Source organism: Pan paniscus, chromosome 8 (genome assembly GCF_029289425.2).
Source record: "Pan paniscus chromosome 8, NHGRI_mPanPan1-v2.0_pri, whole genome shotgun sequence".
In the NCBI taxonomy this organism is placed as follows: Eukaryota; Metazoa; Chordata; class Mammalia; order Primates; family Hominidae; genus Pan; species Pan paniscus.
The window spans coordinates 129,089,840-129,150,787 of record NC_073257.2 but is presented as its reverse complement, the minus strand read 5'-3'; the positions used below and the strand labels follow the sequence as shown (position 1 = coordinate 129,150,787).

Genomic DNA, 60,948 nt, shown 5'->3' with positions numbered 1-60,948 from the left:
CTATGTATTAGTAATTAGACTTTAAAATATATTTTCTACATTAGTATTAGCTGAGTGAATGGTTTAGACAAACTGAGCAACATTTTAGCATTATTAGCAATCATAATAGGCTATACTTCTTCATATCAAGCCTTATATTCAATATCAGAAGTACTTGAAATAAGTGGCTATTTTGTGATGCTGGGAGGAGAAAACACAACCTAAAAATTTTGAGGGGTACTATCAAGTTCTAAATGTATAGCTGAATTTTTTTAAAGCAATTTGGAAATATTTGGCTCTTAAAAATAAGATAAATAATAAAATGTTAAGTCCCCTAAAAGTGAATAAATTTTAAATACCTACTTCTAAAAATACTGTCTTCTAAATTGACATAATTGCTTTTCTTACCAAAAGAAGGAGAGGTTCCCCTAATTCGTTTTGGGCCATAGATCCGCTTTTAGGATCTGATTAAAGATGTGGACTTTCACCACAGGAAGATACCCATGGGCACACCATTCAAAATGTATCAGATTTCAAGGGTTTTACGAACTCCCCCGGGATTAAGTCAAATGGGTGGATATTACAGCTGTTTTCATCAGATATGGTTATTTGTTGACAACCATCAGGACAACAATGTTTATAGATGGAAGGATAACTTCCTGGTTTTTTTCCACATTGAATGTGGCTAGTTACATATCTCAATTTAAAATAAATTGTGGAAAGCCAAAAAAGTATGGTCAAGCTAACCTGGGGTGGCTTTTACCTGATGCCTACAAGCACAGAAAAATAGTTTTTAATTAAATATCCACAGTCAAAATGATACCTTATGTATTTTATTCCAACAACATTTGGTTTATAAAGGAATACAAACAGGCACAAAACATGGTTCAGAAGATTTATTAAGTAAACTTGCTAAAATATGGACAGATGCACTTAGCAGTCAAACAGTTGAATATTCATTGCTACCTCATTAAAGTTTTTGTATCTGTATTACCAGGTCCAAACATAAAAACCACCTCTGTTCAAAAAATAAATGTTCAGAGAGCTGTATGTTCTTTGTTCTGGTATGTACATTTTAAAAAAACACCTCTTTCCAGTCTTGCTAACCAAGAATATTAGTCATATAAAAGAACTTAGAATTTTTTTCCCCAAGTACAAGCTATTTTTTGCTCCCAAACAGTTCTGAAGGTTTTATTTACATTTTATCTTATCCCAAGGGACCAACAGCAGGCATACCTTTGCCAGGCCTTCTTGCAGAAAGACAGAGCCGTAAAGGCAAAAATAAAATTGCAATAAAGTATATGGTATTGGGGGCAGGGAGAACCAGAAACCCTCAAAGAGAACCAATTTGTAGCACGTTCTTTTTAAAGGCTCTACCCCTGTAGAAGTAAGAAACTAGCCTGCCTTTTTAGCCATATGAGAGTTTCCTCCAGAGCCATCTTCCAAAGTAGCAGACTTGGCCAAGTTGCCCAATGCCAAATAAGTGAGTTGGAAGTTCGTTTGCTTCAAACACACTGCACTTAGAAACCAGACTTGAAATAATCGAAGCCCCACAGAAAAGCTTCATGAAACGAAGTGTTACTTTCCTAGAGAATAAGAAAGTCACAAGATTGAGGAGTCTGTTCTAAAGTTCTTTGCTCCTTGATGTCGAAGTTAACACAAACACAATCTTAGCTTAACAAAACTAAGTAATTTTTGTATATGATTATAGAACTGCAGGATTCACAAGTAGTATTAGAGACATTCCACACTGCACACTCCAGTCATATCTCTTAACAAAATGACATAAATTGACAATGTTCACTAACAGTATTTGCTGTTACACTGAAAAGGCACATCAATGTTGTCATGCTTAGAAAAATACACAACACTGCACACTGGATGATATAGTTAGCACATACATTTTTAGATGTTCCATTTTTCTTTTCTGCCTGATCACTATTATTTGTACTTCTTAATATATGATTCAAGACATAATTTCATTCCTCATTTTCATTTAAAATTTGTCTTCACATTGATGTGAACAACTTTCAGGAGCCAAAAAAAATAGTTTCAGACAACCTAAAATAAATATATTCCTAGAAAACACTTGGATGACCTGCAAACAGATCAAAGATATAGTCAGATATTAAAGTCAGAGCAGCTGTTTTTAGCCTCTTGTTTCCTTTTCTAAAACTTGAAGTAGATGGCGATTAACCTTATCATGTTTAAACAACCTTGACAGTATAAGGTACACGTACCCTCAATTTTCTTCATCCAGTAAGACAAGTATGCATCTTAAAGGGAAAGCTTTTAGTTCATAACAATATGTTTGGTTGCTTTTCTCTGCTTTCGGAACATTTACTGTTTTTCCTTTATTGGCTTTAGTGTTTGCTGCCAACCAGATAACATGTTAACATATAATTTACAACTCTCTCTAGGTAGGTGATTACATAGAAAACTAATGCCAGCTAAGATTTATGGATTCAAAAGATAACTGACACAAGTTCTTGTCCTCTACACTTGAGAGAACTAGCTGTTTAACGCATAAATATATTGATAGTAACTACAAGTTAAATTAACATTCAGTGTCACTATATAACATGCTGTCTTACTTGATTCTGTTTTTCAGACTTCATTCTAGTTTCTCTTTGTTGGAAGAGTCTCAGAGATAATGTGTGCTTTAATTTTAAACACTCATTACCAATATGATTTTTGCCCAAATGTTTGTTAATGTAAGTTAAAAAATTATATTTGGTTTGGATTCAAATATTTATAGATTTACACAATACCTATTTCATCAAAATATATTGTATGATATTTAATAAAATTAAATACATAAAATAAAGTTTCAACACTATTTATACAAACCCCTAGAAAAGCTTCTTTTTCTTTATAAGGCTGTTGGCAATCGACCATAACCATGGAAAGGAAATAATAACCTTTGGTTTTACTCTTTCACCAGGGATGGATGGTATGACTAAGACAGTTCTGGATGAGTTGTGTCACTGGAAACACTGTTTTATACAATTAAACACTTTGATGATTTTTGAGGGTCTCATCTCAGTCACTTTCAGATTCTTCATCATCACCTATCGGATATGACTGGATATTATTCTGAGTGTACATTTTTGTTTTAATAGGGCAGTTGTGATCCATGAGAATAGCCTATAAAGAGAGCAAAGTGCAAGTATATTAACTTCTTGTTTCATAAAGATAAGATGGTTTAACCTACTGTTTTTAAGGATTATTAGTTTGAAAACTATGTAGTATTACTTGCTATTAACCAGTCATTTGGAGCAATCGCCAGACGCCGGACCTAAAAGACCTGTAGTTCTACACTCTAAAAATTCCAGGCAATTGGAGACAGAAGTGGTCTCTGCAGTATTTTCATTATACCTGTCAGGGGCCATAAGTCCACTCTGGGAACTTATACTCTATGAAGCAAGGGACAGGCAGGTTAGGTTTGTTATACTTAGAATCTTGGAATGGGGGTATGGGGATCCTGGAGGTCACCCAGTCCAACTTCTGTTTACAGACGTCATTGTGGCAACACACCTTGAAAGGATGTGCTCTCTCCTTAATGAGAGAAGCCCTCACATGTGAGAAATGTACCTAAGTCTGGACTACAACCCGTTTCCATTGTTTGCATTCATGAATCTGGTTCTGGTATCTTTTCCTTTCTGTCTTTCTTTCTTTCTTTCTTTCTTTCTTTTTTTTTTTTTTTGAGATGAAGTCTTGCTTCGTCACCCAGGTTGGAGTGCGGTGTTGTGATCTTGGCTCACTGCAACCTCTACCTCCTGGGTTCAAGCAACCCTCCCACCTCAGCCTCCCAAGTAGCTGATATTACAGGTGTGCACCACCACTCGCAGCTACTCTTTTTGTATTTCTAGTAGAGATGGGGTTTCACCATGTTGGCCAGGCTGGTCTCAAACTCCTGACTTCAAGTGATCCCCCCTTCTCAGCCTCCCAAAGTGCTGTGACTATAGACACGAGCCACTGCACCCAGCCAGTTCTGATATCTTCACAGGCTGCCCTTACAATCTTTTGTTGTTGTTTTGAGACAGAATGTCACTCATGCCATAGTGCAGTGGTGCGATCTCAGCTCACTGCTGCTTCCCAGGCTCAAGCCATCTTCCCACCTCAGACTCCCGAGTAGCTGTGACTACATGCATATGCCATCAAGACTGGCTAATTTTTAATTTTTTTTTTGTAGAGATGAGATCTCACTACATTGCCCAGGTTGCTCAAACTCCTGGGCTCAAGTGATCTTCCTGCCTCAACCTCCCAAAGTGGTAGGATTACAGGTGCAAGTGACCATGCTTGGCCCCCAATCTTTTAAGACCATATTGTCATGGCCCCTTAGATTTCTTCTTAGGCAAAACATGCTAGAGCTATTATTTTTTCCACACATGTGATTTCCTGACCACCTGTCCCCAATCCTGGCTGTCCTCTAGCTAAAATATATGATTTTTTAAAAATCCTCTTCTGATGAGCATGAAACTCTCATGCCCTCCTTTATTGTTACTGAAAATTTAAAAACTATGACAAAAACTTGCTGCTCTGCTTTCAAACCAGATTGTCAAATAGTATTTGCTTATATTTAATAACACAGCTGGCATTTATCATGCCAAGACCATGCTAAGCATTTTAGTGGCAATACATCACAATAACCCTCTGTGGGAGGGGAGAAAACAGGCACGGAGCAGTTAAAGAATTTGACCGAGGGGTGTACAGCTAGGATGGGGCAGACAGGAGCCGCCTGCAGCACTCCGTGGTAGTTAGACGAGCACAGAGGACGGCAAGGGGGCGTCATGTGCAACTAAAATGAATTATCAGGTATGTCTTGAGTTTTTCTCCATGTGAACTACTCCCCGATATTTTTTTTGCAGTTTGCAAATCTAAATAGATTAAAATGTATCTGATGTTGGCCTATTGTAACCCATCTTGTTGTCTGTTAGCTATTACTCCCAGCTCTTGTCCCCAGATAAGACTCGACTCAGTGCTTAACCCATTTATCATTTCCCAAGACATTCTCCAGTGATCTGTGTAACATGTGAAGATAAGGACTTCCTTGACCCTCTAAGTTAGGCTGCCAGCTCAACCTGTCAGCTTCTAACTTAACTGTTTTTTATGCTGCTTGCCAAGTGAATTGATACTTGTATTCAATAAAGAGCTCAATTTTTAAAATAATGGCGGCACTAGACTTTGTACACCAGGACCGTTCTCCCCATGTAACACAAAGGTTTAACCCCCCTAACAATAAATGTCTCATCTCCCCCAGATTAATGATTCGCAAGGAAATGTAGGGGTGGAGAGATGGAGCAGGTTAAAAAATGAAATTTGAGGGCCCTGTCCTCATGTGACAACAGTGTCAACTTTGAGAAACACTGCCCTAGTTACATGGCATTATCTAAGACTATAGCACTGTCATCTGGCTGACAACAGCTGACGGGACACCCACTAGGTGTTGCATCTCAGTGCCTTTAAGGTCCTATCCCAGCATCTTAGTTACCTCCCTGCACAGGCAAGGACAGGGACTCCAGGGTCCCAGGTGGAGTGCTCACTGCTGGTTCAGTGCCCAGGGAACGCTATCCTATAGAGGCGGGAGTTGAGGTAAACTTTGAAAGATGGAAAAGATTTGGACAGCAAGGGAGGTGGCAATGAGTAAAACATGAGTTATTTACCAAGCAGGACACTAAGTAAGCCAGCCTGGCCACCACAGAGGTCTGCTGAGGAGGCACAGTGAGATGCCAGTTGGGACACCCAACTGGAATGCAGGGCATGGGGCCTCGATCCTTGCACGGCCCCCAGGCAGGCAGGTCACCTTATAAAGAACGGTCATCACTACCTTATTCCTAATTGCCTTCCATCTCTTGGCTCATCCACATTAGACCTGAATGTAGGAATATGTCATCTTAAGGACCCCAGAACCTAGGACTGGGCACATGATATGAACGCAACAAAAAACTGCACTGCAGGAAAAGCAGTTCAGTCAGACTATTTGGCATCATGCAGCCTTAACTGACCAGCATTTGTCAATTCACCGAAAACATATTTATTAGCAGCCTGTTTCAGGTGAAGTTTTCCTCCTTTAAATGTTCTGTAGCCTTTAAAACCTAGCTCACTGGCTTCCAAACCTCTCTTGAAAGATCTATTGTGCAATAATTGTACTTTTAAAAAAAAGTTATACACAAATAAGCCAGGTGGCGTGTAATGTTTCAAAAGTGCCATGAAGAAAGGCATGAACAGCATCAAGCAGGTCAGTCAGGTGCCCGGGGAACAAGTAGGGCGGCCGCAGTGCAGGCAGGTAAATTAAATCTGCTCTCCACACACTGCTGTGGTGAGGAAGGTGTGTTCGACTCTCAACCAAAGAGAAAATCAACAGGAGAGGATTGGCATTTGAATTCAGAGCAAAGCCCTCTTACTGAGAGGTGAGCCCCAGCCCCTCCAAATGCCCCTTTCATGAGTTAGGATCTCCTAAGTGGTACAAACAAACAAACAAACCAACACGGTGGACCAAATGAAAAGTAAAAGTAATACAAAGCTGGGGTAGTGAACCCATAAAAGCATTAAAATATAAGAGTGCCAGTCTTTGAGATTTTGATAGGTACTGGGCCTTCTGAGTAGGAAAGTTTTATTCTCTTTAACATAACTAGAAAAGCAATGATGGTTTTGCACCCACTATTTAAATACCTGCAAAGGGACAAATTCTATAAACAACTTAGAATATGCAGAATGTGGTCTATCTCAGCAGCCTCCGGCCACCCCATCCTTGCCCCACACATGGCATCCAGAAAACAGAGCTATTGCTGGAAGGGCTTTATGGAACAACTATCGGAGCCATCCAGGAAAAGAAAGCTGCAATCCTCAAACCACCTAATTTCTTGTCTTGGCAACAATTAGAAACTTCAAGAGTAAAATTAAGAAGCGTGCCTTGTCTTTAATTCAACCTGGAAAAAAAAAATCCACAACACAGCTCTTCTCAACTGGGGATTTTGAGAGTGAAGTGCTACCATGTAACTGTCTTATAACACACTTTTCCTCAAATGGTAATGTTGATATCTCCTGTATGTGCAGAGGGACTTGAGTAACAGTTTTTTTCCTCCACCTATACTGATAATGCTGATTATAAAAAACAGAAATCCAGTAAACCAAATGGAAGACAAACTCACATGCTTATAAACTAGTTCATGATTCTGTCACTTGTGATCCATGAAAACAGCATTATATCTTACAATATAAAACAGCTTAAGTCCAAACACCTTATTATCAGGATGCTGTCTAATGGAAGAATGATTTGCTAAGGGTCGTATGCCTTCTGGCCCTCACATCCCCCAGCATTTGGCAACTGCTTATCCTGAACGCCAGCACTTGTCTGCTCTGGGGTTTCTCAACTGCATGGTCATTGATTCTTCCTCCTCCCTCACACACTGCTGTCCTGCCTGCATGCCCCCTTATCATTAGGTGCTGTCGGCCGCCACCACTGGCTTCCTGCCCTGCTTGCACAATGAGTAGGCAGCAGCTGCTGGCCACCACTCTCAAATGTCACCATTAGGCCAGTCAAATGGCATCCAACGTGATGCCTTCAATTATGGGCATCATTGATGGGGAGCGAGATGCACACCTTCTCAAGTTTTTATTGATTTATCTTGCTAGGTGCTTCTTAAGGATTGTAACATCTTGCAGTGAAAGTGGCTTTCTGGAAACCTATAATTCTTACTGTTTGGCCTTTCAGGATCGTCTCTTCCACTTCCTTCAGCATTTTTTTAAAACATGAACTAAAGTATTCATTTAAATGGGGAAAGAGGAGGGGTACTGAGGCCTGCCTTCTGCCAGTCCTTCTGCGGAACACAGTGGTAGTTGGCTGGGCAAGCACATTCTCTGCTCATCCTCTGACCTCATTCATTTCCCCAAGGCCACAGATAAGCCATCAGGCTGCCGTTCACAAACGGACATCACAACAGCCACTGATGTTTGCCGGCTTGGCAAGGGGAGCCCATTCAGGAGTTTTGGGGTCTGTATAGCAAAAGGAAACTCTCACATCACAGAGGAGGAAAAAGGGAGAAAATTCAGGTATTGCTGGACTGACGGGGGAAGCCAGAGAGTCAGATAAGCAGGAAAGAGTGGGGTGATATTGGAAATAGGAACACACTTTTTGAGCCACATGGCCAGTCACTCTGTTGGGATTCTTTCATTTAATCCTCACAACAATCCTATGAGGTAGACGTTATCATTTCTCCATGCAACAGAGGAGGAAACCAAGACTCATAAGCCTCTACATGGTGGGGCCAGTGTGGCTCCCAGGCCCGTGCTAGCCCTAACTATCTCCCAGGAGTCTTCAAACAGTTTCCTGGGCTACAGGAGCATTTGTAGGTGATTTTATACACACACACAGACACACACAAACACATATACACACATATATACTTTTTTTGGTCAAAAACATTGAGAGTAACCTCCATTCAGCCTTAAACTGTTATCATGGCAACAGAATGGCAGTTTGCATTTGTGCTGAGAATTTTCTGACTCCATTTCGGCAAGGTATTATGCTAGGGTCAGCCAAGCAAAGATGCATCTGAAATTTACACACCCAAGCTGGAAAGCAGATGTCTCCTAAGAGAGGTCTGAGAAGGTGATGTGGTTTTCAGAGCTGGGGAAACATCTAAGCAAGCGGAGGGAAGGACAAGGGGATGGCTTCTGTCTATTTCCACAGCACCTTCCATACCTTTTCCATGAGTCAGACGGGCCATGCATTACTCAAAAGTATCTAGTTAAATCCTATTTAAAATAAAGGGCACAAGGCCAGTGCCCAGTGCTTGATATATTTTAAAATATGTGGAATGAATTAATGAATGTAAAAAACACCCAAGACAAACACAGGCTGCACATAACCTTATTTTAAGGTTTGTCTTTAAATCTCCTTTTGGGGAAAAGCATCAAAGGGCAGTTCAGGAAATGCCAAAGCATTAAGATGCATTCAGTTCCACTGTCAGAAAGACCTTCTGATGTACTTCCAAGAGAACATTACAAACAAACCTCACATCTATTCAAACACAAAAATGCATGTCCTCTTGTTCACCTCATTCATCCTTAATCCAAGACACTCTCCTTTCACCTGGACAAGTACCTATCAGCATTTGCTGTTTTAAAAACTGGCAACACCAGATAAGAAAGATGATCAGAAACACTGAGCGTCTCCTTGCTGGGTAAGGTAAATACCTTAGAAAGGTTAAAATGACTCATGCATTTCAAAATTCAAATTTTGAATCAATTAATTTGGACTTTTTCAAAAGAGGGATGCTTTATACTCTATATCTTGCCTGTGGCTATAATTTTGGTCATAAAGTTATGAATTAAATCGTTCTATGTGTTCACATATACCCCAAAGTCCATATACAATGATTTTTCCATAAAAATCATAAAATCATCTCTAAAATCCTACATACAGTAAAGACAAGACAGCAACTATTACTGAATGCTGTAAGGGTTATGAGAAAAGCAACAGCACCACAAATGGCTAACCCTGGGCATAAGTACAGGAGGCAGAAAGACTGTGTCCAAGATTTTCAAGAACCATAGAAAATCAAATTGAATGATTCCAGGTTTATACTTGGTCAACAAAAGAGCAACACCGATGCTAATCTATGTACAAAAATAATTTCATTCTCCCAGTTTATAAACATAAGCTTGAAAGAAATAACTCTCACAGTAATAAAAAAAATAAAAGAAGTAACTGCTCTATGTGGTGCAAACTAAAAAGGAATTCTCACCATTTATGTTTGGAGGCTTTAGAATGAAACCATGAGGAAGCTATCAGGAAGGCCATGCTAAAATTGTCAAGAAATGCTCACTGCATCCTAAATTTTTCTTACCATTTTTTCTTCTTTGGCAGGTGGACTTCGAAGAAAAAAGCAGAGAGGGGCAAAAAGAATATCAATTATCCCAATAATTGTCATGAGCCATGGAAATCCAATTGCCTTTGCAATAGCACCACCAGCAGAAGGACCTTTCAGGAAACAGAGAATTAGATAAAGCTCTTCCAAATGTCTTGTAGACTGAAAGATGCAAAGATTTAAATAATTTTAGTAGACGTTATCCATTGTGTATTGAGGTAAAAGGTTCTTATGAAAAGCCAATGTCCTTACCTATAGCATACCCCATACAAAATGCCACATCCGCAATGGCGTACACACTCCCATAGACGGACACGTGCCGCAGGTCTACGAGGTAGCCCATGATAGGCATCATTGACGAATCCACCATTCCTGAAGACAGTCAGGGAACACAGTGTATAGAAAACGGATGTAAACCCAAAACGGGCCGAATATCAGGGACTGTGTCTTAAACTCACCACCCTGCCAGCTCTCCCCCTTCTGTCATCACCACCTGCAAGTCTTGGGGTGATACTAATCTTTGAGTAGAAAGAATGAAGGAAGCCTTTTCTGAACCCCAGAGGAGGTCAGGTTCCCCTCGTATACAGATGTTCTCTCACAGCATCATCTCAATTGTCATTCATTCTTCAATTCTTTGCTAAATGCCCAACTCTTCTGTTGGTTTTGTTCACCCATATCCCCAGCACTTGTACATATTAAGAAGCAGCAAGCACCATTTCAATGAAAGAAACTTTCCTCATGTGCCTGCCACTGACACATGTGGAGGGGAGGGCACCAACCTCTGAGTCCCTGCCAGTGTGTTCACAGACACTGGCTCACAGCAGCCAATCATGAGCATCCCCATTTTATAGATGAGGAAACCAATATTCAGAAAGGCGAGGCTTGACCGCACTCACTGAGTCAGGGAGTCTGAGCCAGGAACTCTGAACACACACCCTCTTTATGCTACCTGTTCCCCACTATTCAAGAGACGAGATTCTAATGCTGGTCGTGGTTGTTGCTGGGGTGTATGTCTGTATGTATATGTGTGTATTTATGAGTATGTATGTATATGTATATATGTATCTGTGTATGTCTATGTATATGTGTGTATGCATGTGTGTATTTATGTGTATTATGTATATGTATATATGTATCTGTGTATATATGTGTGTACATGTTTGCATGTGTGTCTGTGTATATGTGTGTTTGTGTATGTACTTGTATTTGTGTATGTGTGTGTGTATGTGTGTAGGTGTGTATGTGTGTATATGTATGTGGGTGTGTGTGTATGTGTGCATATGTATGTGGGTGGGTGTATGTGTATGTGTATATGTGTGTATGTATGTATGCATATGTGTGTATGTATATTTGTGTGTATGTGTATGTGTTTATGTGGGGGGTGTATGTGTGTATGTGTGTGTATGTGTGTGTCAGTGTGTCTGTGTATGTGTGTTGTGTGTATGTGTGTATGAATGTATGTGTGTTTGTGTGTATGAGTGTGTATGTGTATGTATGTATGTGTGTGCATGTGTTTTAGCTTCTTTTAGTTCACACACATATAATACATACATACACACACACACAACACACACATACATGGATACACATGCATACACACACACACACATAAACATACATACACACACATAATTTCTGAGCAGGGCCAGATGATCTCTCAGACTCCTTGGAGTTCTGGGGCGTTCTGGTCCCCCCTATTATTCTCCACCTTGGAAACACCCATAGTCTAAGCGTGTGGCCCAGGTGTGACTGGCAGGAGGTGGGTCAGGCATGCAGGTGTACTGAGTGGTGAGGGACAAGTGAACCAGAAAACAGCAAAGCAGGAAAGCACCAAAAGGATTCAAGCCAGGGGGCCATACAGTTAGTAACCTGCAACTCTGCCAGACCTGCAGAATGGCAAGGGGAGCTGCCAGAGGACTAGCACCCTCCCTAAAAAGATGGGCCATCCAGACAGTGGAGGACAAGGGGAGGCAAGGCAGAGGACAGGCAAACGGTCACCTGAGAAGGACCTAGAGTACCATACTGAGTTCTACCCCAGCCTCAGCAGCCTTCTACCATCTGTCCTCAGTGAAAGCCATGCTGTGCCACTGTACCACTCAAAGGTTAAGTTCCTGCTTCTACAGGGGTGGACTGAGCACTTACTTTTATCATGATCAATTGGTATATTATAAATAAGAGACAAAAGTATACCATTCACTCAAAATAGTGACAGATTTTTCCTAACATATTATCATTCTTAACATTACAAAAGCACATCTCCTTGCCCATGGGAATTCCTGCAGCACAGGTGGTCATCAACACATTAGTCTGCTTTGTCTGTACTAAAACCTCTTCAAAATACATATGTGAAGCCTTTGCCCCCAGCCTCATGAGAAGACCTGCTCATAGGGAGGAGTCCACAAAAATGAGCTCTGTGCAAGGGATTCCTTTGTTTGCCCAGCCCCAGCAGTGGAGCATCAGTTTCCTTCTGTAAATATCAGCTTTTAAAAAATACTGGTTTTCAGGAAATAAATGACTAGTGCATAGAAGCAGGTGTCTTTACACGGAGAATCGACAGGCTGTAATTTAGCTAAGCTGCCTGCAGCCTCCTTCCAAGATTCTGGAAATTTAGGTTGAGGAACTACAGTCTACCAGAGGAAGAAGAACCCTTCCTAGTGGAAAAGCGGTTTTAAATGTAGGCACAAGGTTCGTGTGACTTACCAATTGCAAAACCAACTCCAAAGTTCGGAGCTATGAGTCCGTAAATGTTTTTTGCAAATGGAATCTGTAAGAGGAAATAAACGTTATGCTAAAATAACAAGAGATCCAACTCTAAATCATCTCGGAAAGTCTTGAACTTGTGTTTTCTCTGGGCGTGGTATGCCTGTTCCCTTCTGAAGAAAACAGGAGGAAGAAGGGTGGGGTTTGTGAAGAACCGGACCCTCCAAATCTTTCAAAGTCAAGGCTTGAAACGAGTTTTATGACCACCATGAAAAACTTGTCACCGGCATATGTGAAAGATCAGCCTAGTCCACCCTCAAGTTTTGACAAGAACAAGTAGGCCTCATGAGGGATGGATATTGGCCATTGGTAGAAGAGATTTTATTCTAGAAAAACATCTTGCTATTGTTTCAGGTTGGTTGTCCTGAAGTGTTTAAGACACTGTCAAGCTTAAGATGATGCAGGGGAAAAGTTAAACTGTGAAATAAAACATTTTAAATAATTTCTGACATAAAATGAAAATACACTCCTTGGAAAGTCTTGTCCAAACATTTTTAAGATGATAAAAAATTAGAATAAAATGAAAGCTGTAATAAAATATCAACAAACGTAAAATGTTTCTTGGTGATTCTCGCCCAAAGCACAAGTTTTATTCACAGATTGTTCCCACTTGTCGAATGCCATCTTTTACTCACACATAAAATGCTGACTCCAACAATTATCATTCCCAGAAGAGCACAAAGCCACCTACCAAAAGAAAAAGCACCATCAAGAAATGATCATTTGATTTTTTTTCTAGTCCAAATTTTCAATGAAAATCAAAACAATTACTTGTAACAGCGAAGGCAGAAACAACTTAGAATTTTTTGAAAGAACTACATTATTGTAACAGAATGAGTGTTGTTTTCATATCATCTTACCTCCCCATTTTGTGTGCAAGTATCCCAAAAATATTGGTTCCAATGAGATAAGAGATACTAGCTGGCAAGAAGGCAACGCCTGTAAATTTATGAAAAGGAGACCTTATCAGTGCTGATATCAGTCATATGTTAGAAAAAGTAATAACTGTAGACACCACAATGTTGATGAGAGCAGATGAAACGAAGCCCCGGGGCCCACACCCCAGCAGCTAATATCCGGCGCCTGCCGGATCCGGTCTGGACCCACGTGGCTTATCCTCCACACAAAGCTGCTGAGACACTCCAGAAATGAAAGTCCTTTCTCTATCAACTGCTTCATCTTGCCTCCATCTCTGGCTGGTGGTGGGCTTCACACGTGGGCCGATACGAACAGCTCCTGCCTGGGAGCTCAGCACCTGCAACCTTATGTGTGATTTCATCCGACAGAAGTAAGACGCAGTCATTGAAAGAATTAGGGAACCATGAGATAAACAAAAAGAAAAAAGTTAAAATTACCCCAAACCCCATCCATTACTCAGATAATCACCACAGTTATTTTCTCCTGTAAGTTTATTTACATATATAAATATATTTATGTGTGTTTTGATTTACAAAAAAAAGGGATTATACTCTATCCTGCTTGTTTCAGTTAGCTTTATGAACATTTTTCTATGTCAGAAACATAAATGTCTGCCTGGTCATTTTTTGTTGTCAAGTCAGATTTTTTTTTTTTTTTTTTTTTTTTTTTGAGATGGAGTCTCGCTCTGTCACCCAGGCTGGAGTGCAGTGGCACAGTCTTGGCTCACTGCAACCTCTGCCTCCCAGGTTCAAGTGATTCTCTTGCCTCAGCCTCCCAAGTAGCTGAGACGACAGGCATGCGCCACCACGCCTAGTTAATTTTTGTATTTTTAGTAGAGACTGAGTTTCAACATGTTGGCCAGGCTGGGCTCAAACTCCTGACCTCAGGTGATCCGCCTGCCTCAGCCTCCCCAAGTGCTGGGATTACAGGCATGAGCCACCACGTCCGGCCTCCTATCCAAGTTTTATTGCTGTCCCCATAGAGGACACCTGCATCCCCCAGGTTCTGATGTGCCCAGGGTGATTTCCTGCTGGTGGTGGCAGCAGTGGCCTTGAACGTGTCCTCCGCATTGAACAGAAAGGCCTAACCATATCAGACCCAGCTTGGCTACAGGGGAATTGTCCACATCAGTTGTGTCTGGTCCTCATCCATCCAGCTGTGTGTGGTCCTCAGAACCACAGGTCAATCTCTTTATGAGTGACTGCTTTTCAAACTCCTAGTGATTTTAGTATTTTTTCCTTGAAATCAGATATACCAGACTTGATTCCAAGCCTTGCCCACACATAGTAAAAGTTACTTTGTTCTCAATCAGAGGACTGCATAAGTGAGACATGCAGGTAGATATCAGATGACCGAGTGCCTGCTACACTCAAAATGCATGGGGCCTGGAGGTCCTTCTCATCCCGGCAGCTGGCCACACACTCACAGGCAAGTGTGATCTTGTCTCTTTAGGATAAAGCACGAATGTCTACCATCAAACCCAGAAACAGGCTGAGTCTTCCAACACAGCAGGGACTTCCAAATAAATGGCTCCATGAGCTAAATCCAAAACCAGATCATTCTAGACATGGGGGTTCTGGGAAACACTAATAAAGAGCAATCTCATTTCATTTTCCAGAGAATTATTTCTGTCATGCTTAGCAATATGTGGTGGTCAAATAATTGTTCAGTGTAATCTGATTGAGCAAACATTTACTGACAGCCACGTGCCCAGCACAGCAGTGGCCTGCAGCAAAGACAATGACAACGTGATTCTTGTCCTGACGCAAGTGTTTTGAAGGAAAGGAGCAGATGACGTTTAAACTGTGACCTGGCCAAGTAAGGAACATAACAAAAACACAGGTGTCATGCTCTGGGGACCTGGAACTGCGTCTGGCCAAGCTCCTCAGAGCAGATGGTATATAAACCTGGCCTCAAAAGCTGTGTCGTAGGACTTCCTACCAGCTCTAGGGACTGTTAGTCCGGATAGTAAGATATCATGACAACCTTTGTCTCATGATAAGAATCCCCAAGGGCCAGGTAGGTATAAATGAATAAAACAAGCAAATTGCAAGCAAAAATAACAGTGCAGATACCATGATAAAGAACCACTGACATTCAGCCTCAGTGTCAGAGAAAGAAAATGAAAAATGGAGCAAAGAGAGATCTGTGGTGACCCAGAGGGCCCAGACTCCATCTAGAAGGCAGACGCCACTCTCTGTGGCCATTCACTCCCCTGAGGGACTGCAGTTCCAGTATTGGAAGATCCTGTTTGTTTTATGAGGTGGAGTCTCAACAGAGGCAGAATGTCAGTGGCTCTGTTGCCCAGGCTGGAGTGCAATGGCACGATCTTGGCTTAGTACAACCTCCGCCTCTTGGGCTCAAGTGATCCACCTGCCTCAGCCTCCCAAAGTGCTAGGATTACAGGCATGAGCCACGCACCCAGCCTCAGCAAGAATTCTTTCTAGGGCTTCTCCCGACTCTGAGAAAAGTGTTGGCTGGGACTGGCCTGCAACAGTGCCCTGGGCCATGGCAGGAACCCTCCCTTCTGCGGGGCAACACTCTTCACGTATCTCTGCTCACACCAGAAAGTTCACCAAAGGGAGATCTTCTACCACCCCTTGTGATTTTGGTACAATCTGGCTTCAGCCACGGCCTTGGCCAGCCAGTGAGGGAGGGGCTCCGGTCATCACGAAGCCTGTGGGGAGCTGAGCTGGCCGTCCAGCCCCGGAAGCAAAGGTGGAAATGAGACCTTGGGTTTCCTCCAAGCTCAAGATGACCCCTCCCTGAAGGCCAAGGGCTCAGCCTAGAACCAGAATAGGGGCAATGGTCTGCCCTGTCCTATGGCAGGCTTAGGAGGATCCTAAGTCCTCGCACTCCAGAGCCACAGAAGGCTGGCAGTCCCTCTCGTCTTCTGGTACAGGCCCGTGTCCTACCCTCCATCCCACTTTGCATCCCCACAGCTCATTAAATACAAAGGGGCTAGAAGAACCAGAAGACAAGAGTGTGCCTCCATCCTTGTCTGGGGCCTGTTGTCCAGGGCTTCAGTTTCCCTTTGGGGGCTTGTAGGCCTCACCCCAAACTGTAAGTCCCTAAGTCTCAAGGTGTCCGGAGAGGCCATCTGACCTAGAACTCAGATATAGAGAAAACACCATGAAATCATTCTTTCTCCACCCACTGAAGCCCAGGGCTTCCCCTCAAGTGGCAGATGAGGAATTTGGGGGCCAGGCTGGCAAGGGAGCCACGTGGAAGATGGGTGGGCTGCCATCTTTACTACCCCTAAAAAATGTGGCCAAAAACAATGCCTTCAGCAAGAGCAATCCTGTGTCACCCATGCAGCTAATAAGATTGTTTGCCCTGACTTCAAATATCATAGTCTTTCTCCAGAAACAGTGAAGGGAAGCATAAAGGCAGAACAGCCTCCCTTTCACCCTGGACTGGAGCGAGCTCAGAGAAGATTCCTGAACACCAGAGTCTGGGCTGCAGGGGCAGCTCCCCGCCCTCAGCACTGGGTCCTCCGCACTGCTTCACTCACAGTACCCCATCCCCAGGGTCAGGGAGCCATGGGCTGAAAGCTACAGAGAACTAGGGAAGGTGGGGTATTTCCCCTCCTGCTGGTGCTGACACAGGAGGCAGGTAGAGAAACCTGATTCTCTTAAAGACAGACATGTCTATCTCTGGGGCAAATGAAAGGAGGAACCTCGGTGGTGGAAATGTGCAGCAAGCTGGTTGAGTGAACGTCTGGCGCCGGTGATAAGCCCCACACAGCAATCTGATGAGATCCAGGCAGCCTGCACTCTGCTATCTGCCCCTGATGGCCCATGGCTTCTGGCTGACTTTAAAGATTTTATAAAGAAAGCCTCAGGCTTTGTCTGAAGAGGATGAGCACAAAACATCTTAAGTGTCCTGCACATGGCCAGGACACATTCAAAGAGGATGAGAGTTCAGCTAGGTGGCCGGGAGACCCAGTTCACACCTGTAATCCCAATACTTTGAGAGGCTGAGGCAGGAGAACAGCTTGAGCCCAGGAGATTGAGGCTACAGTGAGCCATGATTACACCAGAGCACTCCAGCCTGGGCAACAGGACGAGACCCTGTCTCTAAAAATAAATAAACAAATAAGAGCTTCTCAGCTCAAGAGTGCGTGCAAAGTCAACACAGCAGCTCAACTCAGCAGTGCACACCCCACTTGGACAGCGGGCGCCTCCTGAAAACACCGAGAGATCCACATCACCTCAAGGGCCAGAGGGAAGAAAAGCTGGGAAACAGCCTCTCCAGTGTCAGCAGCGGGTATGAGCAACAAGGCTGGAGGGTGTCTTCTCATCTGCTGTTTGCTGACTCGGTGTCAGATCCAAGTCCACCCCTCCTGCCAAGCGGCACGCCTCTTTAGGAGCTCTGAAGGTCTTTGGGCTTCCACTTTCATCTTGGCTGCTAGGGAGTTCAGAGCTAAATTTTCTGCCTAAGAAACATTCTTGTTTAATTCCAAGAATCCTTCCTCCTTCACTGAATACCTCTTCTGATGTCAGGCTTGGTTTGGGTTTTGTTTTATGATACAATTCACATGGTTTAAAATTCACCCTTTGGGCAGGATGCGGTGGCTCACGCCTGTAATCCCAGCACTTCGGGAGGCTGAGGCAGGGAGATCACGAAGTCAGGAGTTCACGACCAGCCTGGCCAAGATAGTGAAACCCTGTCTCTACTAAAAATACAAAATTAGCCGGGTACAGTGGTAGGCACCTGTAATCCCAGCTACTCAGGAGGCTGAGGCAGGAGAATTGCTTGAACCCGAGTGGCAGAGGTTGCAGTGAGCTGAGATCGTGCCACTGCACTCCAGCCTGGGCAACAGACTGAGACTCCGTCTCAAAAAAAAACAAAATTCACCCTTTGACAGTGCATCGTTCAGTGATGTTTAGTGTATTCACAGAGTTGAGCAACCATCATCACCATCTGATTACAGAACACTGTCACCATCCCACAGAGAAACCTCACACCCCATTTGCAGTTTCTCTCCATCCTCACCCCCTCTCCCCCGGCCATTTGGGACTTTTTAGGTATTGTTCGATGAGAGAGCGTAGCAACTCTGCAGATTCCAAAGACACTGGTACTCAGGCCAGGCCAACTGCAGGGAGGCAGGCAGAACAGGGAAAGTCTAGGCCAGGGGGCAGCTTCTGGCAAGACACCCCCCTTCCCCAGGGCTGGATGCCTGTGAGAGAATAAGGTCACCTGAAGAAGGGTTGGGGACATTGAAAATGTCTGCTTGATTCAGAGCTGAGAGTCTCCATCTGAAGCTATCCACACGTACCTTGAAAGAACTATAAAAAGAATATAAACCTCTAGGAAGGACCGTCAATAAATTCTTAAAGAAAAAGGTGTGTAGGGGAGCACTAGCCTTCCAGATATGCAACCACATTCTAAAGCTACAGTAACTAAACAGGAATGGCAAATGGATCAATGGGATGAAAGAGGGAATCCAGAAAGACAGCCAAGAACTTGTGGTCCTTGAGAAAATGATGAGGATGGGAAGAATCAGATCCACTACTTCAGAAATGGTCCTAGGACAACTGGCTGGCCATACAGGGAACAAAACTACTAGGTTCCTACACATGCCTTGGGACAAAATAAATTCCATATAGGTTCAAGATTTTAATGTAAAAAACAAATAAAAAATGTATTAAGGGAAAACACGGGTGATTAAAAAAATAATCTTGGCATGGGAAAGGCCTTTCTGAGCTTGACTTGATACGACAATGACATTAAAGGGAAGCCTGCTAAACCTGACTAGTGGCATTTTAAATATTTGAGTGGCTAAAAAAAAATCCATTCAAGAAAAATCCATAAAGTCAAAAGACATAGAACAATTTGAGTGCAATATCTATAAAACATGTGGCAATAGATTATTATCTTAATACATAAAGAACACATAAAATCAATAAGGACAAATAACTTTATAGAAAAATGGTCAGAGTATATTCATAAGAAATTCATAGTAAAAGAAATACACATGGCTAATACACATATGAAAACATGCTCAATTTCACTCATAAAGAATTTGTGGCTGGGCGTGGTGGCTCACACCTGTAATCCCAACAATCTGGGAGGCCAAGGCAGGTGGATCACCTGAGGTCAGGAGTTTGAGACTAGCCTGGCACATGGCACCCACCTATAGTCCTAGCTACTGGGGAGGCTGAGGCCACGAGAATCACTTGAACCCAGGAGGCGGAGGTTGCAGTGAACCGAGAGTGCGCCACTGCACTCCAGCCTGGGCAACAAAGTGAGACTCTGTCTCAAAAAAAAAAAAAAAAGAGTTTGTAAAAATAAATTAAAGTGAGGGCCGGGCGCGGTGGCTCACACCTGTAATCCCAGCACTTTGGGAGGCCGAGGCGGGTGGATCACCTGAGGTCGGGAGTTTGAGACCAGCCTGACCAACATGGAGAAACCTCATCTCCACTAAAAGTACAAAACTATCCTGGTGTGGTAGTGCATGCCTATAATCCCAGCTACTCAGGAGGCTGAGGCAGGAGAATTGCTTGAACCCAGGAGGCAGAGATTGTGGTGAGCCAAGATCGCACCATTGCACTCCAGCCTGGGCAACAAGAGCAAAACTCTGTCTCCTGGGCTCAGGTAATACTCCCACCTCAATCTCCCGAGTAGCTGGGACTTCAGGTGTGCGCCACTACTCCTGGCTAATTTTTTTGTTGCTGTTGTTGGGTTTTTTGTTTTGTTTTGTTTTGTTTTTGTAGAGACAGGATCTCGCTGGTCTTGAACTCCTGGTCTCAAACTCCTGGTCTCAAGAAATCCACCTGCCTCGGCCTCCCAAAGTGCTGGGATTACAGGCATAAGCCACCGGCCCAGCCTGCCATATGGTTTCTAATGGCAAAAACTGGAACTGTTAGGGAAGCAGAAGTTACACCATTTTAAGCTCAGCTCCATCTTAAAACTAGCAAAGCACATTCCTTGCCAGTCACGACCCATAGTCATGAGATGTTTAGAGTTAAGGAAACAGCCTAAAGATACGTACAAGGACACTCTCCTACAACAGCAGAAAGTCCAGATGTGCTTTCTGAGGACGCCCTGCTCTAACAGAGTTGTTTCTAATAAACTTGCCTCTTCTGCTGTGTTCTGTGACATGCCTTGAATTCCTTCCTGAGTGATTTCCCAAAACTTTATCTTGGGGTCTGGATTGAGATCCCTTTTCTGGCAACAAAATGAGCCCAAATGCCCAATAATAGGGACTGGCTGAGGATTTCAACAGTTATATGTTGTTTTATTTTAACAATAAAACAATATGCAACCATTAAAAAGAATAAAAGGTTTCCAGTTAAACAGGGCAGACTGAATCTATAGTTTTTCTCCACTCCCACCTCAAAGTCCATTTAAATGCTAGCAAAGGAATAGAAGAAAATTCTAGACACACAGCCTATGCCCCCTTCCACCCCCATACCTTCCTGAGGACAAACAGAGTGGGAGAGGAGAAGGGACAATACGAGGAAGAAGTGAGCAGAGGACACCACAGAGAATGCTGGAATCTTCCACCTGCAAATGGTGAGGCCAGCAAGACGCAAGAACCGTTGTGCCTCACAGCCAGAAAGGAACTGAAGCTTCGGGTACTGTGAAGATGGGGCTGAAAGCAGAGGCTGGCAACATGAAAGCAGGCAGAGAGGCTGTGTTAAGAGCAGTGGGACCCCCAGCACTCCAGCCTTCACCCTGGCAGGAGACAGTTTCTCTACAGAAATTAACCAGAATGGCAACCAGGGGCAACACAAGAGGCTGAAACAGGAACATGGTGCGAGGGTGTTATTGCAATAACAACCTCATCAAAAAACCCCAAAACACTTAGAGTATATACAAAAGGCTCTTCAGATTTAAGATATGATAGCATCCATTTTAAAAACTCAATAGGCAGTTTAAAAGATGAACAGGAATAACTCAATGGAAAAGGGGAAAGACAAGAAATTAGAAGAATAAAAGTAGGGAGTCTAACACTCAGCCAACTGGAGTAAAACAGGAGAGAAAATAGGGGGATTCATTAAAGTAATAATACAAAGAATCTCCCCAGAATTGTAACATGGGGTTCCCCAAGTGAAAGGGCTGATTAAGCAAGTGTTCAGCCCAGAGGAGGAAAACAGACCCCACTGCAAATCATCAACATGGACTTTTATAACCTAGAGAAGAAGTAAAGGTCCCTCGGGCTCCTACAGAGGCTCAGGAATGAGGGCAACACTGGCATCCCCCACAGCAACCCTGGATGCTAGAAGACAACAGAACAGTGGCCCGAAAACTCCCAAGGGAAATGATTTCCAACCAAGAATTATACACGCAGACAAAGTCAACCAAGTGTAGGATAAGGGTAAAATATTTGCAACTATGCAGGGTCTCAGAGACCTTTACCTGCCACGCACACTCTCTCAGGAAACTGTGGGAGGCTATGCTCTACAATAAGGAGGAAGTCAGTCAAGGGCAAGGAATACAGGAAACAGAAGAGAGGCACAGAAGATGCTGGGGTGATGGGGAAGGAAAGTCTAGACCGAAGACCTAGGACAGACATCCACAAACGAGCAAATACACAGAAAGATCAGGTTTGCCAACACTTGACTGCAATTGGAGAATTTTTCATCTTTGCCAGAAACTTTGGTGGATATATTCATAAACACTACATAAAACATTAAGAAAATGAAAGGACAAGGCAATGACTAACTCCAGGAAAATTAAATTTGCAAAAAGAAAGGAAATTAATCACAGTACCCTACATAGCTCAGTCAGCTGTGAACAATAATCACCCAGTCACAATAATGTCAGTGCTGAATGCCAGTCTAACAAGAAGCTGTAATGCAATTATTCAGGGAGGACAGAAGGTGGGAAAATGCGTGAGCTGGTTGTTTGATACTTCTATGTGGCGCTGCAACGGCATTAAATAATCCCCATCTACTGTATTAGGAAGCTGGTGGACAATGTCAGAAATTGGAAAATTTTTTAAAAGGGGGTGTCATTAGCCAGGTGTGGTGGCACGTGCCTGTAATCCCAGGTACTCGGGAGGCTGAGGCAGGAGAATCGCTTGAACCCGGGAGGCGGAGGTTGCAGTGAGTGGAGATCGTGCCACTGCACTCCAGCCTGGGTGACAGAGTGAGACTCTGTCTCAAAAAAAAAAAAAAAAAAAGAGTTGGGGGTGTACACATATTATTTAGAGACATAAGGGTATCAGCAGAAGAAAGATCTAAAAACGTTGAAAGTGATGGAATCTGAAGGGCTTTGGGGATCAAGAGGCGTGGGAAAAAGACAGCTGTTTTTCCTTATAATTCTTTTATCTTTGACTTACAATTATGTATGTGTGTAACTTTGATAAAAAAATAAAATTTAATTAATTTTAAAAAGTAAATCTACGTGTTCTGACACGGAAACATGGCCACAAAATTGCATGAAGGAAAAACAAGAGGTCACACAGTGATGTAAATGGCAAAATTCACTTGGTTGGATTTTTAGGCATTTCATGCAATAGGGTGGTAAACACAGAACCATCTAGAAAAAGACATAGAACTGTTAACAGTGAATATCACAGGGGATGGGCTGGGGGAGGGAGAAAGATGAGCATGAAATTTAAAAATGTTTTACGTCCTCAATCAGCACACTTTGATTTTGTTACAATAAGCATGTATTACTTTTCAAAATTAAAAATACTTTTTAAGAATTAATCCTTTTAACAATTAGTTTGTTATTAGTCTCTTTCACATAAATTTTATGGCTGTCCAGTTAGTCCAGTTCAGAAACAGGGGAAGATGCTGACTGTATTTTTACTCTCATTTCTCCCCAGATCTGATGTGTCTGTGTGAGTTCTGCACCCCTCAGGGATGATGGATAAACCAGAGAACAAACAGACCCCAAGGCTGCCCTAAGCAATGACCCCATTAAGAGTCAAACAGAAGCAATCACTTTATCATCCCCGTAAGGGCAACTCAGCAGGGATGCCTTGGGGACAAAGGCTGCCCTGGGGACAAATGCTCTTGAATCAGAAGAGCCCACCCCAGTCCTTACCCAGCTGCCACTTTCGGGAACACATGGTCTCCATCATCCAGATGGGCAGGGCTGGCTCCAGCATGGCGATGCCCATGTTTGCAAAGCAGATGGAGCCTGTAAGGGAGGAAAGGGCTTTGTAGTGGCTTCTGCCTCCCCTCTCATTTCCAGGCACAGTTAGACTCCATGCGCCTACAGCTCAGATAACCGCAACTTCTACTTTCATTAAGTAAAGGATAAATCACATATCAAGGGGACAGCAAAGGCTGTTTACCATAATCATCATCATCATGGTCGTCGTCGTCCTCATTTTAAACAACTAGAATCCCAGAGACAAGGTTTGGACTGGAGGCAGCCCTAGAGATCCTTTGGTTTAACCTACCCAATTATGGTTTTATCAATGAAGAAAGGAAGCCCAGTTTATTAATGCAGTAGCTTGCTTGGGGCCACCCAGCAATCAGGCCACTTCCAGACCACACACAGTCTCGGGGCAGCCTGAGGCTCTCGCATCTGTGTTTTACTGTGCAATATACGTGGGCATTTCTAATGATACCTAGAAATGCCAGAAAATCCAAGCAGGATCAGGTGCATTCAGTACAGGCATGCCGTTAGGTGGAGGGGGCGGGGTTCAGCGGTACATAAGGGCACCTATGCAAATATTCATGATCTCTTAACCAGAACCCTTTGTAAATATAGAACTATCTGCAAAAAGACCCACGGAACTGTTCTCCATCGTTCTGGGAACTTCCCGTGTTGTGCCTCTTGGAACCTCTAATTTGCTACAACAAATTCAAAGAATATTGTACAATCGTGATGAAGGTGCACATATGGTGAAGAAAGGTCGGTTCATTCGACATGAGACTTAAAGGCAGAGCATATCAATGGCAGGACTTCCCTCAAGTGGACAGCCACTTGGCTCTCAACTCCCTTCCCCAGTCGGGCTGTCTGGAAGTGTCGATGACAGTCCAGGAGTGCTGGGTAGCATCTTTGTGTCTCCTGTGAGCAGGTACTAGGCAGTGAGGTTCCAGGGAAGCCCAAGACAGGACAGGCCCAGGCTGCACAGCCCTGCTCAGACGTGCCCAAGGTTCAGGGAGTCACATTTCTGGAGCCCCCGTCCCTCACCATACCTCCTCGTCCCCACCTCAGATGCCAGGGTTCCAGAAGCATCTGAGCTCTGGGATGCCCCCTGCATCTTGCAGACGTCACTGCATGAATAAGTCACCATGCCACCTCCATATCCCTTTGGCCAGCAAGCATGATAGACAGGGTCTTGGCCAGGGTTATATACCTGCTGCCCTAATCAAATCCAGCAGCAGAAGGGTTAAACAAAACCAGCCTGAGGGTTGACAAAGGCTGAACTTAACTACTGGTGCCCAGTTCTCCCAGGCGCCCTCCAGCCTACCTGTGTTAGGGAGCCGTGCTTAGACAAGTCTAACCCTAACTGGGTCCAGTGCTACAGTGCAGGCTGCCCCAGAGACCAACACATCAGCGCGCAGCCAGACCTTCTCCTGGCCTGACCCCAAGGGTCTGCTTACCTTGGTACTGAGGCCCAGCAACACCTACACAAGGCTGGTCCCTGGTTAGGCAGCCCGGGGCCTGGCAAAGCAGGCAGCCTCCTACCACTGGGACAGTCTTGGGGAACAGTCCCTTGGATAGATGCAGACCATTATCCTTCCCAAGAGTCACAAAACCCCAGTGCTTTCTTTTAGTCCCTCTAGGCCAAAGCATGTCCTTTAGCCAAAGGGTGTTTGAACGGCCTCCCTGCTGCTCGGCAGGGATGCTCTCTGCAAGAAGGGAGCCCCTCTGGTCCCTGTGGGGCTCTGCTGTCAGTTTCTATTCATATATGCCAAGGTGAGTCAGACTGCCCACCGGGGACCCTTGCCTTGAGGCCAAGGACTCCTTCCGGAAAGTTCAAGGCCAAACAATGATGGCCTTCCATACAAACACAGTGGGCAAGCTTAGCTCCAAACAAACCCAGCTGGGCATCCCCAGGACCCAGGCAGCTCTGCAGAGCCCAGCATACGCCATTTTGATTTTCCCCAAATGAGACAAAAAGGGCCTTGGCTGAGTGTCAGAAAGCAATGGCGGAAGAAAACCATTTCCTTTGACTTGTAGCCTCTTTGCCTTTTCTGTTTTTTTATATAGCCCAACATTTCTAGCAGCAAAACGAAAATCAGCCCTGGCCATCCACCCCTGCCTCCAACACGCGGCCATCACCTCGCATTCCCCTGACTCAGAAGACCCACAGAGCCCCACCTGCAGCAATGAGGATGTACGGGTCCTTCAGCAGCGTGGTTAGGGGTGTCCCCTTCTGACTCTGTCAAGAAAAAAACACAGGTCAGAAGCAGCACCATGCCCCCTCCCCCAGGGCCCTCATTCCCAGCCGCTTACCTCTGGCTGCACCCGGGACGGCTGGAGCACAAAGAGCTGAATAGCTAAAAAATAAAAATAAAAAAGACAAGCCCCTCTTCAGAAAGCAGGTGTGGCCCAAGCGCGTGCCAGCACGATGCCAAGGTCATGGCAAGGCGCCCACGTGGACTCACTCACCTCCATCCAAGAGTACCAGGGCGGCCAGCACCAGGAACGGAGCCGTCTTCCCCACAAACTCATAGAGCACACTCCCGAAGGGGGGGCCCACTGCAGGGAGAGAAAGTGGGGACACCACCCCTGGGACACATGCCCTCTCCCTGTACTAGAACCATCTATTTGACTCTTGTGTTTCTCTCTCTACTTTGTTCCAATAAGGCTTTGGGGTGGCTGCCCTATTGTTCTGTTCGGTTAGAGTTCACTTGTCTTGGCAACTTCCTCCAAGTGGCTTTTCCTAAGAAATGGGCAAGAGTCTATAAAGGTCACCCTGAAAGCAAAGGCCCGAGAGAAACAAGATCCAGGCCCAGGGCTGGGCTGCTTCCACTGCACAGGAAAATGTGTAAACAGAGACTTCGCTCCTTGTACACCAGCGCAGGCAAGGCTGCAGGCTCCTGGAAGCAGGCGGGAAATCGGAAGAGGAAGGAAAAGGCTCTGAATCCCTCTCAGGGAAGATGTTTGTCCCCTGGTCTGGGAAGTCAGCCAGGGCAGCTGGGGGAGGCAGACCCAGAAAGCAAGGTTCTCCGTGATCACAACTCACTGAATGTTCCCGAGGAAAGGGTCTGGCAGACCATCCTGTTCAACCTTTGGTTTTCCATCTGGGCCCAGGGAGGTTTGGAGCAGAGGCAGGGGAAGTCCTGATCCCCTCCACCCCCAGCTCAGGGCTCTTCCTACCATTTTTCAAAGTCTCCATGAAAGCAGGAAAGGAAAAAAATAAAAAGGGGACCTCTGTGTTAGTGCAAACTGCGCCAGGGTCACGGGGCGAGGACTGCCACTGTCCAGCACCAGGCAGGCCCCTCTTGCCAGTTTGCCTACACAGGGGCCTTACCCACCTAAGACCCCCATGGCCAGGCCTCCCAAGGCGATTCCCATGACGTTGCCTCTCTCTTCATCATCTGTGTAGACACTGGCAAGCATGCCCATCCCTACACAGGGAAAGAAGTAGTCAACAGGCCAGCTCCGGGAAACAGCAAAAGAATAATGCGTGACTCGCCTTCCCTCTCCAGCCAGCCTTGTGATCTTCCCAAACCTGTCAGATTCACTAAAATGTAAGACCAAGCAGAACCCAAGAGGAAAGTGGGTGCCTTCTCCAAGAATCCCCAGCACCCCAACCACCACCAATACCTGAATTCCCTGAATGAGTCCAGCTCACTCTGCAAGGGGCCCCTCACAAACTCACTCAGGCATTCCACACCTACCAGCCACAGAGGAGCAGGACGAGCCGATGCCCTGCAGCGACCTGGCAATCAGCAGGAAGGCATAGCTGCTGGAGAAGGCAAACACTGCCGAGAGAGGGGGTCCAAGACCACACATCAGTGCTGCTGGGACACAACCGTCCCAAACAGGGACGTTTCAGAAGCCCCCCTTAACCCAGTGGAGCATTTGCATGTTAGCCACCCTGTGCTTTTGTTCCCTAAAAAGCTATCAATTCCTTTCTGCAATTGTTGCCAATACACAAACCTCCCAGGCCATATACTTTTTTTTTGAGATGGAGTCTTGCTCTGTCGCCCAGGCTGCAGTGCAGTGGTGCAATCTCGGCTTACTGCAACCTCCGTCTTCCAGGTTCAAGTGATTCTCCTGCCTCAGCCTCCCCAGTAGCTGGGACTATAGGTGCATGCCACCACACCTGGCTACCTTTTGTATTTTTAGTAGAGACGGGGTTTTGCCATGTTGGCCAGGTTGGTCTCGAACTCCTGACCTCAGATGATCCGCCCACCTCAGCCTCCCAAAGTGCTCGGATTACAGGCATGAGCCAACCACGCCCCCCTCTTCTTAGGTTGTATTCTTAATTCCCAGCTCATGGGCATCAATGCCCACCCTGATGAGACCCACACTCAGAAGGAAAACAGCAGACACTTACTAATTGTTGAGACGAACATGATGCAGAATCCCGCAAATATGGGAATTGGATAGCCAATTCTGCAAAACACAAACATCAGACAAATCTGGTGACTGCAGGCTATTTTTTTAAGGCTTTATATTGATTTTCTCCTGGCTACCCTTTGGGATCAGACAGATAAGTGTTTGGTGGACTTTTCTGAAAATTCATATACTCAGTGCTTCCTATGTGACCTTTTTGTGTTTGACTGTCTTGGAACGTGAATACATTTATGGACTGCCACTGTGAACAGAAATTTGTTTGGAATAAATGTTAACACAATATTGGCAAGTAACCCAGAACACATCCAAAATACACGGCCCCTATTTCTGTCATTTTTAAAAAATGATTCCTTTAATTATAGTCTTTGCTAAAGCTCTCCCAAAGGAGCCACTGCAATCAAATGATTCGGGTAAAAGGCCATCAAGTGATTCCACTGGCAGACTGCAGTATGTCTAAGAGGCATTAGGAAGCAAGATGTTAAGATCTGCCTTCCCGTTGACCCCATGAGGCCAACCTAGAAAGACAAAGTCTCATTTTCTGTGCAAAATTTCAAAATCCAAATTGCTCCGTGAGACCACTGCTCACCTAGGACTCTGGCGCCAGGTCAACAGGGCTGGTGGAAAGACCCTGGCATTCCCCTATGCCATGTCTGGCTGGACACGTGACCCTGCCACTTAATCTAGGGAGGTCTCCTCTCAGTCCCTCGGAGAGACCACCTCCCACCTCCCAGGACTGGAGTACAGAAAGAGATATGGATGTTAAACTGTTAACACCAGTGCCTAGAGCATAGAAGGTGCCTAAGAAATGTCATCTCCTCCCTCATTCTCTTTCTTCTTTGTCCTCTGTTTCTGCTGGATCAAGTAGACAGCTGGGTCCCTGCTCTGTGGGTGGGGCATGAGGGTACAGGCAGCTTCCCAGCCCCTCTGCCTTGAGAGGAAGCCAACAGTGGCTGAGCTCTTGCCCAACTGAAGGTTTGCTCCAACCCAGAAGAGCCTGAAACATCTCTAAGTCTCTTCTGTCTCTAGCTCTGGACCCTCAGGAACCTGGAGAGGAATCAAATGAATCCAGGAAGGCAGAAGGGCCAAGCATCCTGAGCTCTGGCAACAGCCTGGAAGGGTGGAAGGGTTCTTCCATTCCAGGCTTTAATAAAAAATTGTAATCGGCTGAGCATGATGGCTCATGCCTGTAATCCTGGCACTTTGGGAGGCCGAGGCGGGCAGATCACCTGAGCTCAGGAGTTCAAGACCAGCCTGGGCAACATGGCAAAACCCTGTCTGTACTAAAAAAAAAAAAAAAAAAAAATACAAAAAATGAGTCAGGCATGGTAGTGCGCACCTGTAATCCCAACTACTTGGGAGGCTGAGGCACGAGAATTGCTTGAACCTAGAAGGCGGAGGATGTAGTGTGCTGAGATCGTGCCACTGCACTCCAGCCTGGGTGACAGAGCGAGATTCTGTCTCAAAAAATAAATAAATAAAAAATAATCATAGCACCTTCATTTAAAGTTTACACTCAGTTCTCCAAGCATTTACACCCACCAGATTTAGTCATGATTTAATAAGGGCCCTATTTCACCTCCTTATGTTACAGATGAGGAAACTGAGGCATGACATCATGATATCTGTCATTACTTATCAGGTGTCATCAGACTAATTTCGCCTGGGCCATTCCCACATGGCTTTTCCTTGTAAATTTTACCACCTCCGCCAGTACCCAAACGGCATATATAGCTTTAAATAGAATCTTTCCAAAAGTTCTCTTGACCATATTCAAATATTTTTTAACTGCTTCACCTGTATCCAGAAACCAAATACCAAAAATACAGAGAGTAACTCACAAGCATGACAGATTCCCAGACAGTCAGTCCCCTCCCACAAACCATGCAAAGATTCCCCTGCTGTGAACAGAGATGAGCTTGTAATTCACAAAGTGGGGCTCCAAGCAAATTGGGTAAACCAGAGAAGAGGCCAGGATTCTGACCCGCAGTTCAGATGGCCATCGGGTGGCAGCTTCTTCTGTCTCAGCCCACCCAGAGCTGATTTTCTGTACCCCTTATTCATGTGGACAAAAGAAACCCAACACCGGGGGCTCACACGGTACTGCAGGATACTGAATCAGGAAACGTCCAGGAGGCTCAGAGAGGAGAACTCACAGGCAATTTATTTTCAGCAACTACAGTTTGTCCCATGAAAGAACGGGCATATGACAATCTTCCTGGCTGTCCTGGAATAAACACAGGCTTCTCCCTCTGCTCAATATATATTTGGAAAATCTAGTTGTTGAAGTACCAATACATATCAAAGCTATTGGAATTAGGGGCTTCACTCTTGTTTCACCAGTTCTTCATTTTGGCTATTTATAAGGCTCTAATATGGAACCCTTCAGGCTGCAGGGACATCCCTGAAGGCAAATAAGACATCTGTGGCCCTTTCCCAGACTGTAGGCAGAAACACTGGGTGGTTTCAGGACAAAACTCAATAAAATGTGACAACCCTTGTCTGTGGCCCCCATACCACCAGCCATACTGTGCCCACTGTTCGGTCCAGCCAGTATTCCAGGTAACCCATCAGGGCACAGCTGTGGTGGGCTGGAAGCCACTGAGGTCCCTCCCTACCTGAAGACTCAGACATTCCCACGACTGTAGGCAGGGAACCAGCATGCTGGGTGGCCTGAGATTCCAAGGGAGGGTAGCTGGTTCTACCCATTTTTCAGAGGATCAACACTGAGGCTCGGGGAGGTGAATTACTTGCCCCAAATTCAAGGCTACGGGCATACCTTGAGTGTGTTAACATGTGCTAGGCCCTGCTGATGTGCACCTGGGTGGGGATGCTGGAGCACATGGGATGGAGAGTGCACAGTTTCACTGAAAACCACAGGGTTTGTGCCCACAGAGGGTTCTTTTTACCATTCGAGGTGCTGTGTTTTCTTTAGAAACACTGCAGCTACTGTTTTTCTTTTTAATTTTCTTTGGGATTTTAACAATGCATGTATGGAATAAACGAATATCAAAGCTAGAAGGAAACTCAAGGGCTAGCCAGTCCAAACCCTCACCTTAGATGAGAAAGCTGAGGTTCAGAGACAGAGTGGCTCACCCATGGCTGCAGAGCAAGCCAATGGCTTCAGATACAACCAGGCTCATGTTGCCGCCTCCTCGGTACCGGACACACCTGTGCCTGCACTTTCAACACAGGCCAAGCCACTGCACGGGCTGCTCAGTGGTAAGCGCTGGGCATCATTTTTCCCCAGAGCTCGGCTTCAAGGCAAAGAAGACTCCCTGGGAAGCTCCTGGGTCTCCGTCCTCAAACTCTTCTGGCCCCTCAGGCACCCACCATAGAAGGAGGGTCGTCCAGCGCCCCTAGTCATTGAGTGGTAGGCAGAAGGACCAAACCCTTTCTGCTTCCCCACAGTATCTCCTAAACAGACAGAAACTCAACTGACATTAGTCACAATCTGTGTCTGAGTTGCCCCCCTTGTCTCAATTCAGGGCCATCTCAATTAAAGTATCGCTAAGCAGAGCCAGATCTGATTCAGCAAACCTTTAGCCAAATGTCATCCTGGCCCACGGTCATCCTCTACAGAGCATCACGAAGCAGTTAATCCAATTTGAGTAAGACTAAAAATCACATAATGAATCCCTAGAAAAACATGTAAAACAATAAAAGTTATGTTAATTATATATACTTAGTCATTGGAGAAACCCCATCTGTCCCTAAATGGCCAATGAAGACAATACTTCTCTAGTGTTAATAATTAGCGTATCCTTGCCATAGAGACTAATAGAAGCTCTCTTCTCATGATTGCTAAAACCACAGTTTCCTCTACCATGGTAAATTACAAGAAGCATACAGACTACAGAGCCCCGAAGGGTGCAAACTATCACCAGATGCAACGAGAGACAACAGCTCCCTTCCAGTGATCCCTACACACTCCTAAAAGGTGTGCAGTAAATGAATGTCAGTAAATGGAATGATATCTTCAATTTGCCTGGATATAGTAGGAGGTTTGTCAATCATTTAGTAAATAAAATTCTTCGATTCCGCTTGTCAAAATTCTTAGGTTCTGCTTGTCTTTTTCAGCTACCAGAGAGTTCCAGGGGGCACGGACTTCTCACTTTCCTGGGCGTGAGCCCTGTTCTCTGACACATAGCTTAACAGAGCCTTTGCTTCTCCTAGGAATGTTCTAATTCCACAGCCAGTTTCCTCTGATTTCAGAAGCAAAGACTCGTCAAGCCCTCCCTACCATCCTAACTACATCCAGGATGGGAGATCGCTTCTCAGAACATAGAGCCGGTTTCCCTGTCCATAGAGAAGCTGAAAAGGTCACTGCTTGTTCCTACACAGCCCACTTCAGACCCACTGGCTGAAGCTAGCAAAAAAATAAAATAAAACCACGGTAGATTTCGTAGAGATTTCATGCCCTGTGGCTTCCTCCTTGTCGTTCAGATGTTAGCTAAGATTTGCAAGGAAAAAGAACTGCTTTCAAATATACTAAGTAACTATGGAAATAAATTAAGCCATTGACGCTGGCTTGATAAAAAGCAGATCACCGAGACAATGACAAGCTAAGAAGGAAGCAAGGGAAACGGTCCCCAGCAATGAAGTTAACTCTTTCCCAAGCCAGTCGTTTGGTGTGGAATATCTTTTGGTTCTGAAGATGCAACTATTATTTCAACCTTATGCTAAGCAAGACCACAATGCCATATCGTTACCTGACTGAGGGAAGAGAGAAATGTAAACGTGTTGCCCCATTGTTCATGTGCCTGGAACATTCCTCTTATGTACATATATATCTAAAATTTGCTTCTTAGACCAAATGATGACCAAGTATCACTAGTATAATTTCTGGTACCACCTGCACACAACTGAAATCATGAAATGAATAGTTCAGCCAAAATTATAAAATAAGAGGCAAGAGGCTCCAACATGGAAATCAGGTCAATCCAGCAACCTCAGGCTTTCTTGGAAAGTGTGCTATTGGCCAGGTGATCACTACACACACCCAAATCAAAGGTTTTTGCCACCTAACTGGTCATATATTTTCAGCAGAAATACAGTATCTGAATAACAAATGAAACAGGAAGAATGTGCATCCTATTAGCAGTTAAATGAACCCAAGAATTGTTACTCTATATTTTCAGGGTTTGGTGTGAGAACTTATCGAATATTTAAAAACAACAGACAGGGCCGGGCATGGTGGCTCACGCCTGTAATCCCAGCACTTTGAGAGGCTGAGGCAGGAGGATCACTTGAGGTCAGGAGTTCGAGATCAGCCTGGCCAAACGCTGAAACCCCATCTCTACTAAAATACAAAAAAAATTAGCCAGGCGTGGTGACATGTAGTCTCAGCTACTCGGGAGGCTGAGGCAGGAGAATTGCTTGAACCTGGGAGGCAGAGGTTGCAGTGAGCTGAGATAGCCCCACTGCACTCCAGCCTGGGCAATAGAGCGAGACCCTGTCTAAATAAATGAATAAATAAACAGGCGGCCTACATTTTGTGACTCCTACCCACAAAAGCCACACACATGGCACCATCACGACTGTGAATAGAGGATTCCAGTTATGGTGTGGTGTGCTGTAGAATGTCTCGATTCAGAGTGGGTCCCACTTCAGTTAAAACAAGCAGCTTTGGAAAAGAATAGCTCTGCCCAGCCTGACTATAGGAAGCTTTCCCCACACATCTTTATGGATGCACGAGGCTGGACCAGTTCACATCAGGGACTGGAAAAAGACTGAATATTTCAGGGACCAGGGAGGTTCCATGTCCACAGGAATCAGGCTGATCTTTTCTAAACTCTCTGCTCATTGATTAAAAGTAGCAAAATCAGCAACTCACTGGGTCTTCAGCAGCTCTGCCTGGTACAACCAGGAAGAGCCCAAGTCAGTGCAAGACAGACAGATTTTGAGCTGCATTCTTTATTTCTAGTAGCTAAAAGTACAAGCTGTATAATTGTAAGCAGGTGGGAAGAACAGGAAGGGGGGAAGAACAAAGCTTGAAATGGGACAGTCGGAACACGTGGCTACAGTCCTGCCACTGTTGTGGTAAATGCTTTCTCCTCCTGAACTGCAAACTCCTTTGCCTATAAAATGCTAGGACTGGCCCAAAAGCTTTCAGGAAAAATCTCTGCAAGCTCTGATGCTCCATATTTTTAACTACTCTTTAATCAGAAACATATTAACCAATTTTAAAAAGCCTTTCAACACATTTGTTTACAACACTGAAGACTTGAGTCATACATCTTGCTCATGGAGGATGTGATTGGCACAGTTTACATCAAAAGACTGTTTGCAATGGCTCACAAGTTAACTCCTTGAAGACAATTAAAGGCAAATGGAATGCACATTTGTCCCTTCTCTGAATCCATCTGAACTGTGGTGGGAAGCAGAATCTTGGAGTGTCCAGAAGAGCTGCCCAGTCCCCAAATTCATATCTACTGGGCTTGGAAATTATGAGACAAATTACAAATCAGGATCACAATATGAAAATTTATTTGCTCGCTGAGGGCGGTGGCTCACGCCTGTAATCCCAGCACTTTGGGAGGCCGAGGTGGGCAGATCACCTGAGGTCAGGAGTTCGACACCAGCTTGGCCAACATGGTGAAACCTCATCTCTACCAAAAAATACAAAACTTAGCCAGGCATAGTGGTGCACGCCTGTAATCCCAGCTACTGAGGAGACTGAGACATGTGAATTGCTTGAATCCAGGAGGTGGAGGTTGCAGTGAGCCAAGATCACACTGCTGCACTCCAGCCTGGGTGACAGAGCAAAAAAAAAGAAAAAAAAAATTTGTTTGTCCTTCCATATTACCAGGCAGCACTAGAAAATCATTTTCAAATTTACTCGGTAGCTGGACAAAACAGTTGGGGATTACAATTTTGCTCTAGATAATTTCTAAAGTGGATTACTCACCATGAGAATAGACTAAATTTCACAAGTCACAAAATGGAAGATAATGTTTTTGAAGTCCCAAACATGAGCCTGGTGTGGCTACAGCCTCAAAGCCGTTGGAGTATTTAACAGGGGAAAGGGCTCACTGGTTTTAAACAAGCTTCTTCCCCATGGCATAAGCAAAGCATTAAAAATAAGAATGGGATTTTTAAAAAAGCTTTTCATTTGCCATTTGCGTTTGGAAGATTGGAGTACTCACATCATTTCAGCCGAATTTCTAAGTATTACACTGTACGGCTAGTAACGTTCCACCCAAGTGATTGGCAAGGTATTATTACGATAATGTCCTCAATTTTCACATACAATATTTGAGCTGTTTGCTTTCTCAGAATACAAAACCCTGAGCTATTTTCTGTAATTATACCAGATGCATTTTAAGAAGCATTCTTAGTCTTGAAAAAAGGAAAGAAAACAATCCTGCAACTACTGAGGTCTGTTTGGTTTTTCTCCTGAGAACAGAGGAGTCACTGAATGTCACCTTCTTAATGGGCTCACAGTCAGCCCTTCGCTGGGTTAATTTGCTTAGCATATTTTATGTAGCAGCCTTAGAATATTGCTCTGCACAGACTAGAGGGCTGGACATGGCTTGAGATTGTTGAAATCAATTCAATGGCACCCTTCCATCCAGAAAATTCAACTGCAGATGTTGAGAATGTGCTCCTGTCCGACTCAAGCTCCATGTGTCCAAGGCAGCTTGTGCTGGCGGAAGGCCAGATCTGCCATCCCCTCCTTGAGCCCCAGCCACCACCCCAGGCTTCCTCACCTCTCGGTGCCCTTAACCCTAGAGTCGCACAGGGCTCTGCTCTCAGAGCTTGGTTGATTTAATGCTCTGTTGCCACCTTGAAGTGTTTCATAATGTTTGAATGTGGGGCACACATTTTCATTTTGCACTGAGACCCACAAATTATGCAGCCAGTCCTGCGCCCCACTCCCCACGCCAAAGGCAGAGGAAATGTGAAGTTCTCCCTGCTCCCTGCTCCCTGCCCACCTACCCTGCTTAAAATAGTGCTTGATTCACTCATTTCTTTTTGGCTTTGGAATTTCTAATGCCTCCCAACTGCCCCACACAGAATCCCACTCCTTGCTCAGCCCAGCACTTGGGGCCTCTTACAGCCTAGCCCAGCCCTGGTTTCCCCTGCCTCCTTAGTTCCACCCTCTCCTCGCCACCATCTCTTCCATCTCTAGTCTAGTCTTTGTTCCTGCTTCTGGGCCTGGTCTGCAGGTAGGACTCTGGGCACACCCCTCCCCACCATTTCTGGTGTTTTGTAACTTTCACCTAGGTAGCTACACTGCGCACTTGGCAGCCCACCACCAACACTTAACTGTACCAGCTCCCACTCCTTGCACTGACACCTTGGGGGCCTGCCTCCTCCTCTCAGCTGCAAGGCCCTTGTCCTGAGCTTTGAGCCCCCACGGACCAGGCAGAACTGGTCCACCTCAGCTACAGAAGAACAAACACTTCACCAACAGTGGAGAAGTAAACAGTTATTCCAAACAATGTGGGTTCAAAAAAATCTAGAACAGCCTGATTCATCTGAAGCTAGTTTGGGCAGCTTGGATTATCCAGACAACAGCCTCAGTTCTCTTCCTTTCATGCACGTGGACGTGGCTACGTAGCCAGCAGAAGGGAAGAACACAGCCCGTGACCTCGGCATCAACTCGGGGCTCCATCTGCGCACCAGTGCGTCCAACCTTTTCCCACACTCCCTACCTGGTATCTGTGAGAGGCTTTAACATGCCAGTTCCAAAAGAAGACACCTTGGCTCTCTACAGAGAAGTGCATGGCCTGAGGTAGGAGATAAGAGGAGGCCACATGGCTCATAAAATAGGATGACAGCCATGGCGGCTGTAGAGTTCCTGCTGCCAAGGGCCATTCTGACAAATGCACTTACGAAACCTGGCATTTAGACAGGCCAAAGTCCTCCCACTTGGTGGAAGAGGTCCTCTTTATTCTGTCTTCCTTAATATTTTCTTACTTGTTGAGCAACAGAAGGGAGAATAGAATAGGAAATTGTGGTTATCTGGGAACAGAGACATAGGGGAAGGGGACTGGGTTTTCCCCAGCTCACCCACCATGGATTTTCCAGACTCTCACCAATGAGTAAGAAGCAGAATTCCAGGAAGGACATAAGCTAGGACTGATACAAATATCAAACTCTTTGACTAAAGTAGTCTGCCCTACCTGTTGGTCAGTAGTCCTATGAAAGGGTTGGTGATGAGCTGGACGGTGGCTTTCGAGGCAAACAACAGACCAACTTGCACGTTTTCATTCAGGAGGTCTTTGTCTTCACTGGGACAGTCGGAAGGAACAGCGGACGCGTTGGTCACCATGTGCTGTGTGGCGGTCTGATGAAGTGTCAGGTCTCTGGTAGCATTCCCGGTGACCATAGTCGAGTTATCATAATAGGAGAAGATGCTCTGGAAGCTGTCTGAGATGGAGGCCGTGTGCACTGGCCTGGCCGTCTGGATTTCTGTAGCATTCTTCTCATGCTTAATGCTGTACAGATAACTTGGGATGATGGGGACTGGGGATAAGAGCAGAATGGCAAGGTGGTGATCACACTGAAACCCTCTCCAGGAAAAAAGCCAGCAAAAAACTATGGTTGTGTCGGCAGGGAGCAGTGGCTCACACCTGTAATTCCAGGACTTTGGGAAGCTGAGGCAGGTGGATCACCTGAGGTCAGGAGTTCGAGATCAGCCTGGCCAACATGGAGAAACCCTCTCTCTACTAAAAATACAAAAATTAGCTGGGCGTGGTGGCACCCACCTGTAATCCCAGCTCCTTGGGAGGCTGAGAAAGGAGGATCGCTTGAACCTGGGAGGTGGAAGTTGCAGTGAGCCAAGATTGCACCACTGCACTCCAGCCTGGGTGACAGAGTGAGACTCTGTCTCAAACAAACAAAACAACAATAACAACAACAAAACTATGGTTGTGTCAAATGCCAGAAGAGGTCCAGAGGGTGACAGGTCTACCCCAAAACAGGAGCCCTGTGCCATATGTCCACAACGACATTGGAGCAAGTTCACTTTACTTAGCTCACTAGAAAGAACCATGCCCCCAACGGCCCTGAGAACTGTCTCCTCTCAAAAGGCAGCTGCTGTGCTGAACTGACTGGTCCCAGAGATTCTGTCATTTGTGGGTTTCTTCCACATTGTTCCTTCAAGGAATATTTCAGAAAAGCAAAATGTGGTCTGACGTTAAGAGAGTGCTGACCTGGAGTCAACCAGTGCTTCTAAGAAAGAGAGGCTCAAAAGACTTTCAAATGAATGAATCAAGGAAACAGAAAACTACACTTCATTATGTGTCTTAGAAAAAAATTAACCTGCAGGAAGTAATAACTTGGAAATTCTGCAACAGGCCCACTTCATCCTTCTATTACGTGAGTGGGAATCTGCAATTTTTCCTACAACTTGTAAGATTTAAGAATTCCTAAGGCTTTCACAAGGAAAAAGCAAAACTGAAACAGGCCGGGCACGGTGGCTCAGGCCTGTAATCCCAGCACTTTGGGAGGTCGAGGCGGGTAGATCGCCTGAGGTCAGGAGTTCAAGACCAGCCTGGCCAACATGGCAAAATCCTGTCTCTAATAAAAATACAAAAATTAGCCAGCTTTGGTGGGGCATGCCGGTAACCCAGCTACTTGGGAGGCTAATGCAGGAGAATCACTTGAACCCGGGAGGTGGAGGTTGCAGTGAGCCAAGACTGTGCCACTGCCCTCCAGCCTGGGCAACAGAGTGAGACTCCATTTCAAAAAAACAAACAAAAACCAAAATAAAAAGCAACAACAAAAAATACAAATTAAATTGTGAAACATATAATCGAAGCTGTGAGCTCATGTGTCCAATGGAGCATTCGAGCCGAAGCAGAACTAATGCCGTTGGTACTGAACAGGGATGAGCTCCACGGCTCTGATAACTCCTTGAGATGAAACCTATCAGATGCTCTGAAAACTGCTGTGAGAAAACCTGCAAATGGAGAGAAAGGAAACAGCTCCCACCACTTACAGTCTAAATGAGTTGTGATTTTTTTTTCATTCATTAAAAACTGGGATTTTTTTTTTTTAAGGAAATGCATGCCAAATACTTCTCTGTTAATGGGCCTAATTAAGAGACCTGGATTTCGATTATTTAATTTTTCAAAATTCCATTATAGGAAAAATAATAAAACCAACATTGTTCAAATTGTTCTTGCAATGGTTCCTGAAATATTTCCATCTCAAGTCATTCACTAATACAGTATATCTAAATGTCTCGTTTTTGGAGTAAGGGATCGAAACTTGCTCTTTTAGGTACTACACTAAATTATTAACCTGCCTTTTCGAGTAGCCCAATAATTATTCTAACACGTAATTTTGAACTTTAGGAATTTCTCTTCTGGAACAGAAATCTTTTTCATCGCAGTGAAAGCAGGCAAGAGGATGCGGGAAATTATCAGGGGGAAACATAAGTTCTGGGTCTTATCGGATGTCACAGTTTTTGACCCGAGCATCAGGAAAGCGAAGCCACCAACGCGGCTCCTCCTAGCCCCGGCGCGGCAGCCTGGAGGGGATGTCTTTTTTGCAAAGCGAGTTCTCCAACTTTCCCGGGCCTTGGCGGAGCTCCGGGACCGCGCAGGGGTAAGTGGAGTGCCGGGGAAGGGGCGCTGGGGCTGGGGTGCCGGGGCAGGGGTGCCCTGTCCGCACATACCCACGACAGTGAGCAGCATGTTGTCCAGCAGCAGCGCCAGGAACACGATGAACAGGATGAGCTTCCGCGAGCGGCGGCTCTCCTGCAGCCAGCGGACCAGCGCCAGCTCGCTCAGGGCCATGGCTCCGGGGCTCCGCTGCGGGCGCGGTGCGCGGTGAGGACCCAAGGCGGCCGGGGACCCCCCCCATTCTCCCGTCCCCCAGGCCGCGGAAGGGCGGGTCAGGGAGCCGCGCGCACCGGCATCCGGGGACACCCCCGGGCGCCCCAGCCTCGGCTCACCTGCCTCGAGCGCGTCCCCACGAGAGCCCGCGCTCCCTGGAAAGAGCGCCCGCGAGCGCCGTCGGGGACCCAATCTGGAGACCCAACCTAGAACCCCGAGGACGCTGCCCTGATCCCCGCCGCCCCCAACTGTGCCACCTCCCAAACTGCACGCTCGGCACCGTGCACCTTGCGCCCTTAGCCCTGCGCCCCGGCTGCCCCGGGGTCCCCGCAGCCCCGCCCGCCTAGCTCTGGGGGCCTCCCTGCCTCCCTGCCTCCCCCTGGCCCGCTCCCCTCCGGCACCGCGCCCTGCGAGCAGGGAACCGGGGCCGCGTTACCTCGGGGTCGCTTGCGATGCCTGCCCGGGTCCTCCGTGCCCGCGCCAACGCCCGCACCGCAGTGGGCTCCGTCAGTCCGGGCGGCTCCGGGTCGCAGTCTCCGCCCCAGCGCCCCGCCGCCGCCGCTCAGTTTACCCCGTCCGGCTCTGACGTCACGGCCGGAGGGAGCGGGGGCGGGGGGCTGGGGCGCCCCGGCCTCCGCCCGCCCGCGCCGTCGCTGCGCAGGAGGGGCCGCCGCCTCCCTGTCCCCGCCTCGGCCGCGGCCGCGCCTTTTCCCCGGACCCAGCGCGTGGCCGAGTGCCTTGGGGACCCAGGCCTGGGGAAGAGGCAGGGGCGCAGAGGGAAAGAGGTCAGAGAGCCTGGACGAAGAGTGAAGGGCCAGGGACCAAGGCGAGGAGGCACGGACCAGGGCTTTCTTGTGGCTCCAAGTGGTCGCTCGAGCTGCTTTGAATAAATCACGTGGCTCTTTGAGCCTCAGTGTCCCTGAAATGGGCCGTGAGGACGGGAATGATGGCCGCGGGGTGAGATCGCCAGGGGTGACAGGTGCTGGGAGCCAGGGACAGGCTTCTCTTTCCTGAAGAAGCCACCGTTTGCACCCACCATCCCCTCCCCTCTCCGACCTCTGCAGCCCGTTGCGGGGTGCCACTCGGAGGAGCCTTTGAGCTTTGGGCATCCTCAAGAGCTGGTGACATGGAAACGGGGGGGGGGGGGGAAGGGGACACTTTTCAGTGTCGCCCTATGGTGGGAGTTGGGGAGGTGAGGGTCCCAGGTCTCAGAAAGTGGGAGCAGTGGGTTTGGGCCTCTGGGACCACTGAGCAGGGGACCCTGGAGGCTAGGTGAGTACACCTGGCCTCAGAGAAAAGGCTAGGGGGCTGGCTGTGGGCAGGGCAGCAGGCCTAGGCCCTGTGTCCTGTACTCTCTCCCCACCATGCTGTGCCTGGGCGTCTGGGTGAGAGGTGGTTCCTAGAGCCAGGGGCCTGCGTGTGGCTGGTGCAGAGCTGTCATCCTCACTGCTAAGGGCTAAGAGCCTGCCTTTGATTTCCAGGTCCCTTTTATAAGCAAAGGAGAAACAAACAGATGCCCTCTGACATCGCTGGAGCTCTGCAGGCCCTCCGAGGGGACCGTGGGAGCAAGAGCTGTTTTCTTGGAAAGCCACCTAGAATAAATGTTACCCTGTCACAGTCTCTTAGCAGAAGAGTGGCCTTGTTTTATTAATGTTAGCTTGTTGACAGCAGGAGGCCACTGAGAACAGCAGTGTGATGTGTGGCTGCCCCCGCTCTCTCCACCTCCCTACTCCCTTGCAGAGACCCCCTGTGCTTCCCATTGCTACCCCATGTGTGAGAAGAGATGGTTGAATAGGTAAGTAGGTCAGGAACATGGGTCTCCAGGATGTCGCAGGATGTGTGCAACTTAAACATTAAACAGGGAGGACAGAAGGAAAACCACTTAGGAGGAGGAAGCAGATGGCAGAGAGCCGTTTAAGATGGCAGGAGGGTATCACTCAGGGAGTGCCCCAGAGTGCTTGCTCTGGAGTTTCAGAACCCAAGGATGCGGACCCTACCCCAGGGACCACATGGGGACAGAGAGGCATTATGGTAAAGGGTGCCTGCCAGGATGCCCAGGTCCCAGTCTGCTACTTCCTTGACTGGTGGCCTTGGGCTGGTTATGTATCCTCTTTGTGGCTTAGTTTCGCCATCTCTGGAATGGGGATACTCACTGGACCTACTGCAGCGTGGTTGTGAGAATTCCAGGGGAATGCATAGGCAGCTCTTAGCACAGTGCCTGGCACAAAGTGAGAGCTCCGTAAGTGCCGGCCCCTCATTCATGCGGTGAATATGTGTTGAGCTCTTACTACGTGCCAGGCACTATGGTTAATGCTGGGGAGACAGTAAAGCCCAGACAAATCCCTGCTGACATTCTGACCTGATAGCAGCATCATAGCGGTGAACACTGGAAGCCACACCAAACTCCAGCCCAGCCAGCTGGATGTAGATGGCTCCAGGGACAATGCCAGCCCAGCGTTCCCGCCTCCGGATCACTGTCACCACCCCTAGATCACTATGGCCTATAACAGACTTTTTGTTGAAACCCCCTAAAAAATGTTTAACAATATGTTTGCTTTACACATTTTCAAGTTGGCATCTAAAATGAGTTTTTTAATCATATATTTACATAGGGTATATTGTATTTATTGACCTTTATGTACAAAATTATTATCTCTCTCTCTTAAATATACCCAAAGGAATTTGTATAAGAACACAAAACTGCCATGTTATACTTAAGAATATAAACAAGTATCCCTTTAACAGTCAAAATATTTACATTATGTCCTTTACCTCTTTTAAATATGTTTCCATTCTGTTTCCAACAGAATTTTATCCTACCCTAATGCTTTTATTGTTTAAATTCTGTATTCATCACCTATCTATTATGTGAACCACAATAAATATGTGAACATGCATTAGCTTTTTAAAATTTTCTACACATGGACATAAAGATGGCAACAACAGACCCTGGGGACTACTAAAGGGGAAAGGGAGGGAGGGGGGAAAAGGTTGAAAAACTAACTCTTGGGTACTATGCTCACTACCAGGGGGACAGGATCAATCATACCCCACACCTCAACGTCACTCAATATACCAATGTAACAACCCTGCACATGTACCCCCTGAATCCAAAACAAAAGTTGAAAGTATAAAAAAAAGTTTAGGCACAGTAACTCATGCCTGTAATCCCAGCATTTTGGTAGGCTGAGGTGGGAGGATCTCTTGAGGCCAGGAGTTTGAGACCAGCCTGGGCAAGATAGTGAGACCCTCTACAAAAAAGTTTAAAATTTAGTCGAGCATCGTGGTACCCACCTGTGGTCCCAGTTACTTGGAAGGCTGGGGTGGGAGGATCACTTGAGCCCAGGAAGTCAAGGCTGCAGTGAGCCATGATCACACCACTGCACTCTAGCCTGGGCAACAGAGCAAGACCCTGCCTCAAAAATTAATTAATGATTAATTAATAAGGCTCTAAAATTCTCTTTAGGATTATGTGATTATAACAATGATTAATGGTATTTAAGTGATCAAGACATCATACACAAATATGTATTCTGATAAATAATTATTAAACATAAAAAGGAAAATTGTCTTAAAAGTGCATTACTTAAGGGATGGATAGAGAGGGGATTTTTGGAGTCTTGCTGAAAGAGACACCAAAAGTGTCTCTGTTTGGTGCCGAGGATGTTTTTGTGCCTCAGGACACTGTATACAGGAAGGGGGTCAGACTCAGGTTAGATAGGAAGGGAGCCTTTCTTTGCCCAGGGGAAGATGGGAGACTGTAGAGAGGGGAGGCCATGCAGGAGCATGTGCATGTCCCCACCCAGGTCCATATCAGCCAGATAAGCTTTAGAATGGAAGACATGAAAATTGAGGGTCTCAAACGGCTCGGGACATCTTCATATACACTCAGTGTCCTGCCATTCCAGGCTGAAGAGCCTCCACGGCCACTTCTCATACATCTTAGCCCTCGCCTTCCCCCTCTGGCCACAGTGGTTCCTCTCAGCATTTCTCTGCCCCAGGGCCTTTGCACATTTTCTTTCCGCTTCGTCTTCTTTTCTAGTTATTTCCTCATTCACTATCAGTCCCGGCGTCACTTCCTGGAGGAAAGCATGCTGTCCAGCATCAGACAGGCCCCTCCCTTATAAACCCTCATGAAGGTGTTACTTCTCCTTTTTACTTCACTTCCTCCTTTGAGTAACCCTCAAAGAAACATTACTTCCTCTAGAGTTACTTCCTCTCTAGAGGAAAGTAACTCTCCCTCCTCTCCCTCCACTCACTTGCACCTTTTTTAGACACTGGGGACTGAGGAGGTACAAAGGTGGTACCCGAGTTTACTTTTTCATTACATTTCAATAATTGAGAATGATAATTTCTAAATTCTATTTAGGAAGTAGCCACCTGGGACATAGCAGTTATTTGAAATAGACATTACTGGAGATGCACTAACAGTTTAAGCTGTAGACAGCATCCTAGTGGGGTCTCTTACAAGTTACGTGACCTTGGTCATTCTACTTGACCTTTACATACCTGTTTCTTATCTGTCTCTCCAGCAGGATAACAGTCCCTCCCTCCAGCGTAGTTTTAGTGAGAAAGTGGGATGGGCCTTGCCTAGTGCCTGACATCCATTAGGTGTTCTCTGTTACTGGAAAATGGAAAGTGCTGGATACAGGGAAGGTGTAGGTGTTTCCTGGGGGAAAAATCCTCAGGTGCTCCCCCACCAGAGAACTTGGAAACAAGGACAGTACCCTCACCTCCTGGGCATTAAGCTGTGACATTCAAATAATGGGTCAGAGCAGAAACGAACAAAACCATCCCAAGAGACTCAGTGGTTCCTAGCCTAGCCCAACCTGGCGTACTAGTTATCACACAGACAGGGAAGGAAGGGAGAGTAGAGTAGCCAGGCAGGAGCCAGCGAGCTGGCACAGGATCGGAACAGATAGGTCACAGAAGGGGGAGCCCAGATAGCTACCAAGCTCATGAAGAGACACTCATACGCTAGTAATCAGAGAAATGCCTATTAAAATGAGGTTGAGACACAGCCCTACACCTGGAGCACTGGCAACAATAGGAAGTTGGGTGAGACCATTTGTTGGTGAAAATATAGGGAAATGAGAGTACTTTCCTTGGGGTGCATGGGGACTGGTGCAGCCTTTCTGGAGAGCAATCAGGAACTTTTTGGTGGAATTAAGTAAGTGCCCACCCTCTGATCCAGAGTTCTCTCTCTCTCTCCCTCTCTCTCTGCCATCTTTTGCTCAAACCAAGAAGCCAGATTTAAAAGCCCCCCCAGAGGCTACCCACAGAAGAGCCCCTGCACAAAGAGTTGCTCCCAGGAAGAGCCTGGGTAAATGTAGGATACGTTGTACGTTTCAGGACACACCAGGGAAGTCACTGAGACAGTTACCACTGCGCTTTGTGGGAAATTCCATCCCATTTGTACATAGCCCCAGGTGGCTCCCATGGCCTGTATCCCAGTCCCCTGAATTTCCAGGGCTGGCAGCCTCAGCTGAACTTTCCTAGGAGGGCTACACCTAGACAGGATTTGTTTGCGTCATCTTCAGACTGGGTAGAGCAAGTGCCTTTTGGGCAAGACCCTCAAGAGCTCCTTGCCAACCTCCTCCTAGAAGAGCAAAGACAAGATGCTAGTGGGAGGATTACTGCATGGCTTGAGGGAGGGTCTGCCCGCTCCCCACACCGTGGCTGGAGAGTAGGAAGTGAGAGGGCCCAGAACAGGGACCCGAAGGTAGGCTGCGGTCTCTCTGTCTCTCTCTTTCTCTGTGTGTGTGTGTGTCCTGTTTGTCTCTGAGAAATCCCTACTCAGAACCTAAGGGGCATAGATAAGGATGGTCATTGCCATGTCGTGTGCAGCAGTGGGGAGCTGACGCAACCTGGGTTTGCCTCACTAGGGACGATGTAAGTGAAATGTGGAGGACGCAACTGTAGAGTACCATGGAGCCATAGAAGCTGTGCACTGCGTTGCACACATCTCCACAGGCAGATTTTAGGAGGCCTTGGGTCTTGGGAGGAGGAGGAGGGCAAGTTCTATAGCATAATTCCAGGTGGGTACATAAGAAGCAGATGGGCACCACTACATTTTTGGAGGCTTCGTCCCCATCCAAGGGTATGAATCAAGTACATCGGAATTGGATCCCCTTCTCCAGGAGGGGGCCAGGAATGGGGGATCTAGGATGAAGTGGAAAAGTGGAAATAAGTGAAAAGAAACCAAGAAATGGGCACCACAGTCTGCTCAGAACTGGGCAGAGGATCAACTCACTGCTCTGTACATAAGGTACCCCACCACTGCCACCCCTGCCAAAAGGATGTGTTGGTGATAAAGAGGCTGTCACCATAGACACTTAGAAAAGGCAAACACTTTCAATGTAGCGTTGGCTGCACCGAACACACAGGCCACGCGGGGAGACGCCGCAGGGAGACGCCTCCTGGGGAGCAGGCAGGGCCATGAGCTGTCTCAAGCCAGACTGAAGGGCAGTGATAGCAGATGGAAACCTCCTTCCCCAGAAAACAATGGCAAAACATTGGAAAAGGGCAATGTCTGGCTCAAGGCAAAAGACTCTTGGATGGATTCTTTTTGTTTTGTGTGTTTTGTTTTTGCCTTTTCCCTCAAACTGTCTTTATAAACTTTTAACTGTTTAAAATTAAAATTGTAACATCATCTCGAGGGGCTCACGACATATGTAGATGCATTACTTACAACAACTGTTATTAAGGGATGGGGGTGGTTCTGGGGCTATAATGAAGCCAGATTTCCATACTTTATGTGAAGGGCCTATGATTAACTGTAAATGGACTGTGAAAAGTTAAGGATGTATGATGGAATCCTAGGACAACCACTGTCAAAAATAATGCAAAGAATAGCTAAACAGCTGACAGAAAAATTAAAACTAAATGCATTCTAAGAAAAAGCATTCAAGTCATTTTAAAAGACGGGGAAGGAGGAACAGATGAACAAAAACCAGAGGAGTCAGGCAGAAAACAAAAATAAAATGATAGAGGAAACCCAGCTAAATCAAAAATTACATTAAACATCAATGAACGCCACAAGTAAAAGAAAGCAGTTGTCAGAATGGATTTTAAAAAGAGTCTCAACTCTATGTTGTCTATAAGAGTCACTCTTTCAATATAAAGACACAGATCAGTTGGAAGTAAATGGATGGAAAAAAAACAATGCATGTAAACTGTAAGCGTAAGAAGGCTGAAGTGAGTGTATTAATTTCAGATAAAATAGATTTCAAAAACAAAACTTGAAAAAGAGATCTAAAAAGGAGCTTTCATTATGGGAAAAGGAGTTAATCAACAGGCAGATATAAAAGTCGTAATGCATATGCACCCAATAATAAGGCCCCAAATCTATGAAAAAAAATGGACAGAATGAAAGGGAGAAATAGATGTTTCCATAATCAAAGTGGGGAAATTGAACACCCTTTCTCAACAATTGATAGAACACCTGAACAAAAAAATCACCAGACACAGAAGATCAAAACAATAGCAGCAGCCACTTTGGCTTAATTGGTATTTATTTACACTGAACAGTAGCAGACTTCACATTCTTTTCAAGAATACATGGAAAGTCTCGCCCCCAAGATCTGTCTCATTCAGGTAGAGGGTTGTTTTTTCCTTGACACCAACTCAATCAGTTGTTTAGCATACAGGTAAATAATGAGACTATGATTAGAAAAAGAATGCATTTCATTCTCATGCTTTTCTGAGGTTTTCTGCGTAGGCAGCTGCAAAAGAACATTTTCTGTGTAAAATTTAACCAAATCGACTGTTCTGATTTTAAGAGGGAATGGGAAGGCAAATGTCAATTTACTTGAAGGATGCCTTGCTGACTACCAATGACATTAGGTCATAGATGCTCTAACTTAATAATTCAATCACTGAATTAACTGGCTTCATGTGGCATTATCTGTAAATGTGGGTCTCCAGGTTTGGCTATTTTAATAGAATCACTAACCTGTCTAAGGACATTTGCTGTCACTGGAGGCTGCAGAGGAGCCAGCTGGCTGTGAAGAGCAGGTTTTCATTTGCTTCATGCCTTGATCCTCCGCTCTCACTTGGAATATTGCAATCCCCCTCCCACTCTACACCCATGCCTGCTCCCAGCATCCCCAGGCCTCATACAGTCTACCTTCCTCCCCAGCCAGAGACAGGGGCAAAAAACCAACATGGTCACACCACTTCCTTGTGTAAAACACTTCAACAGCCTCTCACTTGGGATAATGTTCAAAGTTTTCCATGTGGCCCAATGGGACATGCCTGGTCCAGCCCTGCCCACTCTTTCCATCTTAATTTGCCACATTTGTCCTTGATGTCTGTTTCATATCAGATTCCCTTATGATTCTCTGGGCTCTTGCATGGCTTCAGATGTCTTTGTGTATCTCCAGGGCCCCAGAATTCCAGCCTGAGAAGCCCTGGCCTGGGAGCTCCCCGCCTCCTCTTATACCACTTGGCCATGGCCTTCCCTCTTGCCCTCCCTTTCCCCACCCAGCTACACTGGGCTCTTTTCAGTAAGCACGCTCTGCCTCAGGGCCTTTCTGCTCTCTGTTCCTTCTGCCTGGGGTGCTCTTCTCCCTCTTCATCTGATTATCTTGTTTTCATTCCTAGCCTCTCATCTGCTCATACACCCAATGTTCCCTCCTACCCCAGGGCCTTTGCTCAGGCCATTCCTACTGTCCAAAATGTCCTTCCCTCTTCTACCTTTATCTCATTAATTCTGCTTTAGCCTTTACATCCTAGGTCAAAACACAGGTAGGTTGAAAGTCAATGGATGAGAAGGTATTTCTTCCCAGGGAAGCCTTCCATGACACCTGAGCGTATGTCCCCTGTGCCATATTGATAGATCCCTAAACCTTCCAGTCCTGGCATTTCTCATTATAATCACAATGTTACTAATATGACTGTCATTAATGTTGGGCTTCTGGGTCCCTCCCCCTGGGAGCTCAGTGAGGTCAGGGGCTTCAGTGTCTCGTTCACCCCTGCGTCCCCAGAGCCTGGCACAGAGTAAAAGTTCAGTAAATGCTGTGGCTGATCCAAGTTCCCTGATCACTTACGAAGTGAGTTTACCATCCCCAGGCACCTCACAAATGCCATCAGGCACCCACCACGCAGAAGGCTCGGCCCTCACTGGCTGTCTCCTTGTGGGTCCAGTGATCTGCTGTTGCTCAGGCCAGCTTCCATGCCTTTGTCTAAGTGGCTTCCTCCACCTGGAACATCCACTCCCTTTCTTCTACCTATCCAAGCCCTCACCTCTTCCTACCTGGTTTGGCTTGGAAAATATTTTCCCCACCGTCAGTTACTGAGTGACCATGAAACCCACCCAATTTATGATGCAACAAGGGATTGCTGTCTCTGCTCATTAAAGCTACAATAATAGAATCATTTATGTCCTCTCCTTCCCCAGCATTCCCTGTGGCCATCCCCCCATGCCCCAACCTCTGCTCATTCCTGATGCTGAGTCTTTGCTTAGGCAGATCGTCTTCCTAGGATGTCGTTCCTGCCCCTGGCCAGGGGAGCCCAGCCAAAAGCAAAGTGCCCAGATGTCATCCCACAGTCCCAGCTGTGCCATCAAAGCTGAAGGCCCATGGTATGGCACAGGCACCCTCCAATTCTCTACTGAATGTTTCATGTTCCCTCTTCATCCCCACTCCTGTCCCTGCCACCACCTCCTACCCCAGCAGCCTCCTCTCTGCCCCACCCGGCACCATGTGCTGCCTCCAGTCTATCTGTGACTCTGTAGATATCCATGAACCACCGCTTTCTTTCAACAAACCCCTCCCCTGTTCAGGAGCCTAAGGTAGCTCCCTGATACCTCAAATCTACACTCTCCTGCCTGGCTTCCAAGATCATCTGCAATCCACCCCACCCCACCCCATCCCTCACTTCTACCTCCACTTGAATCACACTGGTCCCTCCATGCCCCAGAAACAGTCATCGGTTATGCTATTCGCCTCATCCCTCCACCATTCCCAATCCTATTCCTAGCCCAGAGCCCAGCTCAAGTCCTCTCTCTGCTGCAAATGTTGAGCTTTACATGGTCATCACAGCCTCCCTGGGCTTTGACCTGTAAGAACACATAAAGCCCTGATAAAGTATTTACCGGCCTCTGCCATGTCCATGTTCCAGTAGGTTCATCTGGGCTCATTCTTTTTTGTTTTTGTTTTTGTTTTTTAAGAGACAGGGAATAGCTCTATTGCCCAGACTGGAGTGCAGTGGCATGATCACAACTCACGGCAGCCTTGACTTCCTGGGCTCAACTAAACTAATTTCATCTGGGTTTTGTATCTGTTTGTTTGTTTGTGCTTTTTAAAATGTGGCTGAGAGAAAGTTTTAAATTACCTATTTCTGTGAGATGGCACCAGGTAGCACCTATATGCTGCAAGGGATCTTTGAGGCTATTAAGTCTAGTGGCTGCCTTTGACACACAGGAAAGCAGACCCAGAGAGGGACAGCGCCTTGCCCAGGGTCATACACATGTAAGGGCAGGGCGGTGAGGACTGGAACTCTGCTTCTTGGACCTTTGTGGTTTGAGGGCAGATGATGTCCAACACTGTGGGTGCTGACAGGTGGGCACCCACAGGTGGTCCTTCACAGCAGAGGACATTGGAAGGGACTACAGACTCGGGACACAGCCCTGTGGAGGCTCCCACATGCCCCTGCTCAAAGCTGTCCTCACTCACTTGCCATGCCGACTGCACACCCAGACATCCTCAGGGCAGGAGATTTTAGTGGATAATCAATAGTCCGACAGGGCAGGCTGCAAAGACCCAAACCTAATTATGTTGTTCAGAAACTTGTCTGTAACTAAAAGGCGTCTGAGAAATCATTGTCACCATCGCTGGGAGGGGAGAGAAAGCCAGTCATTAGGTCCAATTGGATTTATATTGACTGTTGGCTTGTTGTAGAAGATGTTGAATCCCTGCAAAACTGTTGTTTGAATACCACAGGGAAACACACAGAGAGACACACAGGTTTTTTTTCTTTTCTAGGAGACTTTTGGGAAGGTTCTGTTTTACCCTTTTCTCACAGATGACCTGAGATGTGATTGACAGGGTGATTTCCTGGGTCTCACTTTTGAAGTTCTAGATGGGCAGAGCAGAGCATGAATCTCTTTCAAAGGCAGCATGGAAGGACTGAATGCCTCCTCCAACTCCAGGCATTTGACAACCCCCACCCCGAATGGGAGAAAATACTTCAGGGTGAGAAATCTTTCAACAACTAGTTAAGATATTTGAATGTTGTATTAGTCTGTTTTCATGCTGCTGAAAAAGACATACCCAAGACTGGGCAATTTACAAAAGAAAGAGGTTTAATTGGACTCACAGTTCAACATGGCTGGGGAAGCCTCACAATAATGATGGAAGGCAAGGAGGAGCAAGTCACATCTTACATGGATGGCGGCAGGCAAAGAGAGAGCTTGTACAGGGAAACTCCCATTTTTAAAACCATCAGCTCTCGTGAGACTTATTCACTATCACAAGAACAGCATGGGAAAGACCTGCACCCATGATCCAATTATCTTCCACTGGGACTGTGCCACAGTACATGGGAATTATGGGAGCTACAAGATGAGATTTGGATGGGGACACAGAGCCAATCCATATCAAATATCAAGTCATTTTTTTTTTTTGAAATGGAGTCTCACTCTGTTGCCAGGCTAGAGTGTGACGGCACAGCCTCAGCTCACTACAACCTCCGCCTCCCAGGTTCAAGTGATTCTCCTGCCTCAGCCTCCTGAGTAGCCTTCAGAATTGCAATAGGAAAAACCTGGTAAACCTCCAGAATGCCTGCCCATAGGGACCTGCAAAGCTAAGCAATGTCCACCTGAACAGTGGAGCACCACGTGACCAGTAGAGAAAATTAATTAACTCAGTGTTTACCATGGGAAATATGGAAGACATATTATTCTTCAGTGAAACCAAAGCTCACAGACCAGCATGTCTGTGATGATCCAATTTAGGTAAACAAATAAATTTCTTCAAAAGGCTGTAATACATGTGTCTGGGCCAAATGCCGATGGACCAGTTCTGAATGGAAGTTGATCAACCCACCATGGTGTTGACAGGAATTAGTTCCAGGGAATAAAAATCATGGGGAGATGGAGAGTTTACCAGGGTGAATGTTTTTCACTTCCCAGTTGTAAATGTATGCCCATCCAGATTTTTTTGAAGTTTTATTCACCACAAGTTCTATGATGGTTAATTTTACATGTCGACTTGACTGGATGGCAGGAGAACTGGATGGCGGATAGAGCACTGTTTCTGGGTGTTTGTGAGGTGTTTCCAGGGGAGAATAGCATGTGAGTCTGAGGACTGAGGGAGGAAGACCTGTCTTCAATGTGGGGGCCACCATCCAATCAGCTGGGGCCTGGCTGAGACAAAGCAGGTAGAGGGGCTGGGCTTGGAAAACGTTTTCCCCACTGTCAATTACTGAGTGACTATGAAACCCACCCAATTTATGATGAAAAAAGGGATTGCTGTCTCTGCTCATTAAAGCTACAGTAATAGAATCATTTATGTCCCCTCCTTCCCCAGCATTTCCTGTGGCTATTCCCCCATGCCCCAACCTCTGCTCATTCCTGATGCTGAGTCTTTGCTTAGGCAGATCGTCTTCCTAGGATGTCGTTCCTGCCCCTGGCCGGGGGAGCCCAGCCAGAAGCAAAATAATCCCATCACTTTGGGAAGCTGAGGGGAGAAGATTGTGAGACCAGTAGTTCAAGACCAGCCTGGGCAATATAGTGAGACCTTGTCTTTACAAAAAAATAAAAATAAATTAGCCTGGCATGGTGGTGCACGACTATAGTCGCAGCTACTCAGGAAGCTGAGGTGGGAGGATGGCTTGAGCCTGGGAACTCGAGGCTGCAGTGAGCTCTGATCATGCCACTGCACTCCAGCCTGGGGAACAGACTAAGACCCCATCTCAAAAAAAAAGCATGTAGAGGAGGGGGGTTCACTCTCTCTGCTTCCTTTCTCCCTTTTGGAGCAGGATGCTTTTCTCCTCCTGCCTTTAGACATCAGACTCCAGGTTCTTTGGCTTCCTGAGTGAGGAAGGGAAAGACAGAGGGAGGAAGGAAGGGAGTGAAGGAGGGAGGAAAGGAGATATGAAAGGAAAGAGAGAAAGAGGGAGGGAGGAAGGGAAGGAGGAAAAGAGGGAGGGAGAGAGGGAGGAAAGGAAGGGGAGAAGGAGGGAGGGAGGGAAGAAGGGAAGGAGAGAGGGAAGGAGGAGGAAGGGAAGGATGGAGGGAAAAGGGAGGAAGTGAGGAAGGAAGGAAAGGAGGGAGGGAAGAGGAAGGGAAGGAGGAAGAGAGGGAGGAAGAGGGGAAGGAAGGGAAGGAAGGAAGGAGGGAGGAAGGAAGGAAAGGAGAGAGGGAGGGAGGGAATGAGGAAGGAAGGAAGGGAAGAAGGGAAGGAGGGAGGAAGGGAGGAAGGGAGAAAGGGAAGGGGAAGGATGGAGGAAGGGAAAGACGGAGGGAAGGAAGAAAGGGAAGATGCTCTCCTTCAAGCAACATCACCACCACTGACTTCTCCTCCCCTGTGTGCACCCTCTATACAATGGACTGAATATTTGAGTTCCCCCTGTTCATATGTTAAAATCCTAACCCCCAGTGTGATGGTATTAGAAGGTGGGGCCTTCAAGAGCAGTCAGGTCATGAGGGTGGAGCCCTCATGAATAGGATTCATGCCCTTATAAAACAGACCCCAGAGAGCTCTCTAGCCCTCTTTCCATCATGTTAGGATAAGTGAGGAGCCAACCATTTACTCTCCAGAAGAGGTCTCTCACCAGAACCTGACCCTCCTGGCACCATAATTTTGGACTTCCTGCCTCCAGACAGGTGAGCAATGTCTGCCATTTCTCAGGCACGCAGGCTGTGGTGCTTTGTTACAGCAGCCTGAACAGACCAAAGACACCGGCATCCCAGCACCTGGTACACTGTATGACCTTTGTTTTTACCTTGATCTCCCCCCCACCTAAGAACTTGAACCCAAGCCCATGTGAACCCTTGCCTTTCCCCAGAAGGCTTTGCACTGCCTCTCCCAGGTGAGAGGGAGAGCCCTGTCCCAGCTCTCTCCAAATGTGAATCCTCAGAGGACAAGATTGGGTGTCATTAAATGTTGGTCCCTCCACAGACCTAAGCACAAGGCTTTGCACACACACGGAGCTGTGCACAATTATTGCACATTGAGTTTACTTTTGATAATGATATCCTTTTCTGGCAAACTATTCCAATAATTTTTAAAAATATCTTTTATTTTGTGATTGCCTTACTGCAAAACTATGTAGATTGCAAATAAGTTTTGCTTTCAGTCGTTCAAAGGAGCTCAGCATGTGACTGCACAAGATTTTATCGAATTGTTCTCTTTCAGTGGACATCTGCCTTGTTTGTGTTTGATAAATAATGCCATTGCCCGTGAAGAATAATGCCATTGTCCATGATAAATAATGCCATCGTCCATGATGAATAATGCCACAAGGAACAATCTCCATGATCACATCTTTCACACCTATGCAATGATTATGTTTGGAAATTCCCAGTGGTGGCACAGTTGGATGGAGAGTGGGAAATTTTCCATTGCGGATAGAGCCCACTGCAAAAACCTATTTCCCCATATTTCATGACTGTTTTCTTCTAGAGAACAGCACCGCCCAGTGGCTGGGAGTGTTTGGGGAAATGCTGGCTGGAATCTCTTCTTCCGTTCATTGGCTGTAAGATCAGGGTCACACCCCTCATCCCCTGAGCTTCAGGGTTTCCTCCACTAAAGAGATGACTCTCAGCCCTCCTGCCTCACATGGCACAATGAATGGAGAAGCGCCGGGAGCCTCACAGCTGTAGGGGTGGTTCCTGCCTTGGGTTCATCCTGGTCAGTCTTGGTCAGCATAGCGTTGAAGGTTCTAGAAGAACGTTGGGTAAGTAGAAACTGTAGATGTAGAATTCTCCTCCATCCACCTCTTGTCTCTCCTCTCCCTCCCAGTCATGTCTCCAACCCCATAACCTGCCAGGGGTGTACAAAAGAACCCCCAGGGCACATGTCCAGCGTGCCTCACAGGCTCAGCTCTTGGCGCTGAACACCCTCATTTCCCTAGGAAATAACTCTTGTTCCTTTTTAAAATTCAGTCTTAGCTGGGTGTAGTGGCCTGTGCCTGTGGTCCCAGATATTCAGAAGGCTGAGGCAGAAGGATCGCTTGAACCCAGGAGTTCATAGCCAGCCTGAGCAACATAATGAGACTCCATCTCAAAAAAAAAAAAAGGTTTTAATTCAGTCTTGTAATTCTCAGGCAGAAGTATGTATTTTTCTTTACTATTGTCCATTGAATCTTGCTCCAATTAAACAGCTTCCAATATTCTTCTAGAAGTTTCTCTAGGCAAGACCAAGGGAAGAAAATTTTTGAAGAAAGAAATGAAGATGAGATTGTTCAGAGCAGTGTTACTTGTCTTAGTCCATTTTTTGCTGGTATAACAACACCACAGACTGGATAATTTATCAAGAATAGAAGTTTATGTAGCTCACAGTTATGGAGGCTGGGAAGTCCCAGATCATGGCTCCAGCATCTCGCAAGAGACATTCCATGTTTGAAGATGGAAGGCATCATGTGGTGAGCAGGCACATGAGGCAGCGTAAAAGGAGGCCAGACTCCCAGAAAATAACCCAGTCCTGTGATAATGGCATTAATCCATTCATGAGAGGAGATCTCTCATGACCTAATCATTCCTTAAAGTTTTCACCTCTTAATACCATCAAAATGGCAATTAAATTTCAACATGACTTTGGACATTCTAACCATAACACTCCTCAAAATGGCCGGTTGGCCAACTGCTCATTCTAGGCACACGATGGGATAGGGAGCTTGGCAAAGACTCTCTTTGAGCAAACTTCAGACCGACCCCTCAGAGCCCTCTTTCTGACTAGGTTTTACCCTGGGGCCCTGTCTTCAGCCTCCCTAGTTCAGTTATAGCAAGAATTCTTCTAAGTCAGCTTATTGAGAGTCTCTCTCCACTCTTGTAATCTGATCTCCCTGACTTGCCTCCAGCAAGATTCTGAAGCCCCCAGCTGTCTCCGCTGTATTCTGAGCTGAGCTTGATCTGGCTCCCCTATTGTGATAGTCTTGACACCTATCAGAATGGTCCAGAATAAAGTCTTCCTTGCTGTTTGAACAAGGGTCAGAATAACTTTTTCTTTAACAATCGTTAACACACTGCATTCTTCATCAAGAAAGCCTTGCCACCAAAAAAAAAACTGCCTGCTGTACTAAACAGTGTTCTTGGGGATATAATTGACTGATGTTCAGGTGCAAGAAACTTATCCTGTTAAGGACGGAAAACAATTGCACGCTTACATTGATCTGGTCCCCAGGCCACACTTTCATTTTTGCTAGTTTGAAATCTACAGTGGGGAGAGAAGGCTGAGGGAGTGAGCAGGGGAAGAGATGCTTTTTCACACCAGCACTCCATCTGGAACGCCAGGAGGCCCTCTCCAACACACCCTCAAAGCCTGGCCAGAGTAGGCTTGGTGGGTGCCAACCAACCTAGGCCTCTGATCCCTGTACTCATGGCAGGATCCTGCTGGTCCCCAGGCAGCAGGTGGGGATGTCAACAGGTGGGGAAAGAGCATTTCCAGTCCCTCTAACTTCTAGGGAGGCTGAGTCTCCATCAGCAAATCTTAGCTTAGGGCCTACCATGTGCTGGCCTCGGTGCCTGTCACTATGGGCATCAATAGTGGAGGCCATGGCCCTGCATATATGGGGTTGACACTCTAGCTGGGCAAGGGCCCAATGGCATGTGCAGTTAAGCCAGCAAGAACATCTTTTTTTTTTTTGAGACAGAGTCTCACTCTGTCACTCAGGATGGAGTGCAATGGCATGATCTCGGCCCACTGCAACCTCTGCCTCCAAGGTTCAAGTGATTCTCCTGCCTCAGCCTCCCAAGTAGCTGGGATTACAGGTGCATGCCCCCACACCTGGCTAATTTTTATACTTTTAGTAGAGATGGGGTTTCACCATGTTGGCCAAGCTGGTCTCTAGCTCCTGACCTCAAATAATCTGCTTGCCTCAGCCTCTCAAAGTGCTGGGATTACAGGTGTGAGCCACCACGCCCAGCCAAGAACACTTTTCTTTATTTCTGAAAGGAGGCAACAGTAACACGGCAATGACAGACATATCCATTGCCCACTTTAAAGAGACAGGTGTTCGGCCCCTTCTTGGTATGACTGCAGCCAAAACCAAGGGTCACCTGAAGACTGCACACTGCATGCGACGTGTGGTCAAGTAAGAGCCAAGCTCTGGAGAAAAACTTTCTCATTTGGATCCCTTTCTTGTTTTACCACTTATTGACTAGGGGACTGCGAGCAAGTCACTTCACATCTCAGCCCTGGGGATCATAATAGCACCTCCCTTGTATGTCTTGTGATGATTAAAAGATGTAAGGACCATAGCAAAGTGACTGGCACAGAGCAAAGGCTGTTCTGACTCATCTCCCCTCCTATCCAGGCTCCTCCTTGCCCAGGTCTTTTCCCAGGTGAATGGTGAGTCCTTTCAGGTTCAGACCCGGGCTCAGCTTTCCAGCCCAGCACCAGCGGGCTCCAGAAGGCCTTCTAGATCCTGTAGTCCTGCCACATAATTAAGGCTCATTTTGAGCCATCTGCTGTTCATGCATTCATTTTTGTCGATCACCTATTATGTGCCAGGAGTTGTGCTAGGCTCTGAGGTCACAGTGGTGAGTCAATCAGTCATCCTGCCTCGTGGAACTAACACTGCACGGGGGCTGGGCACTAATCGACATGCAATTAGAGCTGGAAAAAATCCCTCGTTCAAGTCCACAGAGCTCTGCCATACTCTGGGGGCAAGAGAGAGGCCTCCATGTAGGGGGTGGGACATTAAAGCCATGGAGGGGGGTCATCCCCTGGCAGGGGTAGGTGGGTTGGACCTGAAGAGGGAGAAACACAGCTCAGAACAAACAGCTCAGGCTCAAAGAGGATGGGAGTGGACTCAAAGGAGGGGTGCAAAGAGGGAATTTTGAGGCCTTGGGTTCTGAGCAAAATGGGGCTGGCATCTACAAGCCACCTGAAGGCCAGGGGCATCAGTATCCACCCACCACAGAAGGCCAGGAGCCAGCCATCTTGCAGTGAGCCCAGCTGTCCAGTCTCCTGGAAGGCCATCTGTGTGTGGTCCTCACCGTCCCAGGATTCCTCCATGATTCTGGAGAATGGGGGCCATTCACCTCTTAGATGGGCGAGTTAACAGAGGGCCTGAAGGGCCTTGTGGAATGCAGTGGAAGACACAGCCTTGGCTCCCAAGGTGCCTCTGATCTCTGTGTAGGCCCCATGACAACAAGAGAAGAGAACAAAATTCCAACAGCCCCCAGGGTGGGCGGCTTCAGACAGCTCAGGGTGTTTTGATACAAGCTGCTCTGCAGCCCCAAAGCTTTCCTTGCTCTTTGCATGAATTTGGCCTTCAGGGAGAGAAGGAATGTGCATCCCAAAGAAACAAACACAAGACAGCTCAGCCTAGGGGAGAGTGACAGCTGGGACCTGGAGCAGGCCCAGGCAGCAGGCGGCACATGACAGTTGTCTGATTTGGCTGTGTCAATAAGTGCTTTGCTGAAGCTTTCAAAACAAAAGGTTATCCATAAAATGCACGGTCCCACTTCTTGTTTCCCTGCCCAGACATTGTATGTGGCTTTTGGAAAAGAGTCAGGATGTCTTTGTCATCACAGCCTGGTGTCCCTCAGTCACCTGTTGAGAAGGAAGGAGGGAGGGTGCTGAGAAGGGAGGGAAAGGTGGCAGAGGGCTGGCCCACCGGGCTGCCACTAGCTTCTCCCGCCTGCATTTCAGGGAATAAGGAAGACCAACCGGTACCTCACCTAACATCCCTTCAACAAGCCTCACGCTTGAAGAACACACAGCCCAGCTGGAGAGAGAGGCCAGGACCCCACATCATCACAGAGTGGGTGCATCAAGAGCAGCTGGGGCAGGGGCATCCCGGAAAAGGGCATCGTCCCTGAAGGCTGCTGGCCCTGAAGGAACTCTGGGAGCAAGGGGTGATGGTGGGGCCTTGAGGCCCAGGTAGGATCCGGAGCGTGAGAGGGAAGATGCCTTTGGAAATGAAGCCCTTGGTCACCTCAGTGAGAAACATGGCAGGATTTGCTCTCTTGTTGCATTATTTAAAATGAAGGCAGATGTCAATCATCTCAGGCAGGTTTACATCCTAAATGCAACTGACCCGGTCCCGTATATCAGCCCCCGTGTTGTGGCCTAGCAGCCCAGAGAACCTACAGTCCCCTTAGCTGGCAACATCACAGAACATTCCACCTGGAAAAACCTTAGGGAATCCTTGGTCAGTGGTGTTCAGTTCTACCCCACCCTTTCTGTCTTTAATTATGAACTTCTTTATTCAAACAAAACATTATAAGAAGCCAAATATGAAACATAGCAAAGCAAAGCTACTCAGACCAAATCAGGGATAAGAGACTCCAATCTGCCCATGGGTTTCAGAAAACGCCACATGAAAATGCCTGGGCTACTTCCACTGGCTTATACACTGGAGAAACTGAGGCACAGAGCAACAGTCCTGACCATACACTATGAGAGAGCAAAGACCTGGTTGGTCTTATAGCACACTGCATCCCCAGCATCCACCTCAGTCAGTCCTGGCACATAATAGATGCCCAATAAATATTGGTTGGACAGATACAGATTAGTTGGATCAACATACATTTTTTGCGTAAATAAATATTTGTTGGAAGAGACACACAGGCAATGCTGACGGCCTTTGCACAGTCATCTCTGTTTTTCTACAAATGCAACTACTTTTTGAAGAAACTAAAGGAGGGACTTGCCTCTGAGACAGGGTCTGTAATTGCCTGTGTTTGGAATGTACAGCATTTGAAAGGTTTTAATTTCCTGATCTAATGACAAGAATAAAAGCAGAGGAGTAAAGGGCCAGGGAGGATGAAAAGGAGCCACAATTTGCATCCAAGATGGAAGTGCCCTTTGTTGTCCCACATCCAAGTCAACTTCAAAGTTTTCTGCTGCATGGAGATGTACATCAGTCACCATGGCAACCACCAATCTGCCCAGGCTACTCGACCCTGGCCAGCCCTCTGCCAGCCATAGCATGTGCCTGGCTTTCAGAGAGCCGGGTGGGGCAGAGAACACAGGGGCCGCTGCTCAACCTCGCCAGCCTTCACCCAGCATGTCTTATTGGCTCTCAGTCTGTGGGGAGAGGGGTCTGGGTCAGCACCTCGATTGGCTGCACTGTCATCCTGCAAGCATGCATTAGTAGCCACCAGGTGCCTGTGCATCGGGTCACTCCTTAGAGATAATACTCCCGTGTCTGGCACTAGTCGCTGAACAAAGGCTTGTGAATGAGTCAATGAATGAAATCATAACCAGAGTCCCCTGGGAGCTTCTAAAATAAACAAATGCCCAGCTCCACCACCTGAAACTGGCTGCATCAGCATCTCTGGGAGGTACAGGCAAGACTGGGGGGCTACAGTTGCACACGCGCCCCTCAAGTTAGAGCAGGAGGAGAAAGCTGAATGGAGACAGTCCGGGTGGGGCTGCTGGAGCTGCCACTCATGGAAATGGCAGGAGGGGCGCTTGGTTTGGGATGTGTCGGGTTAGAGGTGCCCAGGAGGCGTTTGGGAGTCCAGAGTTCTGGGGAGAACTCAGGGAGGGAGGCAGCCTTTTTATCCACCAGAGTGATGAGACCATGGTGAGGGTGCGGAGACAGATGTATTCACCCATTTTCACGCTGCTGATAAAGACATACCCGAGACTAGGCAATTTGTAAAGAAAAAGAGATTTAATGGACTCACAGGTCTAAGTGGCGGGGGAGGCCTCACAATCATGGCAGAAGGCAAGAGAGAGAATGAGAACCAAGCGAAAGGGGTTTCTCCTTATAAAACCATCTGATCTCTCGAGACTTATTCACTATCACTAGAACACTATAGGGGAAACTGCCCCCATGATTCAATCATCTCCCACCGGGTCCCTCCTACATCACGTGGGAATTATGGGAGCTACAATTCAAGATGAGATTTGGGTGGGGACACAGTCGAACCATATCAACGAGCAAGAGACCGAGTGTCCAAGGTATAAGCCATGGAACACACGGGCCAACAAGGAGGGGCAGGCGAGGGAGATGAGAGTGAGCACCAGGCAAATGTGGTGCCTGGGAAGCCAGGAGAA

General features: G+C 46.5%; 1 protein-coding gene across 1 annotated transcript; it reads right to left on the bottom strand.

Moving 5' to 3' along the window:
• Positions 1-860: 860 nt before the first annotated feature.
• On the bottom strand, positions 861-40,318 carry SLC18A2 (solute carrier family 18 member A2). Its single transcript, XM_003825631.7, has 16 exons — positions 40,206-40,318; positions 39,610-39,745; positions 37,109-37,451; positions 27,961-28,019; positions 27,299-27,382; positions 26,933-27,025; positions 26,064-26,153; positions 25,908-25,951; positions 25,773-25,833; positions 23,538-23,633; positions 13,475-13,553; positions 13,250-13,301; positions 12,555-12,618; positions 10,107-10,226; positions 9,834-9,967; positions 861-3,126 (listed from the first exon to the last, which is right to left on the bottom strand). Exons 2-16 carry the CDS (start codon positions 39,728-39,730, stop codon positions 3,022-3,024), a joined length of 1,545 nt encoding a protein of 514 aa, XP_003825679.1. The 5' UTR covers positions 39,731-39,745; positions 40,206-40,318; the 3' UTR covers positions 861-3,021.
• Positions 40,319-60,948: the final 20,630 nt, after the last annotated feature.

What these genes read in the sequence shown, in the direction of transcription:
- SLC18A2 (XM_003825631.7), bottom strand. Translation starts at nt 39,730, where the DNA reads ATGGCCCTGAGCGAGCTGGCGCTGGTCCGCTGGCTGCAGGAGAGCCGC. An exon ending in CATGTTCGTCTCAACAATTA is followed by an intron (nt 27,383 to 27,960) that starts GTAAGTGTCTGC and finishes CTCTCTCGGCAG; the next exon opens with TGTTTGCCTTCTCCAGCAGC. An exon ending in TGGAGTTGGTTTTGCAATTG is followed by an intron (nt 10,227 to 12,554) that starts GTAAGTCACACG and finishes GACTGTCTTCAG; the next exon opens with GAATGGTGGATTCGTCAATG.